Below are 66,906 nucleotides of genomic sequence, written 5' to 3'. Positions count from 1 at the left end.
CTGATAGTAAATAACTATTTTAAGTTTCAAGTCAAAAGCTTTGATAGTAACAGAGATATTTGACTATTAACTCCGACGCCAGGGCGAGTGCAATACCTCTACTTTTTTTCTTCAAAAAGTCGAGTTAAAAAGTACTGTAATTTTACCTTTGTGGTTTTGGGTCTTGATGCCTTTTTTTTCTGGCCCTGAAATTACAAAGAAATGCGTTATAAAACAAGAATTTGTAAACTTCACATGTTGATAAATATTGATGAAAAAAAAAGAAACAAATGAAAATATTGTTAGAGGGGGATGCATGATCAGTGTTGGGGTGCATGATCGGGATGGTTGTGGTGACTGGGTAGAGTAATGAGATGTGAGGAGGGTACAACGTTGCATGTTGATAAATATTCATGGAAGGTTTAAGATTAAACAAAAGAAAACAATTGCGGGGTGGGTGAGGGGACGGGATGTAACCAGGGCAGTGAGGGTGACCAGGTGTGGGTACACAACTTCACATGTGGATAATAAATGTTCATGGAAAAAAATGAAAGAAGTTTAATGAAATTCTACCAATTGTTCAGTTTGTTCTGTACAAATATGTGGATTTTTAAACAATTAAAGTGCAATAACTCTGAAGTTACTACCGAGATCCTGACGAAATTGAGTGTGCACTTCTACATTATTGTGATTTAAATTTAATTCAAGTTTCATAGTTCTAGGTCAAATATGTCACAAGTTATGAAGCAGAAATTGTCATTATTATAGTACCCTACATAGTCAACACTAGAAACTACTAAGAGCCATAACTCTGGTGTTACTTGAGCAATATGACTGAAACTTGACTGGCCGCATTTCCCTATAGTGATAAACATGTATATGAAGTTTTGCTTAAATATCCCAAACCACTTCCTAGATATGGCTCCGCACGGACGGACGGAAAGACGGACAGAAGGACGGAAAGACGGACGGACAATGCCAAAACTATATCCATCCGCCTTTGGCGGGGGATAAAAAACAGAGTCCGAGTTATGTGTCCATAGGATACTGATGCCCTTTCCTGTCACTGTACATGGCTTTATGACACTTATGTGAATTTTTTTAAAGACATATATCCAACACCCTTTTAAGCATTTTATATTTCTAACAAAGTAAAGGACCATAACTCTTGTCTGACTGAGTGAATTTCGAAATCCCAATTAGAACACCAGGTGCTCAATTTTACATCCTACATATCAATCCTCATGACTAGGTCAAATACTTTTTGGGATACATGGGACACAAACTGGTATTGATTTCATCTTTACTTCCTGTTTATATCTGGGGAAAGGTCATTTAATAGCTGATTAAAACTGTACATTTCGATTGGCGGATGAAAAAAATCCACAGGTTTCCAAATGGAATAGATAATATTTTCTTAATGGGTGTGCAGGTGCTCTGAGCTGTATAATCCGTTGCAAGACTCCTGTGGAAATAGCTTGTGAAACGTTATAAACCTGAATCCCCTCGGTAGTGAAACTGCGGCAGAGTTCGACTCTGCCACCCTGATACGGAGTGATCTCCCGTAAACGATTTACAGTCAACTCATCCCCTAGTTAACTCGTCCCCATTTTGGTCATTTCTTATCCCTTGACGATTTCAAAAATATTGTAATAACCCAACTATATCAATATGTAATGCAGTTGAAACAAGACTTGGCCGTAAGACAGAATGCTCGACTTTTCTCAGTGCTTAATACTGAATTAGAGCTTTCTCAGTAAAAACTTAATAAAACTTAAACCAAAATATTCTAAGTTAAAAAGAGGCATAACTCTATCAAAATTCAAATCAGAGTTATGGGGATTGTTTCTCCTGCGTAGACTCTGATAGTAAATAACTATTTTAACTTTCAAGTCTAAAGCTTTGATAGTAACAGAGATATTTGACTATCAATTCTGACGCCAGGGCGAGTGCAATACCTATACTTTTTTTCTTCAAAAAGTCGAGTTAAAAAGTACTATAATTTTACCTTTGTGGTTTTGGGTCTTGATTTCTTTTCTTTCTTACCCTGAAATTACAAAGAAATGCGTTATAAAACAAGAATTTGTAAACTTCACATGTTGATAGATATTGATGGAAAAAAAGAAACAAATGAAAATTTTGTTAGAGGGGGATGCATGATCAGTGTTGGGGTGCATGATCGGGATGGTTGTGGTGGCTGGGTAGAGTAATGAGATGTGAGGAGGGTACAACGTTGCATGTTGATAAATATTCATGGAAGGTTTAAGATTAAACAAAAGAAAACAATTGCGGGGTGGGTGAGGGGACGGGATGTAACCAGGGCAGTGAGGGTGACCAGGTGTTGGTACACAACTTCACATGTGGATAATAAATGTTCATGGAAAAAAATGAAAGAAGTTTAATGAAATTCTACCAATTGTTTAGTTTGTTCTGTACAAATATGTGGATTTTTAAACAATTAAAGGGCAATAACTCTGAAGTTACTATAGAGATCCTGACGAAATTGAGTGTGCACTTCTACATTATTGTGATTTAAATTTAATTCAAGTTTCATAGTTCTAGGTCAAATATGTCACAAGTTATGAAGCAGAAATTGTCATTTTTATAGTACCCTACATAGTCAACACTAGAAACTACTAAGGGCCATAACTCTGGTGTTACTTGAGCAATATGACTGAAACTTGACTGGCCGCATTTCCCTATAGTGATAAACATGTATATGAAGTTTTGCTTAAATATCCCAAACCACTTCCTAGATATGGCTCCGCACGGACGGACGGAAAGACGGACAGAAGGACGGAAAGACGGACGGACAATGCTAAAACTATATCCATCCGCCTTTGGCGGAGGATAAAAAACGGAGTCCGAGTTATGTGTCCATAGGATACTGATGCCCCTTCCTGTCACTGTACATGGCTTTATGACACTTATGTGAATTTTTTTAAAGACATATATCCAACACACTTTTAAGCATTTTATATTTCTAACAAAGTAAAGGACCATAACTCTTGTCTGACTGAGTGAATTTCGAAATCCCAATTAGAACACCAGGTGCTCAGTTTTACATGCTATATAACAATCCTCATGACTAGGTCAAATACTTTTTGGGATACATGGGACACAAACTGGTATTGATTTCATCTTTACTTCCTGTTTATATCTGGGGAAAGGTCATTTAATAGCTGATTAAAACTGTACATTTCGATTGGCGGATGAAAAAATCCACAGGTTTCCGAATGGAATAGATAATATTTTCTTAATGGGTATGCAGGTGCTCTGAGCTGTATAATCCGTTGCAAGACTCCTGTGGAAATAGCTTGTAAAACGTTATAAACCTGAATCCCCTCGGTAGTGAAACTGCGGCAGAGTTCGACTCTGCCATTCTGATACGGAGTGATCTCCCGTAAACGATTTACAGTCAACTCATCCCCTAGTCAACTCGTCCCCACTTTGGTCATTTTTTATCCCTTGACGATTTCAAAAATATTGTAATAACCCAACTATATCAATGTGTAATGCAGTTGAAACAAGACTTGTCCGTAAGACAGCATGCTCGACTTTTCTCAGTGCTTAACACTGAATTAGAGCTTTCCCAGTAAAAGCTTTATAAAACTTTAACCAAAATATTCTAAGTTAAAAAGGGGCATAACTCTGACAAAATTCAAATCAGAGTTATGGGGATTGTTTCTCCTGTGTAGACTTTGATAGTAAATAACTATTTTAAGTTTCAAGTCAAAAGCTTTGATAGTAACAGAGATATTTGACTATCAACGCCGACGCCAGGGCGAGTGCAACACCTCTACGTTTTCTTCAAAAAGTCGAGTTAAAAAGTACTGTAATTTTACCTTTGTGGTTTTGGGTTCTGATTTATTTCCTTTCTGGTCCTGAAATTACAAAGAAATGCGTTATAAAACAAGAATTTGTAACAGAGTTACCAACGTCACCCGCCTAAGGACATTTTCCACAAAACATACTGCATGCCAATACAGCATCTTGGCATGAACAAAAAATAACAAGAGTGCCAGAATGTCACATAATACGCCCGCCATGTAGATTTTACAGTAAAACATATTCTGTATATGTTTGGTAGACAGTTAGCCAAAACAATGGCATTTCCAATTCTAACAACAAGATTAAAACGTTTCAAGAATAATCTATTTATAGTAGCAACAAAGGGAAGTAAGTTTTGTTTTTCTAATTCCACAAAAAAACTCCGTACCAGGTAAGAGATACCTTAAAATACACCTAAAATTTGAAAGTAACATCTATGTTTTACCACAGAAAAGTGGTCTTGATTCTTCCCTACGGTCAATTAAAAAAAAAAGTTGCAATATAAGTAATTTATAGTAACAACAAAGGGAAGTTAATCTTAAATTTTTTTCTAATATTCTAAATCCACACAAATATCTTTACCAGGTAGCGATAGGTCAAAATACACCTCAAAATTGCATGTAACATGCATGTTGTACTACAGAAAAGTGGTCTCGATTTTTCCCTACGGCGAGTAATAAAAAAGTTACATTATAAGCTAATTATAGTAACAACAAAGGGAAGTAATTCTAAATAAGGGACCTGGTTCTTGTGCATGACAATCCGTCTCATGATGGTGGACAATTATGCTAAGTTACGTCAAAATCCCTCCATGCATGAAGAAGACATTTTTCATTTGACCTTTGACCTCTAAGTGTGACCTTGACTTGAACCTAGGGGTCTGGGTCTTGCGCATAACATATTGTTTTATTATGGTAAAAATTTATTCCAAGTTATTTCAAAATCCCTTTATGGATGGCAGAGTTATGGACCGGACACGAAACAGACCCTGTTAACCTTTGACCTCTAATTGTGACCTAGACCTTATAGCTAGGGGTCTGGGTCTTCGCATAACACGTCGTCTCATTATAGTGAACATTTTTGCACTTATTTTAAAATTCCTTTATGGATGGCAGAGTTATTGATCGGACACGAAACTGACCCTGTTAACTTTTGACGTCTAAGTGTGACCTTGATCTTGAAGCTAGGGGTCTGGGTCTTGTGCATGACACGTCGTCTTATTATGGGAAACATATATGCCAAGTTATTTCAAAATCCCTTCATGAATGGCAGAGTTATGGGCCGGACTCGAAGTGTGACGGACGAAAGGAAGGACGGAAGGACGGAAGGGCGCAGCCTATTTCTATGTCCCCCTTTTTCTTCGAAAAAGGCGGAGGACAACGAAAAATGGAGCTCTTGGAGCCAACTGCAGTTTATACAGCTAACACAAACAATTTTCAATCCTCAATGGCCAAAAGGAAATACACACTTCCACCCACGGGCAACTATTTCGACTATTGACTGACAAGCCATTCAATATGCATTTTATATCATGACATTAGACATAAATTTTCACAGTTTTGACTTGTTGTCCCTGTAAATATGAGCTGAAGATAGACCTCTCATGTAGCTTAAACTATATACCAGCGATTGTAATACGGCAAAATATGCAAGAAAATAGAGGTAAATTGTGAAACCTCTAAGATAATTTGCTAGTGCACCTATACTACAACAAGAGCACTTATGACAATATGATAAACTTGTATTTAAAATCATCGTGAGTTTAGAAGGACTTGTATTGAAAATGGTTAACTTTAAATGATTAGGTCGGATAAAATAATAAAAGAAATATACTGAAAATATAAGACAATTAACTGAAATAAAATAAAAAAATAAATACAATGCCCTTTTATTAATAAAAATATAGTATTATGGAAAATCTAATTAACTTTTTAAAAATCATAGTAAATAAAGGGAGAGAGCAATAAATCCTTATCCCTGGTCATAAAAAAAGAAAGTTTTAATTAGAAATACAATTAAAAAAAATAAACAACTGGTATCTGTCACAAATGAAATGTATTACTAAAGATAACCAGCATGCTTTATATTCATTTTCGTCATTAAAATAAAGAAAATACTCCAAAAGTCGGGAAACTGGGGTTTCTAAAAAAAGTATAATGAGCCTATACCTATATATACGAAAGGGGTTAAAGGTTATTAATCACATAAAAAGTCGTTGATTGGGCTGATTGGAAGGTGTTAATGGTATTTAATTGCATGAGAAGTTGTTGACTGACTGAAAGAAATGTGTCAAAATTTTTCCCAAGTCGAATGAAATGTGTTTATAGTTGATTTGATTGAGGAAATTATTTGTTATAAAAACGTTTAATAAAAGTTTACTCTTATTCAAGAGTTTGAAAATAGGCAACATTAAATACTCGTGAACATTTAAACAGCAATCATGTTGTAGCAGACTTACAAAAAGAAGGAAAAACAGAAAAAAAGAAAATCCTCCTTGTTAGTTGGATCATTTTTTAAGCAAAAAATTCTTAAAACCAACGAAAACTCACGTATATTTTTAGAAAAAAAAAAACAAACTTAATTTATCATATTTTGATTTTTTTTCAAAAATACGTTTAAAAGGGGAGGGGGGCGAAAAAGGGGGACGAAATGACCAATATGAAATCGCCGAGGGGGACGAAATGACCAAATCGGGGACGAGTTGACTGGGGGACGAGTTGACTAGGGGACGAGTTGACTGTAAAACAAATACCCAACTTTTTCAGTACTTCAAAACACCGTTAAATAACACAATATTTTAACATGCATTCAAACAATATTTTGCTAGTTATTTGCCAATTTGGCGTTACCAACGTTTAGAGAAGTAGTGTGCACCGCCTGACTATGGCTAATCTTTACCTTGGAAACTAGCACTTAATTGTTTCCCTATATATTTTCGTGTGTGTATTTTTTGGTAGTTTTTCTGTATATTTTTCACTGTATATACATTATATACAGTCCGTGTCTGATAACTTCGACGTGACGTCACGTTTGTTTATGTTTTCTAGACTTACAAAACTAACGAAATAGGTAAAGCAGCTTACATAAACAATGATATTGGGTATATTTTATTGCAACACGTTTGTCAGTCCCGGTAGCTCAGTGGTAAGCATTGATGTTTGAAATGTCAAATTTTGAGGGCCGTAGGTTCGAATCGAGGTAAGTGTTTGTTTTTTTTGTTTTTTGTTTGTTTCTCTTTCAGGGTAACACAGACCTGTATTGTGCTATTTAATTGACCTGTCAAAACATGTTCCCGGAAAATGTTCTGAAGGTTATTTCAATCATCATCATTTTTCCATATTTCAGTTCGTTATTGTATACCGTAGTGCGGTATTACTGTACTTTGAATATTTTCAATTGTCTTTGAAAAACATGTAATTAAAACATAAATAAAAAAACAAAGATATCAATAAGTATAAATCGCGTTGGGATTCGAACCAACGCCACAATGGAAATTAAAAGAATCGCACTTGTAAGGCTAACGCTGTACGGCCGGTAATAATCTTTTACTTCAAAGTAAGCGTTCGAGTTAGTATTGAAATATAAAAGTGTGTACTTAGATAATGATAATTATTGAATACCCTCCTGATTTATACTGGTCTAAAAAGTCACTCCGAAGTTATCAGACACGGACTGTACTTAAGCATGATGACGTACTATTTACACCTATATCAAACACACACCACAAACACTCTGTCTACAAGTACATCTAAATTTGCACCGCTTTTCGTCAAACTTTATCAAATGTACGCAGGTATATATGATATACAAAATATCGCAAGTATTTCAATACTTATGCTCGGCCAGCACAAGCTTCAACCAACAACAATTCAAAACCAAACAATTAATCTGCACAACTCAGAGCAAAATATATATTCGAACGATACACCACCAAACTGCAGAAAATCAATTTATACACCTCTAAACCTCAAAAGAACCCATCAACACACAAATTCAAACAACTAACCAAATCATAAAACAAAAGAACCAACAATTCCAACCGTCAACAACCAAGTATCAACTTTAAAACGAAACCACAATTAAACAACCAAGCAACCAAAATATTCGCCGAGGAAATCAACAATTATGTACAATAAAATGTACGCCACCAATCTCCAACTAATAAATCAAGAAACAAATCTTTCCTTCAAAAAAAATCGAGCCACCAATTGACTCTAAACAACGTTAAAATACTGCATGTATAACATGCGTCTTTCTCTACCAAAACTGATAAACTCTCATAAAATTGTGTAAAAGTCCATGTACCTGTCAACACCTAATTATTTTGCCCACTCTCTCTCTCTCTCTCTCTCTCTCTATACTGCAGTGATTATTTTTTCAACTAGGTTTAACAAGCCGTACAATATAGCGTATAGATAAACTTGTTTTAAGCTGCTGTTTAAGCTAGCATACAGTATAAATTTACAACTTATGGTTTAACGCCGTTTTGCTACAAACAACAACGAATTAGTCTGACAGGGGGTATAATTCGTCACTCCTGTGACAACTCTAGTTTTTTATTTGTTTTTGTTGCAAGAGAAATGGTACATTGTAGAATACAGATTAAAGCAAGTCATATTTTCTTTACTTTGATAATACTTATTTTAAGCCTGACAAAAGCATCCAGTACTGTTAGTAACAGTTGTTATTCACAGTTCAGCTTTATTTCATGTATGGATAAAACAAATTATGTGATCTGTGATCATTATAAATGTGTATATAGATAAAACTTAAACATGTGGACAGTTTATTCAATAAATAAAGTGCGGTGCAAGTCTTTGTAATGTGTATATAAAAGCGAAATTAGGATTTGTTTTACCAAGCATGGTACTAAGAGCGAGTAATTTCAGAATTACAATAAACACAAATAGAAACAAATCAAGCCTGCACAAGAAGGCTAATATGTCTCCCTAGTCTGAGCTCTAAACCTGCCGTGATGCAAATAGATTTGCACATGTGTGTCTGTGTGTTACAATCTTGTTAACAGTGAGTTGCAATCTAGTAACTTTTCAGTTTGTATGATTTTTAGCTCACCTGAGCACAATGTGAGCTGTTTTGATCACCCTAAGTCTGTCATTGTGCTTCTCAACAATTTGCCTGTTAACACCCTAGTAGACAGTTTTTAGCTCGACTATTTGAAGAATAGTCTAGCTATTCTACTCACCCTGGCGTCGGCGTCGGTGTCACACCTTGGTTAAAGTTTTGCATGCAAGTACTTACAGCTAGCATTTAAAGGCATATAGCTTTGAAACTTATTTTTTCTTTTCTAGATCAATTACCAACCTCATTTGGTTAAGTTCCATAACTCTGACATGTATTTTGGGCAAATTATGCCCCCTTTTAGACTAAAAAATATTCTGGTTAAAGTTTTACATGCAAGCTACTATCTCAAAAACTAATGCAGATATTGAATAGAAACTTCACATGTGTCTTCGGGGTTATAAAACTAGTTGATAGCATGAAGTCCCATTACTCTGACATGCATTTATCTCCAAATTATGCCCCCTTTGGACTTAGAAAATCCTGGTTAAGGTTGTGCGTTCAAGTCCATACAGCTATTACTTAAAGGCATATAGATTCGAAACTTATTTTAGCTCACCTGAGCACGAAATGCTCAAAGTGAGCTTAAGTGATCGCCTTATGTCCGTTGTTCGTCCGTTATCCGTCCGTCCGTTGTCAACAATTTGACTGTTAACACTCTAGAGGTCCCAATTATGGCCAAATCTTAATGAAACTTGGTCAGAATGTTACCCTCAATAAAATCTTGGACGACTTCGATATTGGTTTATCTGGGGTCAAAACCTAGGTCACCAGAATCAAAGGAAAAGCTTGTTAACACTCTAGATGTCACAATTTTGGCCAAATCTTAATGAAACTTGGTCAGAATGTTACCCTCAATAAAATCTTGGGCAAGTTTGATATTTGGTCATCTGGGATAAAAAACTAAGTCACCAGGTCAAATCAAAGGAAAAGCTTGTTAACTCTCTAGAGGTCACAATTATAGCCCAATCCTAATGAAACTTGGTCAGAATGTTACCCTCAATAAAATCTTGGTGGAGTTTGATATTGGGTTATCTCGGGTCAAAAACTAGGTCACTAGGTCAATTCTAACGAAAAGCTTGTTATCACAGTAGAGGCCACATTTATGACTGTACCTTCCTGAAACTTAGTCAGAATGTTAATCTTGATGATCTTTAGGTCAGGTTCGAATCTGGGTCATGTTGGGTCAAAAATTAGGTCACCGGGTCTAATCAAAGGAAAAGCTAGTTAACACTTGAGAGGCCACATTTAGGACCATAATTATCTTAATGAAACTTGGTCAGAATGTAAATCTCGATGATCTTTAGGTCAATAGGTCAGGTGAGCGATACAGGGCCTTCATGGCCCTCTTGTTTCATTTTCTAGATCAATTACCAACCTCATGGGTCAAGTCCCATAACTCTGACATGTATTTTGGGCAAATTATGCCCCCTTTTGGACTTAGAAAATTCTGGTTAAAGTTTTACATGCAACTTATTATCTCCATAACTAATGCAGATATTGAATTTAAACTTCACATGTGCCTTCTGGGTTATAAAACTAGTTGATAGCATCAAGTCCAATAGCTCTGATATGCATTTTGGTCAAATTATGTCCCCTTTTGAACTTAAAACACTTTTGATATTTTAACATTTTTGGTAATATTTTCCTGCTTCTTGGACAATATTTCAAATAGTCGAGCTTGGCTGTCTTACGGACAGCTCTTGTTTTTTTTTTAAATGTTATAGGGACGAGTTGAAGTCTGATCGATTCCCGATTGAGGCAGTGCCTTATTTCATATTATTATTATTATTATTATACCAGATTTATATAGAGCCCTTTTCATGATACACACGTACAAAGGCGCTTTACATATAGCAAACGCAGCCACACAGGGCACGAAATTCATCCTCTAGTACAGACACAGAACGACGATCTGACCAGAGGGACAGAGTGAGATAAAGCCCCAGAACAGATAGAGAGAAATCCTTTTTAGATACAGGCCTATCCGGCTAACTTAGCCTAGCTTTTTGCAAATAGACAGTCTGGTTCTTTAACGTGCCTGGTGTATAGCACCAATACACGCGAAACCGTCTTTCCTGGGAAGAACCAGTACAGGCCTCTTAGTTAGGTGGGAGACACTCAAGAGCATCTCAGAAATTTCCAGTGTGTAGACCAGGATTCGAACCCCGAACCTCTGGATTGACAGTCGAACATGTTACTACTGGACCATCGCGGTTTCCAGTTGATCCATGACAGATGGTGGCTCACAAAAGTGCCATCGTTTAAAAGTTCCTGAGAGATGAAAAAGTATATCGCTTAGTCACAAGATCTAAGTCCTTTTGATTTTTTCGTCTTTCCGTGTGGCTGGGAGCAAATATTCATAATTTGATTTCTCAACTGAGGAAGTGCGTCGAGGTCATGGGCGAATACTTCGAAGGGATAAACAAAATATGAAGTTTGTACACAGACTGTGTACCATATTCCAGCAAAATTATCATTATTTTTAGAATGGCACTCAATTAATGCACATTTCAGAAGTACTTGTTTAAACAGTCACATGTAAATAATATTCCAGCTGCTGTCCTTTGCTATTCTGTTATTCTGTTAATATATGACTTTTTTCCACATGTATGATGCATCCTTATGCATCAAATATAAAAGGTGGAGGACATGTAAATATACGGGCTTTTTACAAGTACTGTCATTATGCGACTTCCGTGTAAGACAGTTACCTATATGATTTCTAGTACTAGTATTTGTTAAGTGATGATACTAGCCGACTTTACGCTCAATTTATTATTATTTCATTTGTTTTTTACTTTATATTTAGTATCTATAGCCAAACATGTTGTCTTCCTACGGTTATTGCCATATTATTTATTGAACACCATTTCTAAATTCTTAAGTTCGGAAATGCAGTAAAGTATTTTCAGTTTTGTATCCATCAGATTGTTTAACATGAAGGAACTCTATCAGAATGTTTTCCGTAACGTCATGAAAGCCAACTAAACCTGATATTTTTTGTATCCAGTTGGTCAGTATACTTACTAACCGCAACAGATGTTAAATAAGTTATTTTAAATTTTTGGTGTTGAAGTTTTCGTCTAACAGAGATTGTACGATTTAAAATTTTCATGATTAATATTTCTAGATAGGCTATCTGAACTAGCAAGTATTACACTTTCCGAAATTTAATATTATTTCAGCTGAGTGTATTAAAGTCAAATGTTTTGTTTTTAAGTCTTGTGTGACTCAGATGCTACCTGATGCAGTTCTAATCCATTTCAAGTCTTGGTTTAAAATGCTAAATTCTGACCAAGAAAAAGCATTTTATGACAAAATAAGTATTAAAATATTTTCTGACGTTTTTGAGTTATGTGGCGAGATGCCTCTCTCAGGATGTTTGATATAATTGAGTTATCGCAAGCCTTAAAATTCGTATCTAAAACAGTTCAATCACATTCGCACCACTGTTTCGAGCTACCAATGGTCCGTCATTATTCAATGTTTTAGATGATGGACTTAAAGAAACAAACATTAACCTCTAATGAAGTCTCAGAAAAGTACGCACTTCGATAATCATGGTACTAAGGAGCTTGATTTTGTCATTATCACTGAGCGCTCCTTAATTATAGTTGGGTAAAGGCTTATAAATACGAGGGGCGTTCAATATGTAATGTTATTCCGTATGTAGTTCCGTAACCGCTGGTTATTTTTCGATGCGGTTTTCGGCACATGGTAGAGCAATTTATTTGAAATACAATGCTATATAAATTATAAAAATCGACAGGTTCAAAGTAAAAATATAATCATTTGAGTGAGGTATATTCAGGTATACTGGACCATATTTATACTTTAGGTTTATCCTGGGCATCCAGAGTCTCAGAAAAATAGAATAACTTGTAAAATCACAAAATTCTATCATTTTCCTACGAGGTACGGCAATTTTTAATGAGTTTGCGTTTGTTTTAAACTATTTATTGCATTTTTAATTTGACAACACAACTACAAAATCTAAACTCGAGGTTGATTCCATTTGGAATGGATGTAAAATACAGAGCTAGATATAGATGCACTGATTGTGTACAGGAAACTTATCAGTAGGGACTGTCTAGACTCAGTCTATCAAGCTGAAACATTTTCTTCCGGTATAAATATAAACAAATAGATTAATCAGTTAGAAATTGTCTTTTTCAGAAATTTAATGTACTTTTTTTACAACTACACAGAAAAGGTCGAGTAGATTCTACTTAGTCGGCATATATCCGAAGCAGAGTAAAATTTCAGTACCAACTGAGCACAGCGAAAAGTATACACATAATTATTACTCTAAAACACTGGTGTTATATAGGTATCGAAAACATTGCATCTATATGCTGGTTCTTTTCTCCAGACTTACCCATACCTCGAAACATAAACAACAGCAGCATTTCCAAAGGCAAGTACAACAGTGAAATCTCTGAAGCAGAAAACAACAGCAGCATTTCCAGAGTTGTTGAAAGCAATTACAACACATTTTACCTGAAATAAAAAAATAAGAAGTCTTTACGGCTGACGCATTTACATGTATTAACATAAAATATATGTTTTCAACGTTGTTATATTTTCTGTTCTTTTTGTATCAAGGAGTTCATTCAATGTATAAATTTTATCAACTATCTCAACACCTATCTTTAAGAGCCATTGTGACGGCCGTATAAAGTCTCTCTCTCCCGATACTTTGGTTCAATGCTGTTATATTTCCTGGACCTTCTGGTATATAAATATAAATTATGTAAAAGCGCTGAACATGATATATAAATTTGTTTTATAATGTTTAGACGTCCGAATTTGCGTATTGATGATGTCACGGAATCTCTTCTAAAGCATACATCAACACCATATAGCACAACAAAACAAGACTTTTTATCTCGTAAGTGAAAATGAACTCACACCTACAACTACTGTTTTTCCACCCTACAATTTTATCCGTCAACGAAAAGGTTGACGTAAAGCCTAGATTTGATCTTATAGCCCAGCACTATTGGGAATATCAGTAAAACCATTACTTTCCTTTGTTTTAATGAGAAACTATGGATTTTCATTGATATTTTAGGTTTACTATATGTATATAAACCTATAATATGGCCATTGTGCTAGTAGATTTTACAACTGCATTTAGTAATTAACTAGAGATAGTACCTAAGTTTTTAAAATCATAGGTTTGAAGTTAAAAAGCTTTGAAATGAAGACAAATGTCCATATATTTCTCAAAAAACAGAAATATAGACAATATTTTAACCAGAAGTGTGGAGTTATGAGCATTTAATATTTTCATGTTAACGAAAATTTTGTGATCAAGGAAATGTAACTCTTCTTGAACATGGAGAGCATAAACATCAAAGGGACATAATATAGTCAATATTTTCTAATTGGGTGCATTTGATTTAACATTCAACTTTGATCTGGATTGCTAAATAATGATCCATGATACTGTGTGCTAAAAATTTAGAACATCTGGAACAGTCTATTAACAGCAAAACAATGCTTTAGCAGAATCTAAATAGTTAAGCTCTAACTGGGACTCGAACCCAGGACCTCTCACACCTAAGGCAGACACTCTACCACTTCCCTATAACAGCAGTAGCTAATAACTATTCAGTTTAATTGCTGGATTACATTGCGTGAACTGGAACAATAATCGGTTAACTCCGGATTATCGGCGTATTCGCTTTGTTACCTAACGGCAATTTTTGTGTAAGGAAAAAATATAATCTAATGCTGCCAACGTCATAATCGGTCAAATCTGCCCAAATTTCTCTGACGTGTTGTTCAGAGTATGAACTTACTAACTGGTAGTACCAGTGAAATATTACTTACATTGAATCTTTTATATTTGCCCTTTTTGCAGCTGTCGAACGGCAAAGACGGTGAGTTTTGGCCAAATATAAGTAATTATTTTACAAGTTTTGAGAGGATTTCAATTAATGGGAAATTACAGTTACAAACTAAATACCTTTCTGCAACACATGGAGTCATTAGCATTCACTGTCAATCAGTATTATGACTAAGATCGACTGTCATTCATTCATTTCAAAGTTTCATAGACAGAGTCCGTTGTTTACATTTTTATCGTAACCGGTGCACTTGTAAAAATCACTTTAGTTTGAAAAATCAAAGTATGCAAAGAGCTATGGTACGGTCTCTAAATTAACTGCAAGAATATAGCATTGGATTATTGAGCAATGTATTGGCAATACAGGCAAAAATACACTTTGAAGGTATATTTTTTAAATATTGATTTGATAACAGATAGACTTTTGTTCAAAAAATATGCGAAGAAGGAAACTTTTGACCAAATACTCAAAAACTGGGAGAAATAGTGATAAGATATTATAGCACTACTAATATAGCAGTTTCTTTAAATTATTCCAGATTAATATAGCGCTTTTTTATGACAAACACCTTCGCGCTTTATATACAAGGACAGTCACACACGATTCAAAATGAATCCTGTACCAGTACAGACACAGTCAGAGTAGACTAGAGGGACAGAGCAAGAGAAATCCTCCAGAACAGAGAGAGAGAAATTCTTTAGATACAGACATATCTGGCTAACGTAGCCTAGGAAGTCTTGTTCTTTGATGTGCCCGGGGCGTAACACCAATACACAAGAAGCCATATTCCCTGGAAGGAGCGGCATGGCCTATGGTTAGAAGACACTCAGGAGTACGTCATAAATTTCTATTGCCTGCACAAAGACTGGAACCCGGACCTCTGGATTGACAGTCAGGCGTGTTACCACTAGACTGCAAGCTGTTATATTAGTAGAAACATTTGTGCATTTATACCACATTAATTTTAAACAGGAGTCTCCATTACATGTTATATATTCTAAAAATAAATAAGAAATTTCAACAATTGTCAAGAGACTCTGTCATTTGGAGATCATAAACATGTTCATACATAAAGGTATATGTCACAAAATACAAAGTAAGTTAAAGTAAAATTGAGCAACATAACAGTAGTAGGTCAATAAATTACTGTACTTTAGTTACTAAAAGTCATATTGCCCAGTATTACCAAATAATTCCAATATGTGTTAATTCAAGAAATTTGATTGTTATTACCGAAAGGTTCATGCATCGATAAACCTCTTGTTTTTCAGTTTTGTATCAGATTTGCGTCAATGCCGAAGACGGTATCTGTAATACTTAAAAAAGCTTTTCTTCAGATTGTTATGCACGTTTGTATCAAAATGTTTTCTTACAATGTAGAATTTCATTTAACCCTGATTTTTCAAAACTTCAAAATAAACTTTGAAAATTAGGCAAATAAAAAATCATAGGTTCGTGCGCTAGATTTTTAGATCACAATTTTGATGACATTTTCGCAAATAGAATACTTAATTTTCAAAAACTAACTTATGGTCTTTGTTATTGTAAAATAAAATGAATAGATCCGTGTTTTAAGACATTTAACCATTTGACCAGGATAAAAGAGATTCGCACATTTCAAGCTGATTTTGAGACATTTTTGGAATCATCTAACGTGTGGAAATATCGGAATCAGTAAAAAATTATAGTTTTGGAGGAAATGTCAAGAATGAATTTATAAACAAAAGTCAGTAAATGTTTATAGTCAATAAAAAAGCTCTCACGTTCGGGAATTTTAACAAAATTCTGATATTTCTCATCCACAAGAAATATTTACGTCAAAACGGTGTATAATCATAATCACACTGTTTTAAAACGATATTTGATATTTCAGTATATTTCCAGCACAAAACACTGTTCATTGTGTGTTCGTATAAAAGTAAACGAAATGCACTCATGATGGTACTGTGGGTAATCAAACATATCGGCTGTGTTTTTGTAAACGTTGCAAATAGAGTCACTGAAAATTTATCTGAAGTTAAATAGAGACTATGTGCCATAGTTACAGGAACACAGATACACGGAGTGATGCAGCAAGTGTATCCGCCCAGTTAACGAGTAAATATGCTACTTTGTCAGAGGGTTAAAAGCCTGTACAACCTTCTAAACGTCCTCACTACACCACGGGTTCGATTAAGCCCGCCTTCAGCTTTTTGGACTTATAACAGCAATTGTCACAAGATGAAAAATTACACGTCTTATCAGAAGGAATGTCAAGACTGAATTTGATGCAATGAAGGTGGACAATGTTGAATTCTATGTCACTGACAAAATAGTCAAAAAGGTCGAATATAAACTGTCATTCTCCGGATGCCCAGAGGCATTTGGTGAAAATACTGCCGATATAATTGGTAAAATTATTTTGAAAATCCCTGCATCTTCGTTCCAGACTCGGAAGAGAAATTATACCCAGATGAGGAGACCTTCCTCCGAAACAGCTTCAACCTTTACTTCTATTGAACAAGTGTATATTATATTGAACAATGTCGCTCTTTTAATAGGGACGGAAATAGTATTTAAAGAGACTATAAAAAGGAAATGTCGAAAATTTGCAAGTCCCTGTGGGCTGAATTCAAGGAGCTGCGAGAACATCATGGTGCATGAAATGTATGAATATCATGCCGCAATTCTTGTAAAGAATCGCGTGTGCAGATTGGCATTATGTATTTTCACAATCCATACATACTAACGTCAAACAAAAAATAATCTATACCATTTAAGTGAAACAAGACACAGTAAAACGTCAAATTTCCCATTCTGTGTTTGAGTCTGGTCACAGCCCTCAAAAATAAACAGCGAACTCATTCAAATGGCTAATCATGAAAAAAGTAATTTTGACGCAACTGGTCAAAGAGGAATATTGTTAAACCAAAATGTTATAAATATTATGAATTTAAAAATGTTCATTTGTTAATAAAGCAAATACTTACTGACCAATTCTTTAAAGACTGACATGGTACGATTCAGTAAGGGAAAACTCTACGGTATTTTTAAAAAGTAGAATAAGCGTGCAAACTATTTAACATTATTGCCAAAACATTTCTGGATAGGTTTAAACGGCGAACCACAAAATCCAAGTTGAAACTGGACGATGGTCAAGCATCCCGTCTGTTGACAGGAAGTGTCTCATGTGCCTAAGTGTATCACGGGGCGAATTTCCCTCCTAGTTTTCAAAAATGTTGACGCGAAATGAAGACAGTTAATCCAAATATATTTCCATACACGTATAAGTGTTATTAAATATAAAGCACTTCACGTTATTGTACCATAAAGTAACAACGCATGCGAGGACGGGATATTGGGCCTATTTTAAGACATGATTACTACAGTAGACTTTGTTTGTATGTCATATCAAGAAAGGACGCATCGACAAGGTGAATACAGCAGAAAAAAATCCAGCGGATGGGACAGGGTAAACCTGTCAGGATTACACAAAAAATAACTTCAGCTCCCTCGCTTTTGTGACGTACATCTATAACTCGATTTATTTAAAAAAAAATGTGAAAGGGGAATTAGATCTGCAAACAGTAGTTACAAATAATAGGTAATTCCGTCTGATTTTACATGTAAACAGTGCATATTTAGATGTCAATGGCCTTCCATAGTCACAACCAAGCAATCTCAAATACATACTTCAACTGGTTTCTCACGATTTCATTGATAAAAATTTAGAATACAGCGAAAATCGTTAGAACATATAAGGTTGGAGAAGTAAATTTTTGTTTCATTGTTGCTTATATATATCGAAGAATTCATGATTTATTAGAACCGAGTAATTAACATCTTGTCATTATATTTTGTTAGCCACACGTGTCCAATCTATTGTCTGTAGTTACTGTTATGTAAACTTGACGAAATAGAGAATTGTATTTGTATTATACTGTAGTATTCTTTTATGAACACCAGTAGTTTTTCTCTTTTGTCTTTTATTGTGGTTTAGAGCTATTTTCCAATTTTAGATGTTTTACTTTTGAATTACACAAACGTTTTGCTTGTGCATGCGTAAAATGAACTTCAATATGATCTATTTCAAAGAAAAAATAATTAAGCATTTTTACAGAAATGTTAATTATGATTAAGCATTGAAAATTTGAAATGAAACTCTTGAGAAGATGATAACTAAAAGTAAAATGTACTGAGTGTATATCGGACCCGTTCACAATTGAAAACGGTCTTTCACAATTTTCAAATTAAGTCCGCCAAACTCATTCACAATTGCTGTGAAATTCTCTAAGTGTAGTAGAAAAAAGCGTAAAAAGACACCGAAAAACTTTAATAAAGAAGTTGTTATCGACTTTTAGGAAAAGGATCTGATTGTTCAAAATTTTGTTACATTCGTCACCTTTAACGTTAATTCATAGTGCGTTTGGGTACAAAACGATTATTCATAGTGCGTTTATGTACGAATCGGGTACGAATAATTTAAATCATTAAACATTTTGATTCACAAAATATTAAAAATATCACAATTAAGGGGGAAAAATTCAAAATTTGAGAAAAAACGCGTTAATTTCCACAATTGTTCGGGTACCGGACTCATTCAGAGTTTGTTTAAATAAAAGTCTGTGTGAGCTCAAGAGAGAAAGTCAAACATTCATTATATTATGTCACGTGCTCTGAGTAAGTCAATATTAGAATTATGTTGTCTACTCGAAATAAGAACTTTTAAGAGCAATTGAGATAATAATCTGAGCACTGAATGATGTTTCATCTCAAACGCATGGCATGTTATCTCAAGTGCTCAAGATATTTTCTTATACATGTACTTGAGATTAAAAGTTGGGTACTCAAAATAATATGTCGCATTCATTCTCCAAATACATGTACTAAGTTGATCGCTTGACATATAATGATTTTAATAAGTCAAGTGCTATTGAAAGATACAACTAATATGTCAAGTGCTTGAAATATTATGAAAGAGGAGGGGATTTTATATTTATCAGTGCTTTTCACTGATCATGTTACACGGGCCAAATTGTTTTATTCAAACTGGCACTCTCCGGTCAGTTGATTTTAACTAATGTCATGTCATAGGCCTATTTGTAACAAATTCTGAAAGGTCCGCCAATTTCTCTTCAAACAAATGCTCCAGGTCATGTGAGCATCAAACAAAAGTCAAATGGTTTTTGTCACAAATTTTGTGCAGCTTGTTCAAAATAATTAGCCTATTATACTGCATTTCTACCACTAATGTCCGAAGCCAGTTTATCCAAATTTATCTTGCCCACAAAAAGATATGGTTTGCCACTTCGCCAGAGAATGGTGCACATCAGTGAAGGCCAGACAGATTAAGTCAGCGCCGGGAAGACAAACAAATATGTAACGAGTGGCTGCAGCATGTGCCGCAAATCTGAAAGTTTGTGAAATGAATTGGCCGACAAGTTTGTTCCATACGGGCACTTCAATATTGATTTACTATGTTTTAGATGTAAGAAATAAAAATAGAAATAAACTTACTTTTGATAGTTCAAAGCCGTGCAAGACATTGTAGAAAAATCATTCATTCTTTTATGTAATCTAGAGTCTACTTTCTGTTTCAATTTGAATATTTTGATCAGATAGAAGGGTCAAAGTGCAGAGCTAGAGCAACTGAAAACTTTCGGTTATATTTTTACATAATCGGTATGTTACTAAAACTGTTCTTGGTAAACATTGTTTATTACAATTTAGAATTGAATAATGTTTTCAACTTGATTTTTCCCCTCAGTCAAAACTATGCGTATGGCGAAAACAAATGACATTCAGTTTAATAGTATTAGGCATAAAGCTACAGTGATTGTACATGAACAAAAAACTTTCTAAAACATTTCTATCCCTTCCCTCTATACTTCAAAGAAATGATAGTTTTCCCAAAAAAAAAAAAAAACAAAGAATTGTTTCTACGCAGAAACTATGTCGGCTTTGACATTTCGGAATACGTTATTCCCTTGTTTCAGTTTATAAATAGCATTTATTGTGGACGAAAACATTAATTTCAGACATCAATATCTTAAGTTTGCTGTTTTATGAATAGTACTTAAGTCTTTGACTAAGACTTAAACTGAAATCACTACAAACTTGAGTAAAATCTTCAATTTTAGTCAAAACTTATTAAGATGCTTTATGAATACAGCCCCTGCTGTTGTGATTTGCACTATTTTCATGAAATCATGTTTTGTTTCTCTATATGCTTTATAATGAGAACTTTTAAAATAAATATTGGTTAACAAATTTTCAAAAAATATATAGTTATTTGCAGGTAACAAGACCCTGTGTATGTTATGTGTTAGAACTACCTATGCAGATATAACTTTTGCAACAAATAGGTAAATATTGGCTATTCTGAATAAATGTGAAAATAATACTAGCAAATAAAATCTGTTAAATATAATTGAGCTAAATATGAAAGCCTAAAGGTTTAATGTGCTTAAAACCATAGAAAATCAGAGGGCCAAGATAGCCCTAGGACGCTCACCCGAGTAACACATCATAACAGTGTTAACATGTTTGATGTAGAGATTTCATGAAGACAAATATTCTGACCAATTTTCATTAAGATTAGACCAAACATGTGGCCTCTTGAGTGTAAGCAAGCATTTTCTTTGATTTGACCTAGTGACCTTTTTTTGACCCCATATGACCCAGATTAGAACTCGTCTAAAAGTTAATGAAAACAAACAATCGGACAAAGTTTCGGGAAGATTGAGCAAAAAAGTGGCCTCTAGAGTGTTAACAAGCGTTATCGTTGATTTGACCTAATGACCTAGTATTTGACCCCACGTAACTCGAATTCGAAACCGTCCAAGACTTCATAATATTAAACATTATGACTAAGTTTCATGCATATCTAATAAAATATGCAGCCCCTATTGCATACACAATGTTTTTCTTTGATTAAAACGAGTGACCTAGTTTTTGGACCCATATGACCCATATCCAATTTCTTCTAGATTTCATCAAGACAAACATTCTTACCAATTCTCATGAGTTTCAAACTTAAGTTGTGGTCTCTAGAAACAAAATCCTTTGGTTCAATCAAATTAAAATAAAGGGAGGTTATTTTCCAAAAAAATACTCCGGAGTTGTCTACCCTAATTGTCTGGGTCCACTTAACCACATAAATGAAATTTAGAACCAATCATGCAAGTAGTTACCAACATATGTTCAATTTAATTAAAGCTGAAGGGAGGTAATTTGAAATAAAATCAGTCCAGAGTTATCTACCTTGATAATCTGAGATCACCTTAAGACATATACTTGAACTTTTAAATCAATGACATACACATGATTAGGACTGGTGAAGAAGGAAAAATACAAAATAAAGTGAAATATAGCAATTTTTGTAAATCAAGGACACATAACTATGGTCGTATTAAACTGATTTAGCTCTTGGAACTTCAAGATCTTTTAAATATACACATTCTGTGTACGAATTATTTAGATTGGTGGAAAAAATGGAGTTGCTTGAGTATAAACAAGGGAAAATATAGCAATTTCTGTAAAATCAAGGGGCGAGTAGCTCTAGCTCTAACGGTCAGATTTCACTCATAATCGAACTCATTTGAGAACTTATGCTCATACACATTCTATATAAATATGATTTGCGTTGCTGAAGGAATAAAGGTGTTATAGTGTAAACAAGGTAAAATGTAGGGATTTTTGCAAACTCAAGGGTCCTGCTTGTCTGATTTTGTTCAGAATTGAACTCATACAAGATCTTATAGCAATACATATACTATGTAAATATGTTTTGGATTGGTGAAAAAAATGAAGGTGCTAGAGTGTAAACAACGTAAAATATAGTACCTTTTGTAACTCAATGGCACATAACTCTGGTCCTACCAGACCAGTTTTGCTCATAATCAAACTCATCCAAGATCTTGAGGTCATACACTGTAAATACAGATCAGCTCACGCGGAAACCCACTTTCCGTTTTTCCTCGAAGGAAAAATCTTGCTTAGCGAGGAATTCCTAGAAAGTACTAGCTTATTCTGACTCGGAGTACCGATCTATAGTTTTATTACTTTAGCGGAATGTCGTAGAGTCACTCCGAGAAATTACTTGACGGAACTCCGAGTCGAAATTATACAGGTAACGCTATAATGATTTCCGGTATTTTATGGTCACTCCGCGCGACTCCGAGTCTCTAATAAACAACTAATCGGTCATTTCGAGTGACGCGAGGTGATTTCACGAAACTCCGAAGCAGTATTCCTTTACCTTGATGGAATCTTTATATATCAGCTTGTTCATTTTACTGTTTGAATTTTGTGAATTTTGATATTGAAACAGTTTCTGACCATACAAATTAGATTAAGTAGCATATGTATGTAAAATGGATTAAATTAATAATCATATAAAATTAAATGAACTTTCAAATGACCATCGTTAAAGAAATGCGATTTTTTAAATTTTGATGTAGAATTAAATTCTGACTTTGTGAATTAAATTTAGAAATAATTTCTGACAGTCCAAATTAAAGTTAGAAAGAAATTTATGTAAACTGAACTAAATTAAGAACTATATAAAGCTAGATAAACTTAAAGATAAAGGCCGTCAAAGAATGGTGATTTTTTATTGAAAATTATAGGAGAATAGACTAATTTTCAATATATTATGAAAATGGTCTTTCATTCATTCATTTGGAAGGAACTATAAAATAAAACGGAAAAATAATTGCAGCCGTATACACACAAAACGTCATAAAATGTTATAAGTGAACAGAAATATCTGGTTTATTTTAATGTAAAATAGAAAGATACTATTATAACTATTCATAAATTACTTTTTTGCGTATCAGTACGTATAATGTAATTATCTTGCTCCGTGTAATCTGAAATCTGTCCTTGAAGGTACTCGAAGACCCAATTAGATTTGTATACTAGGCAATTATTTATTCGTCTCGGAGTCACTTGAAGGAATTACGTCAAGTGACTCGAGAACAAAAGAAACCAATACAGGTGTGTATTCCGCTAATTGGATTTCATCTCGAGTCACTCCAAGGATTTCCTTCGAATAACAAGGACAGCAAAATTCCTTGACGGAAACTGGCTGACTCGATGAAATTTCGAGTCGGAGACTTGGTACTCGTTTTGGCCGTCCTCCGAGGATCGAGTAGAATGGGTTTTCCGCGTGAGCTGATCTGTACTTAGAAATGGCGAAGAAATAAAGATGCTAGATTGTAAAGAAGGTGAAAGACAGCAAATTTTGCCAATCAAGGGCAAATAACTCTTGTCCTACCTGTCCGATTTCGCTAATACTCTAATTCAAGAACATTCTGTATAAATATAAGTAGGATTAGTGAAGAAATGAAGATGCTACAGTGTTAGCAAAGTGAAATATAGCAATTTTGTCAATCAATGGCACTTTACGTTGGACATACTGATCAGATCTAGCTCATAATCAAACTCCTCCGAGGTCTTGTGACCAGAAACATTGTGACCAAGTTTAAGTAAGATTGCTTTGAAATTGAGGATGCTAGAGTGTAAACAAACTAAATGTGAACGGACGGACGACGGACGTTCGAACGGACGGACGACGGACATTCATCAATCCTAATAGCTCACTATAAGCCTTCGGCTCAGGTGAGCTAAAAACTAGATGCCTGAAACTTTAGACATCTATGTGTCATGTGCCTCTGATCATTACATCTGAAAATCTGATTACATGCAATGCTTACATCGGCTAAGAAATGTTAAACTGAAAATTACTGATTTGCAATCCATTCCCTGTTTCAGTCTAACGTTTCAACCGGAATAAATCGAAACCTATGGCCATCGAATGTATTTTAGCTCTACTATTCAAAGAAGTAAAGTTATTGCATTTACCCGTGTATCGGCGTCGGCGTCACAATTCGGTTAAGCTGATGTAATTCAGTATGGATTGAAACTTCTTACACCTGTCCACAATGATGGACTGACATGAAGTGCATGAGTTACATAACTCTTTTCTTTCTGCATTATTTTAAACAAGAGGACCAAGATGGCTCTAGGTCGTCACCTGAGAAATAGACCATAACAGTTTTAACACGTTTGACCTAGTAATTATTCTGACCAATTTTCATTAAGATTGGACAAAAAATGTGGTCTATTGAGTGTAAATAAATATTTTCTTTGATTTGACCTAGCGACCTAGTTTTTGACCCCACATGACCAAGATTCTTGCTGGTCCAAGATTCCATAAAAACAAACATTTTGATAACGTTTCGGGAAGATTGGAGCAAAACAATATGTCCTCTTGACTGTATACAAGCTTTTCCTTTGATATGACAGAGTGACCTAGTTTATTGCCTCATATGATCCAGATTCGAAATCAACCAAAATTTATGATAAAATAACATTCTGACAAAGTCTTATGAAGATAGAATAAAAAATCTAGTCTCTAGAGTGTAAACAAGTTTATTCTTTGAATTGCCTGGTGATCTAGTTTTTAAACCAACGTAACCCAGGAGAAATAATGCAGATAAACATTTTTTTACAAAGTTTCATGCACTTGAAATGAAAAATGCAGCCCCTATTGCAAACACTAGGTTTTTCTTTTATTTTACCAGGTGACCTAGTTTTTTACCCCAGATGACCAAGATTCAAAATTGGGCCAAAGATTCATCAAGATGATCATTTTGACCAAATTTCATAAATATATGGTCATAAACGTGACCTCTAAAGTGATATCAAGCTTTTCCTTTGATCTAACTGGATGACTTAGGTTTTGAGCAAACATGACCCAGATTAAAACTTGACCTAGAGGTCATCAAGATAAACATAAGATAAAATTTCATAAAGATCCGATGTAAAATACATAATACTATGATAATTAGGTCTTTCTTAATCTTAATTTTAAAAACCAGTATTTTACTTATTTAACTGATGGACTTTTAATACTCGCTGATCTCTTATTTTTTAAGTTTTCCGTATTGATGTATGTATATAATGTATGTCCTGCATAATACTTTTAAATGTCAGCCATTTATTATGTGCTATGTTAAGTCGTTTTTAAAAGCTCACTAGAGCTTATGTTATTTGTTATATTTGCACCGACTTGCACTGTAAATAAAATTAACTTGATTTGACCTGACTTGACTTGAAAATGAGGTCCCTGTTGCATACACAATGTTTTTCTTTGATTTGACCTTGCGACCAAGCTTTTGACCCCAGATTATTCAAACCTGTCCTAGATTTTATCAAGACAGCTATTCCGACTAACTTTTTTGAATATCCAGTGTAAAATGCAGCCCCTAATGCGTACAAAAGGTTTCCTTTTATTTGACTGGGTGACCTAGTTTATAACCCCAGATGACCAATATTCAAACTTGACCTAGATTTCATCAAGGCAATCATTCTGACCAATTTCATAAAGATCATTTGAAAATACAGAAGGTTTTTCTTTGATTTGATGTAGTGACCTAGTTTTTGACCCCAGATGACCCGTATTCGAACTTGACCTAGATTTTATCAAGGCAACCATTCTGATCAAATTTTATAAATATCCAGTGTACACAATGATTTTTTTCTTTTATTTGACCGGGTGACTTAGTTTTTTATCCCAGATGACCCATATTCAAACTTCATCCAGACAAACATTCTGGTCAAATTTTATGAAAATCCGATGTAAAATGCAGTCTTTATAGCATACAAACGGTTTTTCTTTGATTTGACCTAGTGACTTAGTTTTTGATCCCAGATAACCTATATTCAAACTTAACCTAGAATTTATCATGCAGTCAGTCTGACTAAATTTCATAAAGATCGATCAAAAATACAGCCCCTATTTCTTCGATTTGACCTAGTGACCTAGTTTTTTTATCCCAGATTATTTATATTCAAACTTGATTTAGATTTTATTTATACAAACATTTTACTAAGTTTCATGTTGATCAATTGAAAAATACAGCCTCTATCGCATACACAAGGTTTTTCTTTGATATGACCTAGTGACCTTGTTTTTGACTCTAGATAATCCGTATTCAAACGTAGCCTAGATTTCATTAAGGCAATCATTCTGACCAAAATTCTTGAAGATCAATTGAAAAATACAGCCTCTATCTCATACACAAGCTAAGTGTTGACAGACGACAGACAGACTGACGACTGACGACAGACGCTGGACATCGAGCGATCACAATAACTCAGGTAAGCTAACAACTAACCTTGAACTGTCGTCTAATTTCAAAAAGTCCCTGCTCGACTTGTTTCAGATGCACGTGATCTAGCCTATGCGATAACAAATTATGATAAAATTACATTGCAGCGAGATATATAGTTTGTTACAAAAGCTTAGTGCGCCATAGTCAGCGGATGTTTAATTAAAGTGAAATGGGTAATGGAAACTCAAAGAAAGCTACAAAAGAATTAAAAGAACAATTATCAGAGCAAGCTGAAGCAGCTGAACACTTTCAAAAACTATTATTGGATGTTGAAAAGGAATTAAAAGAGCAAAAACGAAAAGATAAACTCGGTAAGCAATTTCCGAAGCAACCTCATTTACCCGTGAATGAGACCACCAACGGTTCTGTTAAAAAGTGGTCATTATAGCGGAATGGTTTTAATCTTGAATTTTCCTTTACAATTTTACAAGCATACAATGGTATATAAAGCTTCTGCTTCATGGAGAAATATACATGTTTTGCTATAGAACGATTTTTAATTAAGACATACAAATTAAATTGAAATAGTTATTGATGAAAAAAAATATTTTAAAGATTTTTACCTTACTCAAATATCTATAAAACAAGTTAATCAAAATTTACAATATTCATGTGTATCCTCCAGGGTCCAAAGTTCGATTGGGTCCAAGTTTAGATGACATATTGTTTATCTCGCGTGTCTCGCGATATCTATGACGTCATAAATTACACCGTGGGAAAAAGTTTTACTACCGAAGTAGTTACGAGATTTTGTTAACAGACATCCGTCAAGCGTTTTGAACAGGTAGGTAAACATACTAGTATGTAAACTGCTAACATGTATTTAATGATTAGTTTTACTATTCCCAAATAAATACCTTTCCCTTTAAATTGCCTCTTTATCACAGGTCTACCTTGAATAATAAATATGTCTCGTCAGTTCGTCTGACATGTTTACAATTTTATCAATGACAATCGATAAATCGGTAAACCGGAAGTTGTTATTTAAGACGAACAAACTTTTATGCTGTGTTTCTTTTACAACTGTCCTTATATTTTTCCAATATTTTAGACACAGCCAAAGCAGATTAGGAATAAGTATAGATAGTATTCATCAACTTCACTCACCAATGCCTAACTGCATTGTTTTATTCAACCTGGCACTCTCCGGATTTTAACTAAGGCCTATTTGTAAAAAAAAATGAGAGGTCCGCCAGTTTCTTATCAAACAAATGCTCGAGCGGAGCATCCGCCGGTCATGTGAGCATTGGTGAAGGACAGACAGACTTAGTCAGTGCCGGGAAGACAAACAAATGTTTATCCAATTGCTGCAGAATGTGCCGTGCAAAAAGAAAATCCCTCCTCCTTTTATATAATCTACAGTGAGTCTACTTTCTGTTTCAGCATAAATATTTTGATCAGACAGTAGGGTCAAATTGCCGAGTTAGTGCAACTGAATACTTTCGGTGATATTTTTACATAATCGGTGCGTTACTAAAACTGTTTTTGATAAACATTTTTTTACAATTTAGAATTGAATAATGTACCTATATATTTTCAACTTTTCAAGATTTTTCCCCCTCGAGCAAAACGATTCAGTTTTAATACCGATAGGCATAAAAGTACAGTGATTGAACATGAACAGAATATACTTTAAATTTCTATCACTTATTTCTATGCTACAAAGAAATGATAGTTTTCCGGAATAAAACAAAGAATTGTTTCTACGCAGAAATCATGTCAAATTAGACATTTCGGAATACATTATTTCCCTTGGTCCAGTTTACAAATACCTTTTATTGTGGACGAAAACATTAATTTCAGACAAGATACAACATGCACATTTATGTTTAAAGTGCTTTTATCTGAAAACAACGGTTTTATCGTACTCACGATGCCATCTTGTTTCCTGAGTCAAGTTTTTTTTTAAGCAAAAATTTACCCTAATTAAGTAATTTCTTACGTATCTTAGGTATGTTGTTTTATGAATAGGACTTAAGTCTTTGACTTAAACTCAGGCTGAAATCACTACAAACTTAAATAAAATCTTCAATTTAAGTCAAAACTTATACTTAAGATGCTTTATGAATACGGCCCCTGATGTTGTAATTTGCAATAAATTCATTGAATCATGTTTTGTTTCTTTATACGGTTTATAAGCAGAACTTCTAAAATGAATACTGCGAAATCATTAAATTTCGTTGACATGAAATTTCGTGGTTTTGGTCAAAATGGCAATTTCGTGGGAATATGAATTCGTGGATTACAACTTTTGAACATAAAGTGAATGGGAATTTTATTTGTTCGTTGGGATTAAATTTCGTGGATTGGCTCAACCGCGAAATCAACGAAAATTAGTCCCCCACGAATATTAATGGTTCCACAGTATTGATTAACAAACTTTCAAAAAGGTATAGTTATTTGTATTTAACAAGACTCTATGTTTAATCTCATGTGTTAAAACTTACCCCCCCCCCCCCCCCCAACCAAACACACACAAACACAGAAATGTACAAAAGAGAATTCCCCTTTCATATGAAAATCACTCGAAAATTCTCTCTCAGAGCCAGAGGGACTGGCCCCGTTACCCAAACTGAAGAAAGGGACTATGACCCCTTTTGCAGGAAGGGACATGGATCTCTAAACATTTGTGAAGATTCAGTAGTTACAAAATTATTTCAGCCACTTTACACTTGTCAGGCAATTTGATGGGTTTGACAGAGGAGTGAGGTCAACTCTTATTACTCTGTTTCCTAGCAAAGCCAAAGACGTTTTTACACTTTCAATAAAAAGCCCTTGGAAATACTGAATAATTTTTGTATACACGCGTTTTTGCCAGTGATAAATAAAAAGGGGGCCAATATGCGTTTCCGTACATGTCAGTTTCAATGTCTTAATTGACCATCTTTGATTTGTATTTAATCGAGTAATGGCATGTTCAAGCACCCCTTGCCGGGGAAAATCAGTTTATATATATATATATATTTATATATGAATATTTTTTCGGCAATAGCAATGGTCATGCCAATATTTTTTAAATAAATCATTGTAATCAAGATAACAGTTGCTGGATAACAATTACTTTAATTACATTCTATATGTGCTGCTACACATAAATATGTTTATTCTTACTGTTTCTAAAATGAAAGAAATGATAAAAAAATATTTTATTGCCTGACATGGAATAAAGAAACGCAGTCTTACAATCAGCTTAAATGGGTAAAATTTCATCAAATTGACAAAAAGTGTAAATATTTCATTTTAAATAATATATGCTAAAAAGTTTAATTTACCTTTAAACCTTTGACAAGAAAATGATTGTATTGTGCGTTATTCGTTTTTGAGCTAATATCTTATGTACTTGTTTAAAAGTTTCAAAACTTGTATGTATTTCTGGTGACTTAACAAAACACTAAGGTGCGGTCTTTAGAAGGCTTAAATTATTTAATATTCAAAATTCTTTATGTCATTAATAAGAGAATGGTCTCTATGTATACCACGATTCAGAAATGCCCTGATTTGAAAGAAAAACTAAACTTGAAACCATCTTAATCTAATTTGTGACCTAGACCTAAGTGGGTACTGATTATTTTCTGTACATTGTCATTGATATTTATTGACTGATAACTTCACATATCTACGCAAATTTCACTATTTTGAATCAAACTTCATATCTAAAGATTAGGGTATTTAATAAATAAATGTTTTGTTATATGAACATATTATTGTTACCTTCAGTGTCCAATATATATACACAATGTATATGTGTGTGTGCTGTTCTAATAAAAGTATTAAGCAACACTGAAACTAAAGATTTAAGTTGTCCATTGTTAGGCCACATAAACAAATTCGTTTAAAAGGCATCGGGAATTCCGCTTAGATACGCATTATATGGAAACAATATTTCCGCTTTCTTGCAAAACAAATCCGGTATATGAGTGATTTCCAAGCGGGAATCTATCTTCCAAAGAAACTTACCTAAATATTCTATAGGTAACTGTTTTTAAAGTATGACCGCTTCCAAATCTTAATATCATAGCTTTTTGAAGATCGAAAAGTTGAAGTACTGGTTGTTTAAGATCATTGAATATTTTAGCGATAATCCAACATGGAATTCAAAACATTTCAAATCTTTGACAAAAGCTCTAAATTCTCAGCTGCTGTCTTATATTTCAATCTAAGCATGTATTTATCAAATGCAGAATTAAAAATGATGATTACATTTTATTGAACTTTAACATATTATTTCCTTTGATCATTCAGTAGCTATATCTATATCCGTCGAGTAAATTCAGTTGATTTTAGCACAAATAACATTAAATTCTTGTAGTCTTAAATTTATTCGGTTATTGATAAGTATTAGAAAAGAAACAAAAAGGGAGAAATATAGTAATAAAGAAAACATGACCTTCATTATTCCTATATGCGATTGAGTGTGTATTGTCACAATCTAAAAGTCAGAATAAACATCATCCTTTCCTTTTATTATATATAAAAAGATAATTATATTTTTATTTATTGCAGAGCCGGAACCAAAAGCCGCTAAAACACCATGGAGAGAAATGGAAGAAGCATTTTCCTGGGGCAAAGAGGTTAATAATGAACACAAAATTCATCTCGTGACTGAAGTTTACAAGTATTTCTAAAAAGACTGAATTTTATGAGGCTTATTTGTGGCGAAAATATGTCTTTGGTGTAACTTTTTTTAAATAATTTACGGTCCAAAAATGAACTAAGAAATAAAACAATCCAGTCGACAATAAAAAAAAAATCCTTCCATCTTTCATTGATACAAATAATCAAAACGTAAAACTTATTATTAAGGTTTTTTCAGTTTTATTTCATTTTGACTTTGACGCCGTATAATTATACCTTTAAATTGCTACAGATTATGATATTTCACTACAGATTTTTTATTTTTAGACCTTTGCAATTCTATAGACATTTGTGTTATTATTTCGAAATTAATTTGTGATTCTTTATCACATTTTTTATCAAGTTTAGATGTATTTTGTAACCTACAAAATAGCTAAAACCAACTAAGACCGCCATGATCATTTTTCAAATAAATATATTGCTTTTGAAATGAAAATCTGTCATTAGATATAACGTGAATTAATCTACTTTGTTAAATATTCTCTACATCAAACATAGACCGCATGGAGTCCATTCAACGTATGTGTAATAGAGTTCCGCTTGAGCCGGTGCTAGAAAGGGGTGCGTGAGAGGTGTTGCTCATTTCATTACCTCTCATGAACAGACTCAGTCAAACCGAATCTGCTATTATTCTTCTTGGTTGCATTCTTTGTTTCCAACGGATCTTTTCACATATCTTATTAACTATTACAACAGGAATCTGTAAGTGCCGTGTGGCGGTTGTAAAAAGTCTCCCCGTATTAGGTTTCAGTGTTGTTATATTTTCTGGTCCTTTAGGATCATGGAGTCCATTCAACATACGTGTAATAGTTCCGCTTAAGCCGTTGCTAGGGGTGTGAGAGATATTACACATTTCATTACCTCTCATGAACAGACTCAATCAAACTGAGTCTGCTATATTTTTTTTTTTTTTTGGTTGCAATTGTAAATTTGAATTGTAAGATTTTAAAAGATCCTTAAAGCATAGAATGCAACCAAAATGAATATAAGCAGACTCAGTTTGATTCAGAGTCTGTTCATGAGAGGTAATGAAATGTGCAAGACCTCTCACGTCCCCTAGCACCGGCTTATGCCTTGGTCACAATACCGCACGATGTCCGTACGGTTTTTAAAAATCGTAGGAGTTCACAAGTTTTAGAATCCTTACTGTCTCAGTCCAATCGTAGCGTCTGGTCGCAGTACCTACGGACCTCGTTCGATCTTTAGAGGATGCAATCGTAGGATATCCGTACGGACATCACAGACAAATCGTACGGAACTCGCAAGAACCTCGCAGACTGCTCGTTGGTTCGTACGGCGCTTGCACGGCAATCGTCCGGTGTCAGCACGGTATCCGCACAGTGTCCATCTGACAAGAACAAATCAATTTGGCGACGTCTGAAAATTTCCGTTTTCAATCGTAGAATATCCGTACAAACATCGCAAACAAGTCTTACAGAACTCGCAAGGAGCCCGGCCTTACTTCGTATGATTCCCGTTGGCTCATACGGCGCTCGTACAGGATCCTATTTTGATATAACATAGAATCACCAAGGAAGTCGTACGGAGCCCGTTCGGCGATTGTAACGCCCTGCGAGCCACGTGCGGACAACGCTGGTCTTCGTACGTTGCTCATTCGAGTCCCATGCGATAGTAGTGCGAGCATCGGCAAGCTTTTCAGTTTTTCAAATCCGAACGGACATCGTGCAATGCTCGAACGAGATTTTCCGGAGCCTGTGCGGTTCCGGTAAGGGGCTCTTGTGAGCTGCATCCGACGTCGAAAATCTCTACGAGCGTGTAGAGAACTCGGAAGCTCGGTGAAATATTTTCTGCGAGCTCACAAAATCCGTACGAGTCTCGTACGAATCAACAGTAGTATATCCAGCTCTTTGGTGTCAGTGATGTCATGTTTATAGTAACTCATTAGCATATAACGATCTTAAGGCATAAGGTATATTACTCAGAAAAGTATTTATAGCGTGTTCCATTGGCTTAAAATAATTGTAACCGGTTAACTAAATTATTCTGTCAATACATTTCACGATAAAAACAACGTTCAGCGTTTCTAATCACGCGATAGAAAAGTAGTGACGTAATGTTTCACACCATCAGGACATGTTTGAATAAACCCGATATGGTAAAACGATGCGGAAATCGCGTGGAACTTATAAAAACCTTTACCTACGACATTTGGGCTGTTAAGGTACAACTGTAGACCCTCGAGAAAGATCAGATTAGTTTATACATTGACCAAAAAAATGTAACGCTCGTTATAACCGCGTATCCCATTAAATAATTCTAAGAACATGTTTAGACTCGTATGACTATAAATAGATAATGACGTTAAAATTACCCAATCGGATGCCAGAAACAACCGACCAATCAAAAACGGTTATAATCTATAAAAGACTCTGTAACTTAAGCTTTCCGTCATTAGAGTTTCTAACACTCTAGTAAAAATATTTCTACCTTTAGACGTAACTTCCCTTTGGAAAATGATCGTTACGTGCAAGTGAACGAATTGAATGGATATCTTAGAGTCGACATTGGAGAGTGGCGAGACGGCAAGCCAACCAAGAAAGGCATTAGTTAAACGTTAATGCGATGGAAAAAATTCACGGATCAACTCTGTCATGCGGACAAGGCCTTACAGGACAAAGAGTTATACTGGAGCCTTTTTTTTTTTTTTTTTTTTGGATTTAAATCACACCGACACATGATAGGTCATATGGCGACTTTCCAGCTTTAATGGTGGAGGAAGACCCCAGGTGCCCCTCCGTGCATTATTTCATCACGAGCGGGCATCTGGGTAGAACCACCGACCTTCCGTAAGCCAGCTAGATGGCTTCCTCACATGAAGAATTCAATGCCCCGAGTGAGGCTCGAACCCACATCGATGAGGGACAAGTGATTTGAAGTCAGCGACCTTAACCACTCGGCCACGGAAGCCCCTTATACTGGAGTCACCTCGGAGGCAATGTATACTGTAATATCACAGAAAACAGCGTTTGTGTCGATATAAGGCAGTATTCGAAACCCTTGAATGAAGTAGTGCCAACGAAAAAGGGTATTTGTTCAAGATCAAAAGACTATACTCGTTTAAAGGAGCTGGTGCCAGAAATCGGAAGGACGTTATCAGAATTAGATACGGTGGTGCCCTGTTTCTTACAGAGCGATCATATGAACCATTAAGAAGCGTTACAGTGTCCAGAATGCAACCCCAACAGCCTTGAAAACTGGAAGAGATACAATGACAATAGTTCTAAAAGTAGACTAATGACAAAAGTTATAAAAATAGACTAACTAAAATAAATATGCTCATATTTGTATATATGACTGCGACTTTGTTAAAAGATTGGTTTAGACTCTACCAGTTTAGACGGAATAACATGAAGCTGCGGAACGTTCAATCAACGTTTTAGAAAGATATCTAGAAAACACTAGATAAAGGCCTGCTTTGTACTCTACTGTATTGTAATACGTTTTCACTTATGTCGTGAAAATACGTTTTGGTGTAAATTGTCAATAAAAATGACTAACTGGAAGCTGTATTTGTCTTCTTTGTATTTTGACCCAGGTAGTCCCGTTAGTTTTGCTGGCGTTGAAAAAGTGTACCAGTATGTCAAGTCCTGGGGTAAATTTAAAATTGGTAGACACAAAATTAGGAAATGGCTTCAAAGTCAACAGTCTTTTTCTTTGACTCGAGGAGCCGGACGTAAATTTCCTCGATCTCGTGTAATTGTCCAAGGGATAGACAGCCAGTGGGATATAGATCTGATGGATATGGCTGACTTAGCCAAACAAAATGACGGCTACAAATACGTATTGGTAGCCATGTCCATTTTCTACCGTTCGCTTTTTGTGAACCCATTAAAAGTAAAAAAGTTACGGAAATAGTGAACGCGTTAGAGCGAATACTATCAGGCCCAAGAAAACCTAATACGGTGAGAACCGACAGGAGTATGGAATTTAGAAGCAAGGAGGTCAATAAGTATCTTCAGCATGAAGGATTTCATCATTTCTACGCCCTAAACACTGAGACAAAGGCTTACTTCGCGGGAATATTAATCAAAAATCTCCAGCACAGGCTGTTCAGGTACATTTTACATAGCAGAACACAACACTGTAGTAATGTCCTCGAAAAAAACATTAAAAGGATAAAACAGTACCGTTCATAGAATCCTTGGAAGGAGACCCGCAGATATAACTAAAGAGAACGAGGGAGAAAGTAGACTTCAGCAATATCTACTGAAGACCAAAGGGCATCCCATCAAAGTCATCAAAATACAAGTTCAAAATAGATCAAACAGTCAGAGTATCCCACGTGAAAAGTCTTTTCGATAGAGAATACTCTCAAAAGTGGACGGGCGAAATATTCAAGATTAAAACGCGTTTCAAAAAGGCGGGTATTCTATATATACTCTGACTGACTGGGATAATAAAGATCAGGTAGACGGTACATTTTACGAACATGAATAACAAGCGGACAATTTAAACGAGTCCAAAGAGTACCATACTGAAAAACATACTGAAGAAGAGGGTACGAAACCAACAAAATGAAGTACCTGTAAGGTGGTTACACTGACCAAAGCAATACGATAGTTGGATTCCCCAAAAAGACGTGACACATTACTCTTAGAACACGTGATCTAAATTGTATTCATACGACAGATTCGAGTCTATGTATCTCTATCTATGATGCAAGTATCGGAAAGTCCACACCATGATTATCACCAACGTTGTTTGCAGTGCTAATTGCAGTTGTACTTCTGACTTGAGACGTTTATAATATCGTTTATCAAGCGCTAGACCATTCCCCGGACTTATCTGGCAACACAAGACTATAGGAGGAAATTGCTAGTATTCAACAACGGTTCTATTAACTGTAACTGAAAAATTGACCAGCATTCAGGAGGGACGTCAAAGACTACGACGTTATGCAGGCCGTTTATAGAAAATATGTCTGAAAAGTAAGAAATGCATAACCGTATCCGCCAGCCACACTTTAATTACAAGGCTAGATTTAGAACAGTTGGTAAAAGAAAGACAGATCGTGTACGAACAAGAACTACTTCCAACTGTCAGCTTTAGAAATCATGGGATTGTTTTTGTTGTTTCAACAGCGGTAAAGTGGTCATAACCGGTATCAAAGTTCAAGCTGAAATAGATGATATAGTCTACCCGGTCTTGATTAAACTCGAACTCTACACACGTGAGAATGAAAGAGTGTGACCAAAAAAAAAACAAAAACAAACAGTCTCAAGTGTACCTTAAACTCAACTATCTTCTCCAACTGAATGATAGCTGTCAGAAAAAGCATGGTCACCAATATGACGTCGAGTTAAATGTATGCTATAACTCAAGTAGCGAAAAGAGTTGTCAAAGGAACTATTAATCCAGCGAGAAGATATGTTCAACTTTTTGAAATGAAACGACTTTTACTACGATCTCGGGCTACTGGAAAAGTATCATTGACTAGAAAGAAAGCCTTGTTATGATGTCATCATTCACTCATACCTGCATTATTAAGATCTCCCCATCTTTTTGACACTATTCTGGATGAAGTCAGGACGGCCAGAGAAGCGTAAAAAGACAAAAATGGCACGAATACAAAGGCAAATATGACCGACTTTTACCTCTACCTTAGCAGTAAGGACTCTCAAATCACACGTAAGAACAACAATCCCTTAGAGTTTTACATTCAGTTTCCAAAGTCATACACTTTAGAGGATCGTTGGACCTGCGCTTTGACTGAAATTACTCTTACCTGCGTTTTTACGCCAAGAGGGTAAAAGACTGTATCTATGCTGCGATATTGTGCAAGAGTCTTACGTCGTTAGAGACACTTTATTGCCCGTTCTAAGAAACAAAGAAATAGAAACCAGATACAGGAAACCTAAATTTTTAGAATATTGTCGTCCTGTGTATCTGCCAGTGACTGTGAATTACTTTAACTCGGTCAGACTCTATTTGAAAGACGAATAATCACATCCTGTGGAGTTTAAAGTAAACGATCTTTACTGCGTGTTGCATTTTAAAAGGTATGGGCCCCATAGAGGTGTACGATCATAAACAAGAAAAGTTAATACCGTACGTACCGGACCCTGATAAGTGGGTAGAACATTTCAAGGACCTGAGAGACGGATACGTACGTCCTGATTGTCAGGATACTGATTATATGACCCAGGGAAGTGCCTACGCCTTTAGTATCTTGAACAATGGTTTGGGTCCAATCGCTAAGATGACTATGTCTTAGACTAGCTGAAAAACGATGTAGAATGTCCTTTGTTAAAACGTAGAGCTGGTGAGACCAAATATCTCATATATAGAATTTTCCTCTGGCTACCTTGCCTAAATGATTCGTGTACCAATGATTCGTAAATGATTTCTTATTATGAGCTAGACAATTTCAGGGATCATGCAAATCACTAAATGTTTCAAACTAACAATCTTCAATTAAAAATGATTAGCTCGAACTCCTCTAGGCTGGAGACTCTATACTTGACTGGTCTTTTTGTTGAAGTTCCCGTCAGACAATGTCTTTGAATCAACAACATACGAGTCCTATCGCATAGATGCTCGGCCTCTGTCCTCTCAAACTCTATATGATTGCCCTGACTCCTGGATGCTCAGCGCCTATATGCTATCACATGTAGCATTCAACTACCATAGAGGTATATCCCCGATGCCTGTGGCTGTACTTCGCCAGTAATGCTGAATCGTCTATAAGCTGGAACTCTCTTAATATCTCAGTAGATTACCAAACTCTTGGTCTCTGTCTCAGCTTCCCGATGCTCAGCCTATGCTATCGTATATAGCATTCAACTACCCTTAAGGTAAAACTTCTATGCGCTGGCCCTATAGCTCGAAACCTGGTTGAAATTCTGCAACTCTTCTTTAGTCTACGAACTTCCAAAGTCTTCTTTTTAATAATTTATCCGCCCTGACAGGGTAACTGCAATAGTCTCCTTATCAAGGTACTGGGATAAATTATTAGTTGAATCCTCGATGTGTCTTCTTCAACCGCTGGATACCGAATGAGCTCTCTGTCATCCATCTACCAATTTATACCCCAGCAGACGTGCTATTTTTAGAACTTGTTAGCGTTTTACAACGAGTACTTGCTCTATCAAATATCTGGTTCCCTTTAACTTTTGTATATGACATAATGTGTGATGCTGGGACCCAGCCATCCACATAATGAACCCAAATCAGCCACAAATGACCCAAATTCTATTATTAACAGCAATTCAACAATAATTATAGCAATGATAGCATGGAAAGGGAGTCAAACACTATCTGTGCTTAATGTGTTACGTTATCAATATATTAAACATACAAATTATTCTGACACTGATTATATTGGTCATTATATCGTGGGTAGGGGCGCAATTCACAGGAAAATGGTCGAAATGAAACAGCAACCAACAGTACAACTGGTATCTATCGTAGCACAAGCGACTGAAATCGCAAAGTCAGAAATAAAACGTAAGAAGGAGGCAGAGGGTGAAAGTCGTAAGAAGAGCAGTGGAGACACGAAAAAACGTAATAATACGTCACTTCTAACGTATGTTAAACGAAAGAGACTCCACTTTGGCAATCCTGACTTTCAATTGAAAAGAAATATGGATGTCTTTCATAAAGAAGTGTTGTCTTTGTTCAGCCTACCCTAAACAGACCTGTCATTACAGTCGAGAGAATGGATCACTTATCGTCCAGTGAATCATCTGCACTACCATGTAACATTTCCGGTCATTCCTCTGCGTATTTTGATCTGAAAAGAAACTTGTTGAACCTTAAACTGCAAATTGTGAAAGGAGATGGCACCTCTGTGGGCGCTGACGAAATAGTTGGTCCAATCACTCTACCATTTCACACCGTTTTCTGTCAGGTTGATGTATCTTTACAGCAAACCCCTTTGTCGCATACGGGAATCATTATCCCTATAAAGCTTACATAGACACATTTTTACAGTCAATCAAAGGAACGCAGGAGAATCTGTTAGGAAGTCAACTTTATTATAAAGATACCGGAAACGTTGGTACCAATGATGGTAAATCAGGCGGTAATAACGGGTAGTATTACAGGTGCGCGCTAACTAAAGGTAGTAAGATTGTGGAACTGGAGTGAACAATTACACATCGATTTGTTTCAATAACCAAAGTTGCTCATCAATGGAGTCGCTGTAGGTATTAAACTACATCGTAGCCGTGACGCCTTCACACTGATCACTGATGCCCCGTCTCCTGACTATCGCGTGAAAATAGTGGACGCTCATTTCAGACTTCATTTCAACGGTTTAGTAGCAGCGTATTAGTAGCGCACGACAAAATCATTCAAGACGCATCAGCCATTTACCGTTACTTACGCACAGAGATCAAGACAACGTCCATTGCTTCGGGTCAGTTAAGTTACAGCGCGAACGATATATTTCAAGCACTTGTACCATGTAAATTAATAATAGGCCTCGTTCCTAGTGCGGCATGTAATGACGATTAAGCACAGAACCCATTCAACTTCAAGCATTATAACTGTAATTCATCGGCCTTTACGTCGATGGACAATCCTTACCCTCACAACCGATGCAATCAAATTATTACACGGAGTATTACAGAAAATTGACCCTGTTTAGGAACGACATGAATATTTCAAACCATGATTATAAGAAGGGAAACTGCCTGTACTCTCTCGATGTAGATCCTTACTACTCGTTTAACACTAAAAGGAATGGACATTGTCGACTAGAACTCAAGTTTGCCGTGGCTTTACCAGAGAGTGTGACCCTGATTATGTACACCGCCTTCCCAGAAGTACTCCATATCAACAGTGCAAGGAGAGTCAAATGAATAATTTACAACTGAAACGTTTGCATATAGGAAATCCAGTATGCGCCTCTGATCAAATTAAAATTCAAAAGGGACAGTTTGTTATTTCTAACACGGATACGAGTGATGGAAATGGAAAGCATTGGGTAGCCTTTTATTTTTCTAAGAGAGGACCCTACGAATTTTTCGATTCACTGGGGAAAATGCCTAGCGATTACAATGCCGGTTTTGAAACCATACTGAAAAAAACAAATACTGGATGATTCGTGATCAAATTCAAGACTCTAGATCGGATACCTGACGGCTTTATTGCTTGTATTACGTCATGACTAGATGTACAGAAATAAACATAAAGGACCTAGTCAAACCTTTTAATGTGTATGATAGAAAATGGAATGATACCTATATCGACAGATTTGTAAATAAGAACAAACCATAGAATATATTTAAATTCGTTTATTCTGTATATAATTATATGTATAAAACAATAAAATGAAAAAAACGAAAATTGTCTTTGTTATAAAACGAGATCCAGTCTATTTTTGTCTTATGAACTTTCCCAATTTTTCTAGTTTATATTTTTTTGATCTCGACGTCACGTTCACTGGGTTGAGTTAATGCGACTTTGGGCTTGGCTCATCATCTTTCGTTTCTCCGTATCCTGCATTCGCTAATATTTTTCGTAGGGAACCAAAATAACTCCTCCATCTTTATTGTAAAACGGGTTTTAAATGCGCAAAAACAATTTTGACCAACGTATACACCAGTCTCTGTTTGCTTCGAATCGCCTGCTTCTTTCGTTTGATTTCAATTTTTCTGTTTCCCAAAAGATGAATGAACCGTCTTTGACGTTAGAGCCGAGATTTTTCAGTAGGTGTCAGACGTATTCTAAACCTGAGAATATTGAAGTATAAGAAATGACGTTGCTGTTTGATTAATTCAACCATGGTTACTCTTATGCTGTTTTAGTCCTTCATACGTTAATTTGTAGACGATAGGGTCTTCTCCCGGAAAAACGTGAGTCCTCAAACGATATTTATCCTTGGCGTGAGAGCTCATATCCACCAACAGGTAACCGTGTTTACCGCTTTAAGCATCTTGATAGGCTTTCATGAAGCCCTGTTTTCACCAGGATAGAGTTTACGTCCTAGAATTCCAACTCCATATCTTTGTTTCGCATTACTTCATGCATGAGATCGTCAATAATAATCAGTTTATGCCTCTTGTCACGGGTAAAGTCATCTACCTTCTCGACCGTGTTTACTATAAAAGTTTGGAATAGACCTCTCCATGCGGTCAAACAAGTCTTGGTGTATACCATAACAGTATAAATCGCTGTTCCAGAATACATGTTCTTTACACGTTTCAAAAACTGATACATCTATTGCGTTTTTCCGCTTCCGGTTTGACCGCTTATGCATATACTGCAGCAAGGTTCGAAAGGTAGTTATGATTTCATTATTTCTTTAGCTTAGGACTAGGCAAGGCGTACCCGATACAACTACTGGGTAGATTTATCTACAATTCGCTAGAACCGTTTTGAAGAGATAGGTTTACAATGGAGGTAATGCTGATTACATAGACAATGAATATTTGACAAAAGTACACAATTTCTGCTTGCGGGACGCGAGTTCCTAATACGTACCACCTCTCTCCTTGAGACTGGTTTTCTTCATCATTAGACTTAAGAAAACGTATAAAGGTTCCGTTGGTTGGCTCTGTAGGGTTCATATTCTTACGTCTTTTTACTGACTAATGAACAGGGAATGGTTACACTAACAATCCTTTTCAAGAAATACTAACAACGTATTCTTACATAATTTTATTTTATGAAAAAATCGTGGCAAAAATTAAAAACAGGAATTTTTTTGAAACACGAATAAGAAAAAAAATGAACACGGTCATAACACTTTTCGAAACGCAAGTGTCAGTTTATGGAACACTCTAAACACTTTTTAAAACAACGGTAACAAAAAACGGAAACATACCTTATGGGAAATTACGTGCAATTGTGCAAAAAAATGATCAAGATGTGAAAAAACTGAACAGTCACTTACAAATATTAATCAGGTATTAACGAAACTGTGTACATTTAATATCTAGACAAACAGCGTATTCTTACATAATTTTATTTCATAAAAAAATATAGTGACAAAATTAAAACAAGAGTTACAGTTTCTTTTTAAAACAACATGAATAAGAAAAATGAACACGGTCATAACACTTTTTGAAACGTAAGTGTCACTTTATAGAACACTCTTAACACTTTTCAAAACAATGGTAACATAAACTATGGGATATTAAATGTTATTGTGCAAAAATATTATCAAGATGCGAAAAAATTAACAGTCATAGTCAAATATTAATCAGGCATTGACGAAACAGGGTACTTTTAATGCCTATAAATAAATATTGACAAAACCTCGAGCTACTTAATGCGTGGCGTACACTAATAGCCGTAGGGTAAAGTGTCAAACTTGTGTATTCTTCTACGTTAAGTATACACCATCTGATGTTTCAAAATAAAATAAACATCAGTGACAATTATGTCAAAGAATTTTATTGGTTTTATAGGCGCAATTTTTGGACCTCCAGACACAAATTCCACGATGTGTTCTCCTCCTCCAAATTCGTCCGTTAATTCTCCGAGATAATCTCCTAGGGGTGGATCTAGCATTCCTGGTTTACTCACATAAATGGCACTATCTGTATCATAATACAATTCTCTTTTGTCTAGCGTTTCGAGCATACTGTAGATTTTCAGTCTGGCCCAACATGTAGTAAACGTGGCGAGGTAGATATTGGTTTTGTTATCTTCCGGTTGACAATCGGTTTTGTAAGTCCATTCCATTTGAAGCATGTCGTCCGAGACAATATGGAAATTTTGAAGTTGTAATATAGAATATTTGGAAAAATGCATCAGCTTCTTCTTTGTAAAAGAATTTGGTATGTTTCATGTTGAGCCGCTGACCGAATTTCCCCCAAAAGCTGTTCAGACATAACTTGGCTAGGGCCCTTAATCCGGGGTTCTTGACGACGTTCTGTGAATCTAATAAAACGCCTTCTTCTTGGAAATACAGACGAATATACGTGTTTACATCGTCGTCGATTCGGATTCAGTCTGGCAGATCGCTGGCCTGTTGTTTAAATTTGAGAAAAGTCTTAATGTAATGTGCAAACAGCCCTCCTTCTCTTGTGACAGGATCATATTTTGTCGTTACCTTCTAGTGGTACACTTAGTATATTTGATGAGTTTGTATCCTAAACACAGAGCCGTTTGGATCTCGAGAGTACTCCAGGTGCCAATCAGTATTATTTCTTCGTCAGAGCACGTACACTCATTTTGATATTCGGTGTCAGCGCAGGATCGACACAAAAGAAATTTGAATTTGCCGTTTGATCTATAGGGGAGGACGGGATGATACAACCCTCTACTGTAGTTGGAAAGATTTGACTTTGGCAATGCCGTAATAATGACATGTCTTAAATGTCTTTGGTAATAATCACCAGATGACAAACGGGATACTCACAGTATTTGTTCATCCACGGATATAAACTGGTAACGTCCATGTATTTAATTGTCTCGCCTTCTTGCGCTTTGTAATAGACATACGGTAAACACGACGAAATTAGGCGTATGAGTAGTATTCCCGCACCACGACGTCTCGCAATGTTGACATTAGGACTCACTATTTCCTGTCCTGTCTGTCCGAAGGTACTCACACTAATTCGCTAATGGGTACCACTAACTATTGTTGATGTTCCAATCTCTTATTGATGAGATCATTGTAATAAGACAAAGGAACCTTCTGATGCTCCAACACCAACGCCAAGTTTTTCCGGTTGACATATCTTACATTGTTTTTTTATATCTTGCACGTATCCTTGATCGCACTGGAGCGTTTTGTCATGACTACATTCGAAATCAAAAAAGATGAATTTATGATTGAAATCTTCTTTCGCCGGTATTCCTCTTAAGTAACATACATGGTAATCTATTACCAAAGTTTGGCAGGACGAAAAATAGTACTCTCCGCAGCGATGGTCTTCTAGTTTTCTCTATTGATTACTTTATAACAAGTTGAGCATTTATACCATTTTTCGCATTGTGAAGGGCCTCTGGGCCTTCCTTTTCCTTTGCATTTTTTTTGTGTACAGGTATTTCTTCATGACTTTTGTAGCAATCATCGGATCTACATATCATCTACATGTGACAATTTTCGCAGTCTATAGGCGTATCTGTGTTGAGGCATCCGTCTCTGTTACATATGATACAATTGTTATCGCAGTTGTGTTTTTCTTTGTGGTCGTAGTGTTTGAGACATTGGTGGCAAAAATAGATGGCGCTAAAAAGCCGTTGATACTGGTTATAGCGTGTATTTTTTTCATCCACAAATAGATGTAGATACACGGACGTTCGTCGACGCTGGCACTGGTGATAAACTTGTTTCCGAGTCTTGAACCAATTACCATTCTTTTCACGTTGAGGGCAGTATCGAACGCTTCTATACCGCTCAAACTTTCCTGTCTGTCCGAGGGTACTCACACTAATTCGCTAATGGCTACCACTAACTATTGTTGATGTTCCAATCTCTTGTTGATGAGATTATTGTAATAAGACAAAGGAACCTTCTGATGCTCCAACACCAACGCCAAATTACTTTTCTGTTGTCCTTTCTTGGCAATATTTTTCCATTCATCCGGTGTACATCTCTTTAATGTCGCCAAGTCGACCCTTTATGGCTCTATCCATACACAAATGGTCTTAATTTTCGATGATGACTATATACTTTTTCGACTCCAATGAATTGTTTTCCCTTTCAATTTGGTTGTACGACGTCTGGCGCCCCCTTTCGGTAAATCGATGAATCCAACCGAAATGTCGAAACTTTCGTCAATGGCTAAATCTTCGTTACTATTCAAAAATTTTGTCTTTAGTTTTCATCACCGCGGTGGCATCTACTCCGTCCCAGGGCTGTTGAGGAAGAATGATGGGGTCGTGGAGCCCTTGATGATGTATGACGACACGACCGAGATCATTTCCCGCCAGATTACCCCGGGCTTCCTCCGACGAAAAGAATCATTTTAATCCTCATTTTAACCCGCGATCGATCCAATTTATTATTTGTCACGCACAATTTAGCGTCCCGCTTGAAATTTCTCAACATACTGAAAAGACATTATTGATTCTATATAAGTGTTGCTTTTATGACAGAAAAGTTTATTTTATTCGTATAAAATAATTATATAAATCCGAACATGTAAAGTCATTAATTCTAATGTTTATCTCCGATAATGTCGTGCTTTTCCAAATTTAAATGGACCCTTATTGATTAAAAGAATGTTCACTTGTCGGTAAAATGACTCTAAATGACACATTTGGATAATAAACTACGGTCTTGTTGAGAGGTTTAAAATTTCCGAGATCTGCCACTTTACCTTAATTATTCGCCATCAATGATAATAAAACCAATTAAGTTACACTTAGATCGTATTGATTTAGTGTACCTGCTTCACATATCTTACAAATTTCGACAATGAAAAAAATCTTAAAATTACACATGCATACCAGATTCAGAAAACAGGAATGAAATAAAATATATAATTTAAATGAATACTTATTACACATAATTCGATTTATCGATATCTCTAGTCGTACACGCGAATGATAAACAAAGTATCGCGTTATATTTGACCGACGTTTCAAAAAATAGAGCCGAACGAAATCAGATAACTCTCGTTTCAATAGATATTCTGTGTTAGTTGGAACAAAATGGTTGTTCAAAGATTATTTAGTTTCATAAACTGACTTCATTATCGGTGCAATCATACGTGAATCAAATAAAATACAGCGTTATAATTTGGAACTATATCGGTGTACAGTTATCTAAATATAGCTTATGATTCAATTAAATAAATGAATAGTGATGGAAATTTAATTACTTGACATTATAGTTAATATTTTCTTTGGGTCTTTAAATTAGAATCATTGACACAGCGTGCTTAGACTTAATACCGGTTCTCTTGAAAGTAGTGTGCAATAAAAATCTTTATGAATTGTTTGTGTATCATTAATGTTCTTGACATTTTGAATTGATCAATTAAAAGTACTTGCGTTGTAAATTAAGTGATGAAGAGAGCTGATTACTTGTAAAAGGATAAAAATGGTTTCATTACTGTCAAATTAAAAGTACACTAACTGATATACAATAAACAAATAACGTAACGTTACCTTTATAATAGGTTGTGTGCAGTTTCTTTGTTATAATTTTAGACAGGGTCAAGATCAATAATTGTTCAGTATTCGTTTGAAAATCTTGCTCGGGTTGAATTATTGTTAACGCACATTAACTTTTTGATAGAATGAGCTCTAAATGAAAAATCTGTAGGTTTAAAATTGTTTTACCCGCGGAAGGTTATGACCCGTAGAATCATTTCGCGATTGAAATAAAATTTCATGTCGTAGAGTTTAAAGAATATGCTTACAAACGGAAGGGTTCATCGCTATATTTGGTCTATAATAAAGAGTGTAACTACGGGAGGATGTTTAAATTTCAAAGTAAGAAATGTTCACCCCTAAATCTGTCTTTATCAGTAAAATGACTAACTGGCTAAAAATAAACGATTTGCCAATATTTACGAGTGAGATCAAATCGATAAAGCATGAGCATGAACGTTTGGTCTTAAAGTGGAAACTTTTAATGGACATTGCCACGTGCTTCATCTTAGATTACTCATTATGGGACCATATCATCTAAATATAGTTTATGATTCAATAACGAGGAAAATATGGTAGTTAATATTTTTGTATATAAATGATAAACTTTACCATATCGGGTTTATTCAGACATGGTGTGAAATATTACGTCACTATTGACACAGTACATATTCGAATGTCGCGTGATTAGAAACCCTGAACGTTGTTTTCATCGTGAAATGTATTGACGAAATAATCTAGTTAACAGATTACAATTATTTTAAGCTATTACGTTATTAATACATGTCTTAGTAATATGCCTAATGCCTTAAGATCGTTATATGCTAATGAGTTTCTATAAGTAGAAAAAGTAAAGTGACGCATATACTACTACACTGTCAACAATGTCCGTACGGACGCCTAACGAATTTGCCAAAGTTCGACTGAAAACCTACTCGTGCGAAGCTCGTAGCATTCTTGGACCAGGGTATTAAGCGGAACTCAATTACAAATCTATAGAATGGACTCCCTGAACCCAAAGGAAAATATAACAACACCGAATCCACCATGGGGAGACCTTTTACAGCCGCCACACGGCACTTAAAATTGCTGTTGTGATATTTAATAAAGTCTGTAAAAAAGATCCTTTGGTAGTACAGAATGCAACCAAGAAGAATGCTAGCAGACTCGGTTTGATTGAGTCTGTTCGTCACACTTTTATTGTATTTAACACCACTGACTGTCTATATATCTCTTTGTGAACGAATAATGGTACATATGATTTAGGGAAATAATGTAAGTAAATGGTTCAATGTACACTATTTATCAGTCTACTAGAGAGCCACATGCAGCGACACTGAAACATAGTTTAATGCTATATTTAGACCTAACATAGGTTATAAAACTAAACAATAAACAAATAAACATTTCTCAATTTTGTATAAACAAGGTCTTTTGAAAAGCGTTAAATACTTTTTTGTCTTAGTTTTGTATGTAAAAACATGTTCATAATCATTGAATTCTTACTTTGTAGTACGAAGAGGAGTTAAAAAATGCTTTTGGCATATATAAGACAGAAGATGCAGTAAAATACCCCCGTATATTGTTGTTGGGCCAGATACATGCCGGAAAGTCATCTTTCATTAATTCAGTGGCCACCATTGATAAAGGAAGAATTGCACGAGTTGCAAGGGCTGGTGAAGACGATAAAAGTGAAACAACAAAGGTAAAACTTACACATTCTGCTAGAAGCCATTTAATGAAAACTAAACATAGCGGAAGTATGCGACAATATAATTCTAATGATGTGTTATACATTAAATTTCCCGATGTGACGAATGGAGAGCGGATTGCTTAGTTTGTGCTTTGCATGTGCTCTTAATTTAATGTGGTGATTTCGTGAAATTCCACTTCACGATTCTTCTTGTAATACATGTCATTTCAGTTCATGACAGTGTTTTTCCTGCACAATTATTTAATCAGCTTTTTATTATATATGTGTTTTATCTTTAAATGTTTCACTTTACTTGAAAGTTATTAGATTTGTATCGAAAAATGTGAATGAGATCTGCAGCGGAAATATTGCGCGACTTTATGAGCGCAATATTACTCCACGAAAGAACGAGTGCATATTTCCCTACGCAAATCTAAAAATGTTATTATTACATACACATACTAAACTTATGATTATTACATTAATGATATCAATTCGTACTTCAGCTTGAGTAAAATTGAAACTATCTCCGTTAAGATAATTTTATACGTGACGACAAGTATGAAACTGACGTCAAACATGACTCGCGAACCCGATATGAAGGAGTATCAAACTTGATGCATAAAGAAAAACAATCTGACCATTTTTCATATATAAAATTTAGCCAATGCTTTCTTTTATTTACAGTGTAACCTTGTAGTCTTATTTTTTGAGATCCGCAGAATATATTAAAGAAAATGTTCTGATCAAGTTTCATTAGGAATAGGCTAAATATTAGTAATGAATGGGGCATCCACTATCCCTTTGTAAGCATAATGACCTAAATGGCTAGTTTATGAATAGAAACGACGAAATGTCGAGCTTATGAATAGAAAAGATGACATGTCAAGTTTATGCATAGAAAACAGGACATGTCTTTTTATGAATAGGAATTAAGACTTATGAAATGTGCATGTTAATTTTATGGAAGGACTTTTTGACCTTATGTACTTTGCAAATAGAAATAATGCCTAATCCAAAAAGAATGTTCATTTCAACAAAGGAAACAATGCACAAAATACACATTATTAAAACCTGAACACTTTTCCTAGTATATAAAACCACAGCTGTGGTTTAACAGTATTGAATGATAGTCTTGTTGAAGATTTTTAAGCGCGTGTTTTTTGTTTGTACAGTGAATTAACTGTATTCACTTCACACTTTTACATCTAGTCTTTTGAAATAATAACCAATGTGGTCAAAACTAGTTAAAATGAGTGAATCAGGGATTCCTCCACACTTGAGGGGTTCCTCCTTGGGATGAGGTAAAATGATTGAATTACGGATTCCTCCTCGCTAGAAAATGAGTAAAAGTGAGAGAGTGAGGGGTTCTTCCTCCCTGGGAGAACATAAAATGAGTAAATTAGGGATTCCTCCTCCCTAGAAAATGAGAATATGAGGGGATCCTCCTCTCTAGAAAATGAGTAAAAATGAGTATATGAGGGGATCATCCTCCTTTGGAGGAGGTAAAAATGAGTGAATCAGGGATTCCTCCTCCCTGGAAAATTAGTGAATGAGGGGTTCCTTCTCCCTTGGATGAGTTAAAATGAGTGAACCAGGGATTCCTCCTCCCTAGAAAATGAGTGAATGAGAGGTTCCTCCATCCTAAAAAATGAGTGAATGAGAGGTTCCTCCATCCTAGAAAATGAATAAAAATGCGTGCCTCCTTAAAATGTGTTAAAGGTATTTATACTCAATAGAAATAAGTTAAAGCTGGTACAATCTTAAGAAACGAGATTATTGACAATGAATTAAAGAAATTAAAGTGGATTTGAATAAAAATCCTTACAGAATACCAAAATAAGTCAGTTTTATAAACGAAAGTTTTAATGTGAAATACAATCAAATTGATGTGAAATACTAACAAATCAATCATAGGGTTTATAAGTCAGATAGCCATTCTTAAGACAAATGGTGTATTTGTAAATTAGTAAAGAATGGAAATACCAGTAATATGCTAAAATATTATTACTACCGTAGTGACTAAGACTTTAAACAAATATTATAGAATATTGTCGAGAATGACAACCTGCATTATGTTCTATTTCACACATTTGCAACCAACATGTTCGAACGTGTTTCAGTTAGTTTCAAGTTTCAACCCTTGGTACATACAGGTAAAATACATATACAATTTAATTACAAATGGACATTCTCAAACATTTATAAGAATCCAAATATAAATAAATGTGACATTATTTTTATTTCCGAGATGAAGACAGTACAGTGATATTGTTTTATGAGATACTGATAGCAAAACGTTGTTTATGACCTAGCTATGAGAGACACCTGAACTTTGTGGGAACATATCTTCCCCACATCTGGGTTGTTGAAAGATTTTATTTCCAATTAAGTTATGTTTCTTGATAACAATGCTGCAACAGTGTCTGGAGGTTACAGTGTACAATGTATTTCAATCCTAGATTTTATCAAAAGAAGTAAACAGTATCTCAGTAAATTAAGTTTACCTTTTCATGTGTGTTCCTTTAAACGTTTAGGTACATCTTTGTTTCATGTAGACGATTTCAATTTATAATAATTTTAAAGCTTTAAGTCCTTTTTGATTTCATATTTATTCAAAGCGTTCAAATCTATCCTCTGTGTAATAGGTAAACTCTATCTGTCTATGACCAAGTTACATTCTAGCACTCATTGGCCGTTGAAAAACTGTAATTAGTTTGATAACTTTAACGTTCGGAAATATAATATTATACTGTTTTGCGAAAGGCTGAATGCACAGATTTATTTCAAGCCAATTATACAAATGTACCAATCGTTTTTCAAATTGTAATCACAAAATTGTAAATGCTTTTAGAAAGATACCTATTGTACAAAAAATGTGATATAAGAAGAAAGTCAAATTGATTATTATTACCTTAAATAAGACTACTGAATATACTTTAATGTTTTAATAAAATGTGGTACATTGATTTGGAGTAAGGATTATTGAACACCAAGAATTAAAAATGATTATTTCTCATATCGTATTTCATATTATTATTCGAAGGTACATGTTGTACACGTAGAAACTTGAAGAAACAAAGAAATATGTTTGGAAACGTTTATTTTCTATATAACATATATTTACTACAGGTGTGACGGTGATTGCACATGTTCTCAAAATACAGTACGAGTAAGCAAGGTAGCACATCTTTCAATCAACCTAATCATAATCATGTTGTTATTACTTTAAACATGTATAGTATGAATATAGTGGAAACTTTAAAAATCTTCTTGTGTGAAACTGCTTGTCCGATTTAAGAATAATTTTACATATAATATAGGCTAACATAGAAGAAACCTAACTCTGTACACACTTGAAGCCTTCTACACATGTGAACGCTTTAGGGTCAATGACTCTCTTGTTTCAAAATACAGCCTTGAAATTTGGATGACATGTACAGTTTTGCACACCGATCTTAAAACTGACTTTCAGTGACTTACTGACCTACATTCTTGTTTTTTAAGATACAGCCTTGAAATTAAGATGTCATGTACAGTTTTGCACACTGATCTAAAACTTACACTAAGTGACCATGAATATGACATACCGACCTACTTTCTTTTTTTAAGATACAGCCTTGAAATTTAGAAGGCATGTACAGTGTTGCTAAAACTAACTTTCAGTGACCATGAAATTATCCTAGTCACCTACTTAAGTGTCCGAAATTATATCTTAAAAATCTTGAGAAGATTTCTCATTTTTGTCGCTAATCCGCAGTCCAACTACGTATCTCTATTCGTACTTTCTTAATGAACACGGCATAAATATCAAAATATACTGTATAAGATTGATATAATAAACTTACTGTTAGTTTATTATTTAACAAAGAGTTGAAAAAGATCAACAAGAAATATTTTAATTAGATTTTTCATAGTCTCGTAGATCATCCAGAAACGAAATTTCTGACTAACGTCTTATGCATATAAAAAGAAGATGTAACATTTCTGGCTACTTAGAAATCAAAAATAAGATTGATTTATTTGTATTAAAGAAATAAAAAGTTTAATCTGTTTAAAACCCCATTTATTTATCAGAATAACATTTATTTACGAAACCTAAAACAGTTACACGGCTTCACGTCATTAATTCAGATAACATTTGATAAAGCTTCCGGTATAAGACAAATGTAAAATGTAATAATTATCAATTATAATTCTTTTGTTTACAGATAAACTTAAAAGAATTTATTGTAATAACTTAAATGAGTGTTTGTGTTATGAAATTTTATATCACTAGCGCCAATTTCTGGTCTTTTTAGATCATGGGTATATAAGAACAAATTTTGTTTCAAATTTAACATTTTGAACAGTATTTTGTAATAAATTTTACATCATATAGATACTACATTTGGTTTGTTTTTCGAAAATAAAACTTCCATGAAACGGTTTTCTCTCGTAAAACAGGGGGTCATATCAGTCACGCGAACAATACCGAATAATGTATCACTATCCCGATATATTGGTGGAACAAAGATAACATATTCATAAAGGAAGTATATTGGGAAAATGTTAGTGGTCCAAAATCATATGGGCGAAAATTAAGGTTTATTTTCTTTATAAGCCATTTTATAAAAACAAATGCTACTAATTAAGAATGTAGGAACGAATTTTCTAACGTTAAGAATTTTTTCAAACTCTTTTTGAAGAGCATTAGTTTCCAAGACAAACAAGATAAATAAAAACACAGGTCACTGAACTCGTTTTAATTTTGTAGGGCATTTTCTTCACCCACTGTTTCAAGGGAATTCCCGTTTTTTATGTGCAGCTTTCTGCGCAGCCGACACTTTCTATGGAAAACTGAAGTGAAGTCAACATTTGTTGAAACATGTGACAGACAATCTTAAAGGTGCAAAATAAAGACAAATGAATAGACATAAATCTTAAAAAAAGACTACACATTTTGAAATATAGTACTAAACATTACGATAGCCGTGCAATATTCCCTTGAAATCAACACATGTACAGAGAAACAAATGATTGTTTCTGTATTTTCTTAGACTGACATGGGGGGTCATTTTGTCCTACTTTCGTGTTTATCGCTTTTCCGTAATCGGTCGGAAATTCTTTGGGATCACGTGATTTTAAAATTGTTTCAAACGAATATCCATTTAAGACGCGCAACAAAATAACTGTATTTCCATGATGGTAATTATGCACGACTTGCACGAAAAATATGAGATGTACAAAATTTAAATTTAAAATTGACAGTGACATATATGGCCAGTTTTTCAACTCTAGCACTAAGAAAGGCTCACACCAGTATTAGTTAAGCCATCGCTCAACCTTGTTTTCTAACGGATTTTTACTAATACTCGGCGGGTATTTTTGCGATGTATTAGCTAAGCCTTGGTCACACACTATGAAGATGTAGATACAGTCATCGGACCGTTTCGCTGTACGTTTTCATAGATAAAACGTGTTACTTTGGTGATTTACTACTTCTCATAGAAAATACAAAGACACATTAAAACACAAAAGCACTAGCGCCCGTCTAATGAATGAAAAAAAAATGCTGGGAAAAAAGGTGAATTTATTTCAAGGTAAGACTACAAGCATTCCTATGTTTGCTCATTGTCTTATTGTTTTTATTGTTCCTAAATGTTCCACCTTTCATGTACAAAACACGTGTAATATGCACTTGTAATTAGGAATGCATTTGTAAATCTAAATCAATAGTATGGGTACTCACATTACACTTGCAAATGCATGAATTTCAAAATCCACACGTCATTGAAAGGAGGCGTATATATACAGACGTGCGTATCCATGAACTTTTATATATATGTTCACCTATATATTTGTGCGTTACATGTATTTATAATTAATTACATGCACTTATATATTTATGCTTGCACGTATATTTTGAAACGTGTACAAACGTAGCGAATTTAGTGAAGTTAAAATGGAAGAGTTGAATGTGTTACATTTTTAGCTCGACTTTTCGAATAAAAAGTAGAGCTTTTGCACTCGCCCCAGCGTCGGCGTCGCCGTTGGTTTAAGTTTTTCTTCTGTATAAAGTAAAACATATATAATACTAGCTTCACTGAGAAAAAATCTGTCCAAAAGTCCAAATCGTCGTACATAACGGAAGGGTTTGCTCAGTCCCGTATCATTCCCTCCCTCCTCAACATTCCTGCTTTAACTTCATACTGGAAATTTAATTCCATGTCTAAATATGCCGCCTGCATCTTTTCTTAAACCACCTATGCCCCAGGTTTAAAATAACAATAGAAAGATAAGCCATTGCTGACACCGCTCAAAGTAGAAAAATCCAATTGAAGGTTTAACTTTTGTCGAGCCCCGTTATTCACGTGCTGACTAAATCGTTGTTAATATACCCGACACGGCTTAAGTCAGAGCTTAAGTCATTACTTAATAGTTGAAAAACTGGCCAATAATAGGCCAAGACAATGTGTTTAATGTCTAAAATCTTATTAAATTAATGTAGCCATGTGTACATAAATAAGAGTATTTAGGTAAATTTCAATCATACTTTGTTTCTGCAGTGTAAGACAGTTACTCATTTATATTCTTAAAATTATACTGAAAAGAGATTAACTGAAAAAGTTTACAGACGAAGTTGTAAAAACACTTTTATTCGGGAAGGGCCTGAATTGTCCTCATGAAAACTTGTAGTATAGCTATATATTACCTGTATTATAAGAATGATTTTCATGAAGTTTTTGTGAGTTACAAAATTGTTGAATTCCATGTGCTAAGTTTGTAAAAATCACGTTATCGTTTGGGCATATGATATATTTTGCATCTATTTATAAATTATAGCCTCGTTTCGGAGGATTCTTCCGAAAAAGTCCGAAGATGCTCGACGGGTTCGTAAGCAGTCGGAAAGCATACTTTCGGTTTGACATAGGCAACATATTTTGTTTATTTGTTAGTTATTCTTGAACATATTCATGTCAATTTGGTCAGAACCGATGCAGTGGGCCATATTTTCAGTAAATAGGAAGTTTCAGCTACAAACTCTGGTTTTCATATAATACTCGTTCGGGTTTTAGTAATGGACCTTTAAATATGAGGAATCTTGAATGAAATAAAATTTGTTTTTATCAGTAATCAAATGTTGATAATGGTTTATGTTGTATTGACAAGTATCATGCCTGACATGTATCTTGCCATTTTTGTGGTTATGTTTTCACGTCGCATTTTAGTACAAAGACAGTGTTGTTCATGTAATGCAAGACAATTGACTTAGTACTGATAAGACAATATCACCTTTCAGATTATTTAGTATTCAATTATAGAAAGAATTAAGAATTTTTAAAACATTTTTTTAACTTCTAGCAGACATACATGTAAACAATTTGGCAAGGTTCGCGCCATTTTCGGTCCGAAGAGGTGTTGTATTCTGGTGGTCTAAACAAAAAAATAAATAGCCTGGTGACCCATACATTTTTAGCCATTTTTATGCTCACAATACAATTATCTATACACAAGAAAAACAGGAAAAAATTCTATGAAAGAGTTGTTTCAAAACCCAAAAAAATATTCCTCACTATGGGTATTTTCATTGAAAAAAGTTCACAAAAGTGAATATGAAACAATATATTTTTTTGTTAATTTGTACCCAATATTGTAAGGATATTGAAGATATAGTATTACAAATATGACTATGATATCAAATAAATAAATAATAAAATCTGTAAAAAGAATAAACCTTATTGTGCTGTCTTGATGTATATTTTGGTTGGTATTTATAAAAGCAGAAAATTATGAAAATGTTGAAAAATCGTTGGCAGTTTCAGCAACAATGGGTGTGTTCAAAACAATTTATCACAAAAACAAGCCCGGTGACCGATTGTTTTTATTTGTTCATTGTTTTCAGCACAAATTTTCCTATCATATATGTGAATTTGAAAAAATTCTATGAAAGGAAAAAAACTATAGGAATTCTCTTTAAGCATTTCTGAAAATTTGTAAAATATTAAAAATGGTGGTTCTTTATAAAACATATAATATCCCACTTAATGTTATAGGGATTTCAGGTCTTACAGGTTAAAATAAATACATGGTAATGTCAGTATTACATAAATTTCACTAACAAATCTCGTTTATTTTTACATGTTGGCATAATAACTCCACCTACTTTATTTCCAATGGATAAAAAAGATATTTAAATCTACAAAAACAATTTTGACATTAAGATTTTCAAAATATTTTGTAGCTTTAACGACACACTAAAATGCTTGAACATGGAAAGAAAAAAGTTGGGGTCACCGTGCATCTAATGGATTTATTGTAAATCTTACCTCAATTTTAGGCAAATCCAGCCAAAAATAAGGATGTTTTTTTGTTGTTGTTGTTGTTGTTGTTGTTTTCGCAAAACGTAGAATCTATTTGGTTAAATGGTACATTATTAGCCCTATTTTAATTATTTTGCATTAATTTTGGCAAAACTTTTGTAAGAAAGCAATATTCGAAGAAACATTTTTCCAAATGGCGGATATCCTCAAAAAAACGCTCGTACATCCTTAACAAATCGGTCACCATAAAATCTAGTATCGTTATGTCTGGAAATCATTTAAAACACACATTGTAATCATTAAGGTTCTACAAAGATTATTTTCATACAAATTAAGAAAGAACAAGTTTTCTTTAAACCAGTCAGGCAAAGAATCAAGTAGGCATTCCTCTCTTTCCATGTGATGAAATTTTTTTTAATAATATCGAACATGATAGCTAAGTTTGAAAATTCTTTACTATTGAACATTGTTATCTTGACCTTCCCTTCAGAATTATAGCAGTTATGTTTCATATGGTAATGTAACTTATAGATTTAGGCCATGTACGTAGAATGTTAAAATGCTTAATACATCTCTATATGATGCCTGATGGTCATAGTCGTTAATATTAATATTAAATTGTATATTTAAAGCTGAAAATATATAGACCACAGCGAATACTCAATAAATTCAGGATTCTGGATACAATGGGTATAGAAGAAGACGAAGGGTTCAACGTAGAAGACATTGAAGACCTGATTGCAGGAAGCCTAAAATCAAATTACAAGGTTTGATTGTTTAAAAATGTGTTCCTTCATGTTTAAGCTACAAGCTCACTGTTGAATAACAAGTCAATTAAACAGTTATCATCTAACATATTATCAATAAAGTCAAACCTGTCAATAAAGACCACCCTTAGGAAATCCAAAATGTGCTCTTTATTGGGAGGTGGTCTTTATTCACAGGTTAAAATACACTGTATATGTTAAAAAGGGAAACAAAACATGTGGTCTTTAAAGCCCGGTGGTCTCTGTTCAGAGGTGGTTTTTAACACAGGTTTGACTGTATTTACATTTCAACTTGCTCAAGCAATGATATATTTTAAATATATAGCAATTATTTAACTTCACATTCCTGTACAGTAATTTTTCTTTCGACATTGGTGTTCTTGGAATTTTTTATTAGATATACCACTAGTATGATTTACTGCTGTGAAATGGCAACATCTTCAAAGTCATGTTTTGATTAACATGCAAAGTGTATAAACAGGTTTGAAAACTGCATTTAAACATTAAAGAAAAAGCAAAGAGATTGTTTTATTTATTGCACAGTCAGTGTGAAAACATGCTTGTATTTGTGCTGACTAAATGGTAGCTTGTGAGTGGGTGAGTTGAGTGAATCGACACAAAGTAACAAGTCAGCATGAAACCTTTAATTAATTGTTTTAAAAAGAAGAACAAACGTGATAAAAACGAAAACATAGCAGTGACAATAGCGTTAGCGGTAATTCAAAAAACGCGCGTAATGGCGGATCACCGGCGGATATAAACAGTGTAAGTGTTAGTGATACTATTCGTAAAGCAAACTCAGTTTTATTTGACGAATCTGCCTCTGAGTTGGACAATTCTGTTTTCGAAATCAGTGCTCAAGGGAACTTTGATAGTTATACGACGGCGGACGCAATTGTATCAGGTGTAAACATTCAAGTCGAATCAGGAACTATGCAATCTACTAGCTACACCAGTGATATAATGATCTTCTTGAAGCGTATTGATGATAAACTCACACATGTTGACAAACGTCTTAATACACTGGACTCGCTTAGAAAAAAAGGTAAACAAATTTGAAACTGAATTGAATAAACTTTGGGTTTTAGTAAGGGATCATACTAAATTGACTGACGAAAAATTGAGCAAAATTAATGACAGGGCTGATAACGTCGACTTTTCGCTCGGATTGGCTCAAGATGACATTTCACGCTTACAAAAGGAAAAGGTTAAAATGCAGGACGATTTATTGTATTTGCAGTCGCAAAGCATGCGCAACAATCTCATATTTGCTAACATAACGGAAGATGAGCATGAAACCCTCGAGCAAACCGAGCGCAAACTTCGCCAGTTCATGGTAGATCACCTTAAATTAGCGCAGGATTTGGTTAGCCAGATGAATTTAGAACGGGTACATCGCATGGGTCAGCGTTCGAGTAGTAGTGCCTTACATCGCAAAATAGTTTCAAAATTTACATTGTTTAAAGACAGAGAGATAGTGAGGCGCCAGAAAAAGGAACTTGCAGGTACCAACTTCTTTTTGCCCGAGCAATTTCCCCCGGAGATTGTTGCGCACAGAAAGGCTCTCCTGCCCAAACTTAAGGCAGCGAAACGGGAGGGTAGGTCAGCCTGGTTAAGTTATGACACGCTCTATGTGAACGGCGCGCCAGTGCGTGATGGCCGTGAGTAGCGGTGTGGTGAGGCTGGACTGTCAGTATTATCATGAAACATTAATGGATTGAACCGATCTAAGTTGGAAGATAGTGAATTTGTAGATAAAATATCAAAATATGACATTTTATTTCTGTTTGAATCATGGGCCAACAGCACATCTAAATTTGATATAAGTGGTTATAAATGTTATAACTTTTATAGAAAATTTCAAAACAGGAGAGCTAAGCGTTGTAGTGGTGGCGTTGTGATTTATATAAAGGATTCAATTAAGCAAGGAATTAAAATTGTTCAAAATCAGCATGATACAATCATATGGCTCAAAGCTGATAAAACTTTTTTCAATATAAAAGACGATGTATTTATTGCAGGTGTATATATATATATGGGTCAAAAATTCACCTGCCTACAATTTTATTACAGATGACCTATTTACCTTATTACAAAATGACTTACACCTGTACGAATCACGTGGTATTGTATTATTAACTGGCGATTGGAATGTTCGAGTAGGTAACGGGGACAGAAAGGATTACATTTTACATGATAGATTAATTGATTTAATAGACGATGATACATACGGACCAGATGTGCGTGTTTCGATGGATACTGTACATAATAACCAAGGATTAAAACTTCTAGATTTGTGTAAAGCTAATTCATTCTGTATCGCCAACGGCTGATTAGGTAGTGACTACAACGTCGGCAATTATACTTATGCTAGTACAATGGGAGCGAGCGTTATTGATTACTTGCTTTTAAGAGATTGTGACTTTTGTTGTATAGACAGTTTTGAAATTGAACCGTTTTCTGAGTGGTCAGATCACGCGCCCATTTCTTTTTCAATTTTATGTAATACTGTGAATAACTGTTATGACGCTCCGTACAGCCGAACTCAAATAAAATGGAATGATGACCTGTGTGATAGTTTTAGACGTGGTTTAATTTCAAAATTGCCCGCTTTGAATGATATTACTCGTAATGTTAATTTTACATGTAGAAATGAAGCCAATTCATGTATTGACAATTTTACAGATGTTATAAAATGTGTTGCTGAACTATGGAAGCGTCCTGGTGCCAGCAGAGAGATTTAAATTTGTCTTACGTACGACTTACTATCTCCTACGTAGGAGTTAGTATCTCCTACGTAGGACTTAGTATCTCCTACGTAGGACATAGTATCTCCTACGTAGGACTTAGTATCTCCTACGTAGTACTTAGTATCTCCTACGTAGGACATAGTATCTCCTACGTAGTACTTAATATCTCCTACGTAGGACATAGTATCTCCTACGTAGTACTTAGTATCTCCTACGTAGGACTTAGTATCTCCTACGTAGGACATAGTATCTCCTACGTAGGAGATATTAAGTACTACGTAGGAGTTATTATCTCCTACGTAGGACTTAGTATCTCCTACGTAGTACTTAATATCTCCTACGTAGGACATAGTATCTCCTACGTAGGACTTAGTATCTCCTACGTAGGACATAGTATCTCATACGTAGGACTTAGTAACTCATACGTAAGGGTTCATTTTGGGGCGCTGCAGTGTTCTGTGGTCCTACTCGCGTTTCCGGTACATGTGTTAATTGAACATTGCTGGTTGACTTTTTAATTCCGTGCTGATAAATGGCATTTATTGCAATATTTGATTTATTTTCTAAACTATTTACATTCTTGTATTTTATGTGTTGTCTCGAGAAGGTGCTTAAATAAATAACTTTTCATTGCAATCAGTGAAATTATCTCTTAACCACTGTTTCTAACCAATAACAAAGAATGAATTCATATAGACCTGATTGCTTGACATGATTATCAATGTTCTATAACATTTCGTTAGTTTCAACTAGTCAATTTTTCTTTTATCTAGTCACTCTGATCAAACAAAATTGTAAATGTTATTTCGCATGAAATTAGCTCTTATATTAAAAAAAATAGCCTCTACTGTGAAGAGCGATAAAGGGGAATAAATCATGTTTACCAAGTTACTCGTCCTTAATTTCTTCTCTCTAGGCATACACTTAACAAAACAAAGGATAACCAGATTTAAAGGTCCAATACTAAGGAAAGTGAACATTTTAATTTCTTTTAAAAAGCACAGAAACTATTTCATTTTATTGGAAAATGAACGTTGGTATGTAGAAATTCGAGATAAATCGCAGTATATGTACAATTATTTTTCTATGAAGTATGAAGAAAGTTAAAAAGACCTGGGGGGTCATTCTGTCGATTCATTGAAATTTCAACATAATACACATACATTTCTTTGAGTTCCAAAGACCTTCTGTAAATTTTGACCTGCCAATCTTCATTATTTAGTGTCTTGCAGAAGTCTATGCACTAGCTATGAAAAATATTGCCAACTCACTTTCCCTTAGTAATGGACCTTTAAAGACTGAAACCTACAAATTCCGTGATATTCGGTAATTAATAGACTTTACTGTCAAAAAATGCTTTACTTTATTTAAATACTATTCTATTCTTCCTCTTTTTCACAACATATACATTATATAGAAGATACACACACCATGTAAAAGAAAGCAAAACCGTCGGACCACAAGTTGATTTGACATTAGTTTTTCGGAACACTATAGACTCGCATCAGTCGTTAGAGTCATTAAATGTAAATCACTTTCCTCTCTGATACCACTTTCTGAAAATAAAATTAATACCTCTTACCTCTGACTCTAACGACTGGACAAATGCGGTCTGAGCTAGGCAGTTTTCATCCCAGCTATAATAATCACCATCTCATTAGAGATCATTGCAAATGTGTTCAGGATGTAACATAACCCTTGATTGACTCCAGTGCCCTGGATCATAGAATATCCTTTATGACCTTCACAGTCTGTATAACGAAGTGCTTGCCAATGAGTACCTTTTATTACCAGATGAATGGGAGAGGTGTTAATGAACTTTATACCTTAATAAACTTCATAAATGTATCATCTTTAATATGCAAATAAAGTAGAAATGAGTGTTTGAAACAAAAAAGTATCAATAGTTTATTATCATGTTAAATCATGCTTTAGATGCAGTTACAGTAATTTCCTGTAACTAGTAAATGCTTGACCTGAATGTAGAAAAAGAAAATTGAGCCGTGCCATGAGAAAACCAACATAGTGGCTTTGTGACCAACATGGATCCAGACCAGCCTGTGCATCCGCACAGTCTGGTCAGGATCCATGCTGTTCACTAATGGTTTCTCTAATTGCAATAGGCTTTAAAAGCGAACGGCGTGGATCCTGACCAGACTGCGCGGATGCTCAGGCTGGTCTGGATCCATGCTGGTCGCAAAGCCACTATGTTGGTTTTCTCATGGCGCAGCTCAAATGATGATAACACCTAATAAATATTGATTATTTAAGGCACTGTCCTTGCGATCATACGACAACAGAAAAAAGAGAAATTTTAGGTACCAGTATCAAGAAATTAATGCTAATACCGCTTAAGAAAGCTTTGAATAAATTACTGAGAGATTATATGTTATTGAAACACATGAGAACTAGTTGTCTTAACTATCTTTTACACTGGAAATTGAAAAGCGTTTGTAACGTTTTACTGAGGTAAACTGCCTAATTATTAAATATCTACATTCAAGGGTCATTGTATACATATTTCATCCGTGGTGTATATTGTTAAAGACAGTAGGAAAATTTTCATTGCCGTGGCGGCCCGGGTTCGATTCCCGGCTCTGGCATCTTTTTTCCTTGATTGAGTAGATTAAGGATAGTTTAGAAATAAAAACTCGAATTTTAATGTCCATAGTATGTATGACCGAACTTCAATTTTAAAGAAAGACCGTTTTTAGCCAAAATTTGTAGGTCAGTGCCTTTATTGAGAGAAAGTTTATCAATCAAATCACGCAATCGGTCAAAACAATAACTTGCGGTAATTATATTTAGTAACTTTCATGATATACTTTAATCATACTTTTGAACTCTACATAATTTCAAGAGAGGCCTCCATAGCCGAATGGTAAAGGTTCGAAACCTCACATGACATGTTTCAATTCTTCATGCTCATATACTGCCCGGTTGGCTTATGGAATGTCGGCGGCTGTAACCTGATGTCTGCCCATGCCTGGAGCAATGCATAGAAGTGCACCTTGTGGGTAGCGCAGTGTGACTATACCCACACTACATAGTCCCCCAAAAAATACAAAAAAAAAAACAACAACAAAAAAACAATAAGAAACAACAGTAACAAAATAAAATGTTCAAAAATATCTATTAAAACAAATTTATTGACTACTTCATCTGTCAAATTCAGAACTTGGTCAAATGTGTCTTTAATTCATACTTACGAAGTTTGTGTGAGACATTGAAAGAAGGGAGATGTTTAATTATTTACAAATATGTAATCTACCGGTATCAGATAATCAGATAATCCTTACTAAATAATAGTACACACGAGTATATTGTTCCACTGCGCATGCTTGAGAGTCTTTTAGTCAGTGACATACGTACGAGTTACTAACTCCTACGTAGGAGATACTAAGTACTACGTAGGAGATACTAACTCCTACGTAGGAGATACTAAGTCCTACGTAGGAGATACTAACTCCTACGTAGTACTTAATATGTCCTACGTAGGAGATACTATGTCCTACGTAGGAGATACTAAGTCCTACGTAGGAGATACTATGTCCTACGTAGGAGATACTAAGTCCTACGTAGGAGATACTAACTCCTACGTAGGAGATATTAAGTCCTACGTAGGAGATACTAACTCCTACGTAGGAGATACTAACTCCTACGTAGAAGATAGTAAGTCGTACGTAAGACAAATTTAAATCTCTCTGCTGGCACCAGGACGCTTCCATACTGAACCGTTATTTTGTAAACATGTAGTAGTTTTAAACAGGCCACGGCCTAGCGATTCTTTATGTAAAAAAGCTGAATGGTTTGACAATGAGTGTTTAAATGCCAAACAGATTTATGTGTCGTCTGTTAATAAATTTAATACGTGTAAAAATGATGCTAATAGGATAGAAATGTGTACTTGTAAAACTACTTACAAAATCTAAAACTACTTACTAAATCTTACTTAATAAAACTACTTACTAAATCTTATTAAGACTAAGAAACGGAAATATGAATTAAATAAAATGAGAAATATTGAGAGATTGCGCCATTGTACACCGAGAGAATTTTGGAAACACTTTTCACGTAAAAATACGTCTAATAGAAACAATAGTATTAGTATAGATGAATTTTACAAAAAAAAATCGGGTCTAAATTCACAGTTGCCTAACGATAGAAATATTGATGCTGAGCAGTTCTGTGATAATCATGACTTTGGCGGTAATGACTGTGTATATGATGAATTAGATATGCCAATTACTGCGTCCGAGATACAGGCGGTGATAAGTAATCTTAAAAGGAATAAGTCGTTTGCTGGTGATCAGTTATTAAATGAATGTTTTATTGAATCTTGCGACATTTTGTTGTCTCATCTTGTTGACATATTTAACGGTATTTTAAGTAGTGGCTTTTTCCCAGACAGTTGGATGGAAGGTATTATCGTGCCATTATTTAAGAAAAATGATCCTTCTGATGTTAATAATTATAGAGGTATTACATTAGTTAGTTGTTTCTCTAAAATCTTCACAGGTGTTTTAAACAAAAGAATAAGCAATTGGATTGAAAGTAATAATACAATTAGTGATGCACAGTTTGGTTTCAGAAAAGGATGTTCAACTGTTGACGCAATTTCTATATTGAATGCTATAATAAGTAAAGTTCTTAGTGAAAATGGACGATTAGCATGTGCATTTATTGATTTTAGTAAGGCGTTTGACAGTATCTATCGCATTGGTTTATGGTACAAGCTACATCAGTTAGGTATTACTGGTAAGACTTTAAGAATTATCCGTGATATGTATTCTAAGGTGAAAGCTCGTATAAGAGGTTGTAAGTCATACTCAGATTTTTTTGAATGCTCGATAGGCCTTAAACGATGGGAGGTAATTTCTCCTCTATTATTTTCATTCTTCCTAGAGGATTTAGAGTTATTTTTACTTGAGGGTGTTAACAGTGGTTTAATCTTGGATAACATATTATTTATTTTGATGCTGTTTGCCGACGATATGGTTATCCTTGGGAAAACTCCATCTGATCTCCAACGAAGTTGAGATCTTTTAAATGTGTATTGTAAAAGTTGGAATTTACAAGTAAATCCAGATAAAAGTAAGATTGATGTATTTAGGAAGAGGGGGCCATTGAAATCAACCGAACAATGGACGTATGATAATATGCCCTTAAAAACTGTCAATAATCTAGGGACCGTATTTAATTACACTGGCAAATACAAGTAAATTTTCTTTAAAACCTAAAACTCTATGTCAGTTATTTGATGCTTTTGTTGGCTCTACACTAAACTATGCATGCGAGGTCTGGGGGTTTGGTAAATCTAAAGAGATCGAACGTATACATCTTAAGTTTTGTAAATTACTGTTACATGTTAAAACATCATCTTGCAATATGGGTGTATATGGGGGACTGGGTAGGTATCCGCTATTTATTAATAGATATGTGCGCATTATTAAATATTGGTGTAAAGTTATACATTCTAAAAATATTATTGTTAAGTATTTATATGTAGCAATGTTGGATGGTTGTAATAGAGGAGTTAAAAATTGGGCTAGTAATGTTAAGATGCTTTTAGATACCTATGGTTTTTCATATACATGTATTTGGAATAATCCATTAGATTATAACTTGCAGTCTTTCCACTTACAGTTTAAACAACGAATAATCGATGTTTTTGTGCAAAATTGGAACAATAGCCTCTCTAACAGTCATTCTTTGGTTGCGTATAGAACCTTTAAATGTGTTTTTGAGTTTGAAAACTATCTAGATCTGTTACCTAGTAAATATAGAATTGCTATGTCACGATTGAGATTATCTTCCCATCAATTACGAATTGAATCTGGACGTTATGGTGCTGATAGAATTGACCGCAATTTACGTATTTGTAACTTTTGTCATACTGGTGATATTGAAGATGAATATCATTTTATAATAATTTGTCCTTTTTATAGAGATATCAGAAAGATATATATTAAACCATATTTCTATGTAAGACCAAGTGTTTTGAAATTTACCGAACTTATGAGCACTACACAATATTCAGTACTCCCGAAACTCGGAAAATTTGTGTATCATGCTTTTTTGTTACGTCAGTCTAATGTACTCGCTGTTGCATAGTTTTCTTTTATTGCATACGATATCGTCTTTGTATAATATTACACTAGCCAATAAGGATACTCATAATGATTATTTCTTAGTTTACAATATTGCTTATCATATATTTTTGTTCCATGTTATGTTATTCCAATTTAAGAAATGCTTAATTACTTCCATCAATATATAATTACATATTTTGAGTTTCAACCTCACGTATATTTCATAAAGAACTGTTAGCTTCAACTTGTCTTTAAAGTTTTCGATATATATGATTCTCTATGTGTAAACTTGTCACTATATTTATGTTTATATGTTTATTTGTGTGTAACATGAAACAGTATCTGTTTACGTTACAATGTAATAAAATGAATTGAATTGAATTGAATTAATACAAGGTTGTCTACACTCTCCCTATTTAGAACGATAATACTGATAAAAGAGGCATCCATATAAAGACAGCAACAGTTCTCAAATACATACTTATGACATAAAGCCTCCGTTTCAACTGTATACGAATACAGACTGTTTTGCATAAAGTAGAAATGTCGTTAACAATTTGAAATGTAATATGTTTATTGACAATTTTAGTTTAATACAAGAAGTAGGGGTGACGATGCTGACCGAAAGAAGAACGTGACACAGAAGAAAAGAGTTCACTGCGTTGTCGTCGTCGCTGATGCTAATAACTTTAAACAAGAAGTACCTGTCAGTGAAAATATGCAAAAGAAAATTGATC

The 66,906-nt window shown here is 34.7% G+C and overlaps 1 protein-coding gene across 1 annotated transcript; it reads left to right on the top strand.

Moving 5' to 3' along the window:
* Positions 1–27,050: 27,050 nt before the first annotated feature.
* LOC128551798 (interferon-induced protein 44-like) lies at positions 27,051–66,889 on the top strand (the record flags this gene model as incomplete). The annotated part of the gene is made up of 5 exons (XM_053532711.1): positions 27,051–27,219; positions 31,412–31,479; positions 48,078–48,269; positions 57,193–57,327; positions 66,759–66,889. Coding segments are annotated over exons 1-5 (668 nt in total), but the record flags the coding sequence as incomplete, so codon positions are not given.
* Positions 66,890–66,906: the final 17 nt, after the last annotated feature.

Source organism: Mercenaria mercenaria, unplaced genomic scaffold (assembly GCF_021730395.1).
Source record: "Mercenaria mercenaria strain notata unplaced genomic scaffold, MADL_Memer_1 contig_1710, whole genome shotgun sequence".
Classification (NCBI taxonomy): Eukaryota; Metazoa; Mollusca; class Bivalvia; order Venerida; family Veneridae; genus Mercenaria; species Mercenaria mercenaria.
This window is presented reverse-complemented; position numbering and strand designations above follow the sequence as displayed.